At 35.0% G+C, this 67,341-nt stretch overlaps 2 pseudogenes; one reads left to right on the forward strand and one right to left on the reverse strand.

The window, feature by feature from the left end:
* Window positions 1-45,712: 45,712 nt before the first annotated feature.
* On the forward strand, window positions 45,713-46,078 carry LOC145248708 (histone-lysine N-methyltransferase SETMAR pseudogene; annotated as a pseudogene).
* A 9,374-nt stretch (window positions 46,079-55,452) lies between these two features.
* On the reverse strand, window positions 55,453-55,569 carry LOC145249282 (5S ribosomal RNA; annotated as a pseudogene).
* Window positions 55,570-67,341: the final 11,772 nt, after the last annotated feature.

A 67,341-nucleotide genomic window follows, 5' to 3' on the forward strand; every position in this document is an offset into this window, starting at 1 on the left:
CTGCATATCGGTGATAGCGCATGCGTACATAAACAAATAATCAACGCTACAATAAAACGTATTGTTTTACTGTGTATGTTTTCAGCGTCTCGAGTGTTTTTTTTTCGCGTTTAAATTATCTATCTATCTATTTGCTTGTCTATCTATTTGTCTATCTATCTATCTATTTGTCTATCTATCTATCTATCCATCCATCTATCTATCTATATATATATATATATATATATATATATATATATATATATATATATATATATATATATATATATATATCTGTCTGTCTACAATTATATAAATGCAACTTTGTCTGTGTATGTGTGTCAGTTCGTTCCTTATATATTACGAAACGGCTTAACAGATTTGCTTTTAATTTTTACAGAACTTTAGTGTATAAGTCTGGGAGTGATCTTAGTTAAGTTTTGTCTTAGAATACCCCCCCCCCCGGTAATAACCAATAATCGATAATCGAAACCGTTATTTTATTTTATCTATCATCGACAATGATAGACCAACGGGCCGTGAAAATACTATGTGGGTAAGTTGATAGTGTGCTTTTTTATGTTTTGTTATTTATTTATTTTTATTTTTTTTATTTTTTGCCTGACGCGGTCTGTAGGTTCAAACTCCGCACGTAAATTTCTTATTTTAATTACCTGTAAAGCATTTTATAATATTTTAAAATTTACTGGGTTTTTTTTTTGTTTTTATTTATTTATTTATTTATTTTGCGTGCCGTGGTCTGTAGGTTCAAACCCCGCATGTAAATTTGTTAATGTTTTTTTCGTTAACTGGAAAGAAATTTATATCAATATCTATCTATCTATCTATCTATCTATCTATCTATATATATATATATATATATATATATATATATATATATATCTTCTACTTATATATAAAAGGAACTTTGTGTGTGCGAAGGAGTTTGTTCCCTATAGACTCCATAACGACTGGGCCGATTTATTAAAACAATTCACACACATGCCTGGGAGTGTTTGCAGATAGATTTTGTGTCGGTATATTTCTAATAAGTATCAAAAATCGATGCTCGAAGAAATCTGATTAAAGAAGAAACACCCAATTTTGGTCAAAGTTAACACTTTTATGCAGCCTACCAACATAATTGCCCTCAAGAAGTTTTATCACCACACAAGCAGAATGGCTCGGTCTATAAAATCAACAGTAAGTTCTTTGATAAGACAGAGGTATGTTCAAAATGAACGCTTCTGTTTAGAGTATAGTTGGACCATTGTTCTTGAGTTTTGCATTTTAAACTTAATTTAAGTCATTGTATAAAATACAAAATGATTTCATAAATTCAACAGTAGGTTCTCTATAGTGCAATGTAGACTACAATGAATTATGAACTAAGTCACTATGGAGAGGCATGTGAAGCTTCCTCCCAGTGCACGGGGGTGGGTTCCTGACTAGAGCAGGCAATCAATTGATTTGATTGACGAATGAGTGATTTCACCGATTTTGATGACATTAAAAGTATTAGAAGTGTAGAGCATTTGTTGTTGTAACCCAACATCTGGTTTACGACTTCCGGTTGCGCATGCGTACATAAACAAATAATCAACGCTACAATAAAACGTATTGTTTTACTGTGTATGTTTTCAGCGTCTCAAGTGTTTGGGGTTTTTTTTTCGTGTTTAAATTATCCAAATAAATAATTGTTAATACTTTCTACATTTTTTTTACATCGTTCATTTCCGTATTATGTTTAAGTTATTTTAACGCAATTTTCTTACAAATAAATCTACTTTAACCTGTTGACAGCCATAAGAGCATTTTACAACGGCGATTTACCCCCCGCTTTCATTTTTTTTTAAATTTATTCTCCATTTTTTAATACACTTTTCTCAATAAAGCATTTATACATTTTCTTCTACACTATCAAAATAACTGAATAACCCCGAAAATATGTTCTTTTTAAATTTGCGTTACAAATAAATAATCAACGCGACAATAAAACGTATTGTTTTACTGTGTACGTTTTCAGCGTCCCAATTGTTTTTTCTTTTTTTCGCATTTAAATTAAAAGATATATCAAAATTTGAATTTAACTTTAAGTATTATGGTATCTGTTCAGTGCACATTTACCTATAAGTATGGCAAACCACTTATAATTCAGTGGCTGTAAGTTGTTTTTCAAAAATAATCAATTATAAATAGAACGACTCATAAAAATCTATCTATATTCTTTTTTCATTTCAATATATTTTCATAGAATTGTTTCTGTTACAAAAATGTCACAAAAAATATTTTCTTTACGTCACAGGTGCCACGCCCATTCATTAATTCCATAGCTAATTATAACATACTGACCCAACGGGTAGTCTAGTACTCCTTAAATCCCGAGCAACGTCGGGTCGCTCTGCTAGTATAATACTAAATACGAAATCTGCATTAATCAAAATATCATAATGTAACGTTGCAATTATTAAAAAGTAAAGGAAATAAATAAATAAAAATCTGGATCGGCATTTTTTCTTTTTTGACTCTTCCGTCTCAGCACCCCTTAAAAAGTAACTTGCTGCCACATGTCTGTCTAGCCTGGTTCATGTTTCTCTTTTTTTCCCGACCGCATGCCTGCAACAGCCGGCCCATTCTCATCTTAGACTTTACACGTCTATTTTCTTCAATGCACACTATACTTTTTTCCCAAGCACGTGGTGCATTTTTTCCGACCACATGCCAGCAACAGCCAGACCATTCTCATCTTCGACTTTACACATCTGTTTTCTTCAATGCACACTATACTTCTTCCCAAGCACATGGTGCCTTTTTTCGACCGCATGCCAGCAACAGCCAGACCATTCTCATCTTCGACTTTACACATCTATTTTCTTCAATGTACACTATACTTTTTACCCAAGCATATGGTGCATTTTTTCTCCTATTTTTCCTCGTGCCCACTTTCTAATTTGCATATGTGCTTTTTCCAGCTACTGCTGCTGTTAATCTCTTCGCTAATCAGCCATCCTTTGCTGCTGCTGATATTTTCCGATGCGCTCATAAGCACTATGTTACAATCGAATCTTACCCGAGTTCCATCATTGCCGAAAGCTAGTTCAACCCACAAGGGTTACTATCCCTAGCATACATACCATAAAATGTCTGAACATTCACAGTAAAAAAAAATTGTTTTACAAAATAATCAATTTAACGTGGAATAAATTTATCAAAAACAAAAATAATTTTAAACATTTCTATTTTTGTAATGGCGTCCCTTAGAATTGATATTTTTCCTTGCCTGAATTGCAACACACACACAAAAAAAAACTCATTTTCAAATATGTTTAAACCAATGTATCTTTTTTGGCAGCATGAAAAGTATTTTCTTCTAAACATCAGAGACTATTTTTTTTTCTTTTATTTGTGTCTTCGCAAGAGAAAGCAATCATAGTGGCATGATTGGCTACTCAGTGGATCCTGGAACGAAGAGCTTGAATTTTAAAACTGTTTATTGTAATTTTTTTTTTTTTTAGGAAATATTTCCTCGCACAATATGCAAAAAAAAAAAAAAAAAAAAAAAAAAAGCATCTTTTATGAAAGAAAAAAGAATTAAAGAAATTCAATTTTTTATGAAATACATTTATTTACTGAGGATTTTTTCTTAACGAAATATTTTACATATAAAGTTATCTTGCCGGATCTTTCAAAGTCAGATAAAAATCTCAATCTCATAATGCAATGTACTTGGTAAAATTCATTTGTAAAATTATATTCTTCTGGAGGTTGAAGGTTCAGTCCTCAGTGCAAGCAGCACTAAAAATACAATTGAAAATTGCTTAGGAAATTTTACCTAGTCATGGCTGATAGAACGAGAACATGCTACTCCTGTGGATTAAAAAAATGGTTTGGTTCGAAAGTGCATATTTCTGAGTTCGACAGAATGATTCTCGAGTTCAATAAGATACACCTGAAGAAGGTCGGGAGTTACATCGACATTCAAGATGAGAACAGTGATCTGAATAATACGGATGATCTATGATCATTTAAAAAATTCAGAAACGTAGAAAATAATTTGACTCAATTTTAGATTTAAGGAATATTTTAGTATGTACTTTCCTTCCACGCTTCTAAAAAGTGGATTACTATTGATACTGCACATTTGCGTGAGAACCGGCATACCCACTGGACTGGACAATACACAATCACCATCTTCGACAAATAGACTGTGCCAAACGACATGATAGCAAGTAAGAAAAAGAAAAAAGAAAAAAAATGTTTTTTTTTTTTTTAAATTCCTGATGAGGGCTTTATTATAAGCTGAAAATATGAAACTTTAAATAAATGAATATTTGTTTATTTAAAAAAAATAAAAATCCGCACGTGGTCGTTCTTCTAACCTCATGTTTTGAATTTCATTTTCTGCGTGTTTCTAAAAAGTGGATTACTACTAATCTATTATTATATAAAAGGAACTTCGTGTGTGTGTGTGTGTGTGTGTGTGTGTGTGTGTGTGTGTGTGTGTGTGTGAGAGAGAGAAAGAGAGAGAGAGAGAGAGAGAGAGAGAGCGTTCCCTATGGACTCGAAAACGGCTGGCCCGATTTTTTTAAAAATTTAACATGAAAGTACTTAATGTGCAAGGGAGTGTTCTTACGTAAGTTTTATATCGAAAATCGATAATCAAAAAATGCCTATTCAAAAAGAAAATCTGATTTTGACTAAAGTTAACACTTCTATACAACCTAACATCACACGTGAATGTGAGAATTTTTATCACCGCACAAGCAGAAAGGCCGAAGCTGTATAGTCCACCAGATTGAATGAATTCCGACCCTGGAATCCACAAGAAAGATATACTACAACATATTTTAAATGGTCAATTGGGGAGAGAAAAATTGTGTTCTCAATTTCTTTACATAATTTTTGAGCGGTAACGAAGAACTTTAATGGAATATTCGAATGTCTATGTATCTCATATAAAAATCAAGTGTTGGCCCCACAAATTTTTTTTTTTTTTACATGGAGGTCACGACTTATCAAGGCCCGGAAGCCACTCAGGGATAAGGGTTATTGCATGTACAGTAATCAATGGGATAGTACCATAGTAATCGTTAGTATTGGAGATTTGATAAAGTGTCTTACTTAAGGGGGCGATCTATCAGGAATTTGTTTATGTTGGACTTGAAGACATCCAAGTTGTAGTCAGGTGGGAAACAGCCAAACGGAAGAGAGTTCCACAGTCGTGCACTTCTAAGAAAGAAGCTTTGCTCATGGAATCTACACTTTGATTTAGGCACACATAAAGAGTGGGGAAAATTACTGACAGTGGTTTCAGCTAGACAGGTGTTTATTGTGAAAGATTGGTGAGGGGGGACCAAGGATTCGAGCTCAGACGAGCACTTGCCATGGAAATAATGATAAAACAAAGACAGGCTCGCAACATCTCTTCTGTGGGAGAGAGGTTGCAGGGAAGAGAAAAGGGCATCCCCCACTAAACCACGAAGTCTATTTTGTACTCTGTCAAGGCAGGATAGGCTGTTTTTAGCAGCTCCTGCCCAGATGTGGCAGAAGTACTCTATCCTTGGACGTACTTGGCTTTTATACAGATAGAGAATTGCATCAGTAGTGAGATATCTTCTGGATTGGTAGAAGGATACCACCATCTTCCCAGCGACCTTGGCAACAGACTTGATGTACATGTTCCATTTCAGATCAGGAGTAAAGGTCAAACCCAGAAGCTTGTCAAAACATGGAGCCTCCCCAAGACGAAAGCCATCCATTTCAATTGATGCCAGATGGGTATCAGAGCGTTGATGATGTAAAGATAGGAGCTTGGTTTTAGATGCATTAAAAGTAACCAGCCATCTCTTCCCCCACTGTACCACGCACTCAAGATCAGAAGAGAGAGAATCAGAGAGAACTTTGTCATTTAAGGCCTTTGATGTGTTACCATAGATGGTCGTGTCATCAGCATAGATATCAACGAATGATGTAAGGATGTGATTTGGAAGATTATTGATGTAGCTCAGGAAGAGAGTTGGGCCCAGGATGGACCCCTGGGGGGGGGGGCTTTTATTTTTGAGGACTTTGACAGAAGTAAAATGAAACAAAAAAGACATGCACCTTCTATACGTGGTGTTATCTTAAGTGATAGTACGAAGCTGGATACTCCACCAGACTAGACGAATTCTTATCCTGGAATCTAGTAAGACTAAAAAAAGCACAAGAAAAATATACTATAACATATTTAAAGGATTAATTGAGAAGATTAAAATCATGTTATCAACAACTAACTCAGTATTTGTGAGGTAAACGAAAACTGTAATGGTCTCGTCGAATATCTTTGTATCTCATATAGATACATCAAGGGTTAGTACCTGAAAGAGAGCCTCTTGATTTCTTAGAACATCGACTGAAGTAAAATAAAGCCAAAAAGACAGACTGGGGATCATTTTCCAAGGATTCAACCATTGCCTTACATGTGTGGATTTGCCCTTATGTCGGGAAAACACATACACACACACATCTTATCACAAGACAAAATTATAACAAAATTTTGATAGCAGAGGCAAATGTAGACAGATAGACGCACGTTTACTATTATTATAGATTTACTAGTTTAATACGGCACCATCATATTGACACACCGGTTCTTGCCAGATCACCAAAGTTAAGCAATGTTGAGCCTGACCAGTACCAGATGGGTGACCATTTGGGAAGGCGAGGCGCTGTAAGTAGCGCAAGTTAATATACCAGGTTGAGAAACTGACGCAGTCTATCCTTTTCTCGAGGGTAGATGGGATTCTCTTAAGCCATGGTAGGTACCCTGTCTAGTAATAGCATCACGATAAAAAAAATACCCTTGATAGCCCTGGCAAAGCATCAAGTATTCAGTTACCGACAAGATTTGAATTACACTACAAACTCATGTAGTGAGTTCAATCTCGGCTGCGGCTGCACTGTTTGGATATACATTTGTATATATATGGATTGTTTTCTATTAGTAATTTGTAATCAATTTAATAATTAATTTGCCTTAGGAAAAACAGTTGAGATTGTATCGGTCATCAGGTACAAAGCTGCAGAGCAGAGCAGAGTGAAACGGGTCAAATGATTGCATTTTTTGCAGGCCGTTGATTTATATATATAAAAGCGGGCCATGATTTATATTTATAAAAGCTGCGAAGAGGTCAAATTTGAAAAAAATTGAAACTTGGCAAGCATAAGTCGACGTAAAGTGCTCTTGTATGCATGTGCAAATATACATTTATGCATTAAAATCGGTTCATTTTTAACCATTTCTCATTCTTGTGATGATAGCTCAAATGGTAATGACTAAGGCTCGGCACTAAATCTTTTGGTTTGGATTCTAGCTGATGGCACCTATTTTTGTTTCATTTTTTTTTTTACTTTTAAAATCTCTACGATATATTAGGTACAATATATTAATCAATAAAGAATAGTCACTGTAATAATAAATACGAAATCTATATAAATGAAAATATTATATTTAAACATATTTTACGACCGGGCATAGACGGGCGCCCTGCTAGTAAATCGTGATATCAAAATCACTTGATTACTCTAGACCTACTTGAATGACATTTACACTTTATAAATGTTAATTTTAACTAAATTCTCGCTGGGGTTTACGCTGGCCGAGCGGTTTGTTCCTTGCTAATAAAGTCAGAGATTGCTTCGTTGCAGGGTTTGAATCCCTCGACCGGCGGTAATAGTAACTCCTTGCACTGATGATTCTCAAAAGGATGAAACACTAGTGTATTTAGGTATTAAGAATAATTATAGTAATATATACATACACGTATATAAAATCCATATATTCGAAGCTGTAGATGACAAATAAACCACACCTAAGCCTTGTTTTTTTTTTAATGGAAATGAACAAAATGTGAAAGTCTTTTATGATTGGATGGGAAGAATATTTGGTTTTAATGCTGGTCCCTCGTATAATTCAAAGTTCACGACATTTTGGTTCAGAATTTGATAAATTTGTGATTAAAAAAAAATATATAGTTTCGCGAAGGGTAAAACATGTGTCGTAATTTTTTTTTATTATTATTTTTTTTTTTTTTTGGTTATTTCCCAAAATGTCAGACATCTCATTGGACAATTACAGAAGAAATACCCATGGCAAGACGGAATTGCCGGTTTTCCAAGACAATCCCTTTAAAAAGATGAGGGAGAATGAAAGAGGAAGAAAAAGAGACCGAGAGAGAAAGAGAGAGAGAGAGAGAGAGAGAGAGAGAGAGAGAGAGAGAAAGCGATAGAGAGAAAGAATGAAGGTGAGTGAAAAAGTGAGATGGAGAAAGTGCGCATGCGTGTGTGTGTGTGTGTGTGTGTGTGTGAAAGAGAGAGAGAGAGAGAGAGAGAGAGAGAAGAGAGAAAGATAAACCGAGAAAAACCGAGAAAAAGATAAGGAGAGAGAGAGAGAGGGGGTGGGAGGAGTTATTGAATATAGTATATAGTAGAGCTGATATCTATTCAATGTAGCCACTTTCAGCCTCAATCACCGCCGAGACACGGGTCTAGAACTGGGAGCATACCTTTTCAACAAACACCAGCAGGGGCTCGGTAAATAGTCCGTGAATAGCCGCGATCAGGCTGGTTTTAGTGTTGTTGGAAGTCATGTTGGTGATGTTCTCGACTATGACCAAACGAAGTAGTCCAGCAGGTTTAGGTCGGGGGAGGAAAAGGGCCAATGAGAGAAGAGTACAAAGTTGTAGCACTCCTTCTGAAGCTAAGCCTGGGTCTCTTTCAACTTGTGGGCCGGCACATTAGAGGCTGTTATTATGAGCCAACTGAGGAGACGAGTGTCATCAACATGCTCACGCAAGAGGACTTTTATGAGGCCTTTCAGAAGTTGTTAGAATGCTATAACAAGTGGATTACAGCCGGAGAAGATTACTTCAAAGAGGACTAGGGTTTCATGTGTGTACTATCAATAAAAGTGTCTATACGAAAAAGTTTTAAAAGGCACGTTGTATTTCCGATAGTGATGGTTGCAGTTTGAGAATTGGAGGTGATGATTTTAGTGTCGTAATGTTTTTGCTAGTGATGCCTTGCACAAAAGTGATTGTAATAATGAAGTTTGTTGCGATGGTGATTATTATTGAATAATTTCTTTTCTTTTTTCCTATTACTATGGGGTCACCGCTTATCAAGGCCCAACAGCCACTTGGGGATAAAGGTTAATGAATGTCAGGTAGCCAGTGAGACTACATCGTGATCATTGATAAGGATGGAAATTGTATGAATTTTTTTTTATTTAAGAGGATGACTTAACAAGAACTTGTTTACATTAGACTTGAAAATAATTATGTTGTAGTCAGCTGGGAAGCAATGTTGCAACATTGTGTTCCACAGTCGGGCAGATCTAGGATACAAACTTTGCTTATAGAATTTTTGTCTAGTTTAAGCCACAGATAGATAGTAAGGAAAACTGTTGACAGCTTGTTGTGAATGTTTTACAATAGGGGACCATAGATTGAAGCTCAGCCGAGTACCTGCTATGAAAATAAAAACTGAGAAGAGAAAGACTCGTAATGTTCAGTAGTAGTAGTAGTAGTAGTAGTAGTCATAGTGAAGTTGGTTCTTGAGGTACTAATGAGAGTGGTTATTATGGTGGAAGTGGTTGTATTTTTTGTGGTGGTAGTGGAGTTTGTAGTGATTGCGGTGGTGATTTAGTAGTTAAGATGGTGTTTTGATGCAACTGTTGTGATGGATGTGATAGTAATACTAGTAGTAGTAGTAGTAGTAATACAAGTAGTAGCAGTAATACTAGCATCAGTAGTAGCAGTAGCAGTAGTAGTAGTAATAGTAGTAGCAATAGAATCAGTAGCTGTAGTAGCAGTAGTAGCAGTAGTTGTAATAGTAGTAGCAGTAATAATAATAGTAGTAGCAGTAATAATAGTAGTAGTAGTAGTAATACTAGAAGTAGCAGTAATAGCAGCATCAGTAGCAGTAGTAGCAGTTGTAGTAGTAGCAATAGAATCAGTAGCAGTAGTAGTAATAATAGTAGCAGTAATAATAGTAGTAGCAGTAATAGCAGTATCAGTGGCAGTAGTAGTAGTAGTAGTAGCATTAGCATTAGTAGCAGCAGTAGTAGTAATAGTAGTAGCAGTAATAATACTAGTAGCAGTAGTAGTAGTTAGGTAGAGGAGGAGGAGCGTATGGTTGTATCTGTGGTGGTAGTAGTAGTTGTAGTAGTGGTACTAATATTAGTAGTAATGAGGTAGTACTAATAGTACTAATAATGAGTTAGTAGTGATGAGGTTATACGCCATAATCACGTTCAACTCACCGATTCCCGTGAAATAACCAAAGCAACGTTGAACTTAGTGTCTATTTAGGAATACCAGGTGCTGTATGCGCTCTCCACTTATTTTAATATTGTTTCCAGTCGTCCTGGATTTCTCCTTACCACTAAAATCAAGCAGAGCGAGTTCAGAAGACGTGTGGGTGGGGATTGCACAACACTTGCTTCACAATTACACGTGTAGCTACCTTCCCAGGGGTAGCCATTGTCTCTCAAGACTGAATGGAGGCGATTAATAATGAACTGCTGGTGGCACTAGTGGCTATGTGTAGTAATTGTAGTAATAAGGTGGTAGTAGTAGTAGTAGTAGTAGTAGTAGTAGTAGTAGTAGTAGTAGTAGTAATGATGTGTAATGGAAATAATAGTAGCAATGAGATAGTGGTGGCAGTAGAAGTAAACGAGGTAGTAGTAGCAATGAGGTGCTATGTTTCCCACCTACCTACAACTTGGATGTCTTCAAGTCCAACATAAACAAATTCCTGATACACCGCCCCCTTAAGTAAGATACTTTATCAAATCTCCAATACTAACGATTACTACGATACTATCCCATTGATTACTGTACATGCAATAACCCTTATCCCCGAGTGGCTTCCGGGCCTTGATAGGTGGTGACTTCCATGTAAAAAAAATGTAGTAGTAATGAAATGGTAGTAGTAGTAATGTAGGTAGTAATAGTAGTAGTAGCAGTAGTAGTAATGAGATAGAAATAGCAATGACTTAGGATTGGTTGTAGTAGTAGTAGTAGTAGTAGTCGTAGTAGTACTGAGATGGTAGTAGTACTGATGATGATGATGATGGTAATGAATGAAGTTGTATTCTCATTGTGGTATTAATTATCATTATGCTGTAGGTGATGTTTTTGTTGTTGTTTATGTTATTGTTGATGTTTTTGTTGTTGTTGATGTTTTTTGTTGTTGTTATTTTGTTGTTGTTGTTGTTGTTGTTGTTGATGTTTTTGCTGTTGTTGATGTTTTTTGTTGTTGTTGATGTTTTTGTTGTTGTTATTTTGTTTTTGTTGTTGTTATTTTATTGTTGTTGTTGTTGATGTTTTTGCTGTTGTTATTTTGTTGTTGTTGTGGTTATTTTATTGTTGTTGTTGTTGATGTTTTTTGTTGTTGTTGTTGATGTTTTTTGTTGTTGTTGTTATTTTGTTGTTGTTGTTGTTGTTGTTGATGTCTTTGTTGTTGTTGTTTTTGTTATTTTGTTGTTGTTGTTGTTGTTGTTGATGTTGTTATTTTGTTGTTGTTATTTTGTTGTTGCTGTTGCTGTTGTTGTTATTGTGTATGTTGTTGTTGTTGATATTGTTTGTTGTTGATGTTACTGTTTTTGTTGTTGTTGATATAGTTGTTGTTGTTGTTGTTGTTGTTGTTGTTGTTGTTGTTGTTGTTGTTGTTGTTGTTAGTGGTGGTGGTCATGATTGCGATATTGAAGCCACATTAATTGCTTATACACAATACTGCTGATCCCCGATGTTCACGGATTCCATCTTAAAAGTTATGACGATAATGATAATGTCGTGATGATAAAATGATGCGACAGTTTAATGCTAATGAAATCGACAAGAATCTGCATAGCTGCAGCAGCGGCAGCAGCAGCAGCCATCAGCAGCAGGGGAAGCAATAGTGTGTGGAGAGGGAGGATCATAAAAATAAACAACCCCCTCTCCACAAAAAAATAGAAGTAAAGGTGAAAAACAAGCCAAGCAGCAAACAATATTTAATATCACTGTTAGCAAATCCAATAAAGTATTTGGAAAAAATCATGGTTGCAGTTGTTGTTTTACCCCAGCAATATTATCTTCAGTTTATTTGCGATGAGATTAAAAAGCCAAGAAACATTATCCCTCCTGAAATTGGTGACAGGCGCGAACTCGGTATGCTGGGTTCAAATTCTGTCGAGATTACTGCATCACTTTCACTAATACCCTTGGGGAAGGTACGGACCCACATAATCCCCCTCCAGCTACGAATCAAATAAAAGGATGGACTTGACTCTCAAGCGTTGTCGGGAAGAAGGAATACTCCGAAATTACACCAATCTCTCTCGGTATTGGTTCCTTGCTATTTGGCTCAAGCAATACTGTTTCAGGTTTGTGTTAGGGTTAGGGCGAGGTAGCCCAAACTTTGACTTCCTATAGACTCCTTATACGGGAATCCTTACAGAGAATAGCTATTATCTATCAAAAATGAGGAAAGTTAAAATAGATTCTGGGTTCAGTTACAGCAGCCTCATAACTCTTACTTACCTCCCCCCCCCTTTAATCCTAACATTCCATGAACGATGTTTCTGACAAAATGGGAAGAATTGCTGTTTTCTGGGTAGGAATCTTACAATGTTACATAATCGTTGAATAGTTTTTGACCTTGAAGTAATATTTTTTAGTCCCTTACATCAAGTGGTTTCATGCTTTGTCTGGAGTGATGCCCATTAAAAAAAAACTGAAAGAAGGCCTTTTTATATTAGATACATACAGGTCCAGGAAAGTATCAATCATTGATACAGAGCTTGTCCATTGTGTCTCAAGACTAATCGCATATCCTCCTCTCCCCTTTTTTTCATTTATATAGTTGTAGCTCTTGTTTGTTCGCAAATTATTTTTAGCTATTCAGAGTTGAAACTCTATAACACCATATGTTATGAAACATTAACCAGGGTACTTGGATTAATATATTCCATTTTGATGAAATTAATATTTTGCATAATGGTAATAGTCTTCACTAATGAGTCAATAGACCAAGGTTCAATCCTTGGCATTGAGGCGCCTTGCTAAACACTTAGCATTATAAGGGAAGGATCAAGGGCAAGTGGAGTAATCCTGAGAATGGAGTGACGCCCTCCCCTATCACCTAGATTTAGCAGCTACTGGAAAGGGAACCTTCGGATCGTCCTCGACTATAGTCGGCCACTTAGCTTAGTCTAGATCAAAGGAAGTACAAGATTATCGTGGGGCCTGCACCCACACTTGGCATCCATAAAAACTAAATGCGACCTTTTACTATTTTATTTATGATTAGTGGGAACGGGGGGTGGCCTTGCCAGGTCGTAAGATATGCTTAAAAACATTGTACTTCATGCCGATTTCGTATTTATTATTACAGGGGCAATTCTCTATTGAATGTTATACTGTATATTATACTATATATACTATATATACTTATTGTATATTATACTATATATACTATATATACTATATATACTTATTGTATATTATACTATATATACTATATATACTATATATAGCTGTGATTTCAAAAGTCTCAAACAAAAAGTAACTTTGACGCCATCAACTAAAACTAAAACCAAAACATTTCACTATCGAGAGATAGGCGAGAGAAATTTCATATTAAACGACTTGAAGAAATGAATTGAACATAAGCATGCACAGAAAAAAGTAAAAATATGTCGGCAAGTTAAAGTAAACAGTTTGCGTTTCAACTTGCCGATATAATCTCGTCATTCATTCATATATGATTACTATTCCATGTTAATTTCAGTGTTATGTAACTAATAGCTTAATAGTTAATCGGTTAAATATTTACACATAGACAGAAATACAAAATCTACTGTTTCATTAATATAGAATACTCACAATACATGTGTCACTGGTTTCTGACTTATCATTGATTTTTTTTTTCACTTTTATTCATTCCAAACTTATATAGTGTGAATTAGAAGCCATATTATCGGGTTATATATATATATATATATATATATATATATATATATATATATATATATATATATATATCATCATCGGCGGTCACTCGTGTCCGAGTAAGACTGTCCTCCGTTGTGGCTTCTGTGGGTCCTCAGGTGAGCATAGAGCCCAATCCTAGACCCAATTTGTCTTGTGCAATTTGGGCAGATAAAGGTAGCGGTGGTGGGGTGGGGTTGGGTGTGTCTGGTTAATAATCTGTCCTTTCTGTGCTTGCGTTTATCCTCAGCAGCTTGATTTAGGTCACTACTATAAAGCGCAGCACCTTTGTGGACAGCGCTCCTCCATGCCAACCTGCTCCCAGCCACGTCCTCCCATGTCTCAAGGTCCATGTGAAACCGCTTTAGATTTGCTTTGATGTTGTCCTTATACCTCATCTTTTGGCCACCCTGGGCATGCTTTCCCTCAACAAGCTGAGAGTAGAAAATCTGTTTTGGGAGGCGGAGATCCAGCATTCGGACAACATGACCAGTCCATCTGAGCTGGCGTTGAGCAACAGTAGCGGTGATAGTGGGAATGTCAGCCTCACTCAGGATGCTGGTGTTGGTGCGTCGGTCCTTCCAACTAATTCTGAGGATTTTTCGGAGGCATCTTTGGTGGTACGTCTCCAGGGTTTTTACGTGTCTCCTGTATGTGGTCCAGGTCTCCGATCCATAGAGAAGAGTGGGCAGCAAGACAGCTTTATATACCATGATTTTGGTCTTTGCCAGAAGGTCACGGTTCTCAAATACTCTCTTCCTTAGCCTTGAGAAAGCCCCACTGGCACAGCTGAGACGGTGTTGTATTTCATCATCTATGTTGGCTTTTGATGATAGGATGCTGCCAAGGTATGGGAAGTGGTCCACATTTTCCAGTCTAGCGTTGTCAATGGAGATGTTTGGGGGTGAGACTGGAGTACTGTTTGGTGGTGATTGATGGAGGATTTGGGTTTTTTTTATATTAATTGTTAGTCCTAGCTGTTTGTACGCCCTCGTGAAGGCAAACAGTGTACACTGTAGGTCCTCTTCTGAGAGGGCTACAAGGGCGTTATCGTCTGCATACTGTAGCTCCATAATGGATATGGTGTTCGTTCGACCTTTGGCCCTAAATCTGTTGATGTTAAAAAGTCGCCCGTCAGTTCTGTACATAATCCGAACTCCATGGGGAAGACTTGTCCGTGAGATGGAGGATAGCAGTAATGAAGATGGAGAACAGGGTTGGGGCAATGACACATCCCTGTTTCACTCCCGTGTCAACCCTGAAGGGCTCTGTTTCATCTCCACTACTACTGAGGACTGTAGCTGACATATTGTCATGTAGCAGTCTCAGTACCCGAATGTACCTCTCTGGGCATCCAAACCTTGCAAGAACCAGCCAAAGGGCTTGACGGTTCACAGAGTCAAAGGCTTTAGTAAGGTCTATAAAAGCCATGTATAATGGTAAATTTTGCTCCCTGCACTTTTCTTGGAGTTGACGAGCAGTGAAGATCATGTCCATCGTGCCTCTATTTGGTCGAAAACCACTTTGGGACTCGGGAAGGATGGTTTCTGCAAGGAGTGTAAGCCTGTTGGCCAAAACCCGAGCTAGGGCTTTCCCTGTGGTAGAGAGGAGAGAAATGCCCCGGTAGTTCCCACAGTTTGCCTTGTCTCCATATATATATATATATATATATATATATATATATATATATATATATATATATATATATATATCAGCAGGACCGCGTTGCCCGGTGGAACATGGCACAAGGCTAGAACATATTCATTAAAAGAACCGAACCTCCTCAAAAACAAATTAAACTATTATTGCTTAGTGCATTATCGTAGGCTAAGTTAATTTTGTTTTGTTTTATTTTATGAAGTGGTCGGTAAGTTAAGAATTGATGTCCCTAATAATAAAACGCAATGTTAAAAAGCACATTTAAATGTACAGCCCCCTCCCATAAATGTACCTATTTACAACGCCTCCCCACGGGACAGAGTTAGACACCAGGGTCGTTTTTTAACGTGGAGAAAAGGTACAAAAATAAAAATTGTCTCAGTTGTGAAGGACTGCTCCTCCACCGAAAGAGAACAAGAAATGGAAGTGCAGCATCTGAAGAACAGATACTACCCTTTGATCTTGGCCAAAAGTAAGTAAAAAGTGAAAAATGTCTATGAAAGATTTTTAAGCTATCCTGAAACTATTGGTTCTGGAGTCTTTCCATGTAAGAGAAATTCTTCTAGGCTGAGGTAATTTTGGTTTCATGAAATGTTCGGTAAGTTAAGAATTGAGATCTCCACCAGTATAAAGAAATGTTAATGTTAGTTAATATATTAAAATGTGCATATAAAGGAAACTAATGAATAAAAATTGTTTACAAAGACATAATTCAATCAATCCTTAAACCTTCTGGTGTTTTTCAATGAAGGAGAAATATTTTTAGACTGATGTAATTTTGTTTTTATGAAATGGTTTGTAATGGCCTGGAATTGAAACTCACGCAGTTGGATTAGTAGCTCGTGTAAAAAGATATATATATATATATATATAAAAGAAATATTAACAAGCAGGTGAGTTAAAGTTTAAAAACAGCCCTAAAAATGTGTATGCACCCCCCAATCCAGAAATGTAATGATGAAAAATGTTAAAAAAAAAAAAGAAATATTATAATCAACCCTGAAGAATAGGTTCTGGTGTCTTTCGATAAAATAGAATTCCTTTTAGACGGAGGTATTTTGTTTTATGATGTCGATAAGTTAAGAAATTAAGCCACACTTATAGCAAAGAAATGTTAAAACCACGTTAATAAACGTCGAAAAATATATGTAACGGCAAAAAAAAAATGAACAGGAAAGCAATGAATAAGTAATGTTTACAAATGAAATTGTGGCTGTGGATTCGAAATATGCAAATCCGAGTTTCTAGCAAACGTAAGGAAATAATAATAATAATAATAATAATAATAATAATAATAATAATAATAGAGACCGGAACTGACAGCTGATGGACAACACATAACAGAAATTAACATACAAAGAGGCATCCTCCAAGGAGATTCACTATCACCATTACCGATCATCATAGCCATGATGCCCCTGAACAATATACTGAGAAAGTGCCAAGCCGGATACAAGTTCTCTAATACAGAGGAAAAAAATGAACAACCTAACGTACATGGACGACCTAAAACTTTTTTGCAAGGGCCGAAAAGGAACTAGAGACACTAATAAACACTACCAGGATCTTCACCCAAGATATCCAAATGGAGTTTGGTATGGAAAAGTGCGCATTACTAGTTATAACAAAGAGAAAAATGGAGACGAAAGAAGGCATGGAACTACTCAACCAAACGCAGATGAGAGCACTAGGGGAAGAAGCTGCCTATAAATACTTAGGAGTTCTACAAGCAGACGCCACCAAAGCAACAGAAATGAAAGAGAGAATTCGAAAGGAATACCCGAGAACAAGAAAACTCCTGGAAACGAAATTATATAGCAGAAACATAATAAAATGTATAAATATATGGGCAATATCACTAGTGAGATACTCTGGAATGTTCATAGGGTCAACTAAAGAAGAACTGAGACAACTCGATCAGAAAACCAGGAAACTCATGACCATGTACAATGCACTACACCCAAAAGACGATGTTGACCGACTCTACTTGAAAAGAAAAGACGGAAGGAGAGAACTGGTTTGTAAAGAAACTGTGTGAATGACACACCAAAAAAAAGAACTATAAAACTATATAACGCAGAACACTGAAAGGATAATTAGCGCAGTGAGAGACACGAAAAAAACCAACAAAGGATAATACGAGAAAAGAAAAATAACTACACGGAGATTCATAAGAATGACCAAAGATGAAAATCATGAAAACACTTGGACATGGATGAGAAAAGAACACATAAACCGAGGTACTGAATCCTTAATAAATGCAGCACAAGACAACTCGATAAGACCCAACCACATCAAAGAAAAGAAAGACAAAACACAAGAAACCAGCAAATGCAAACTCTGTGGACACAGAGACGAAACGATAAATCATATAGTTAGTGAATGCAACAAACTGGCTCAAAAGGAATACAGAACAAGCATGACTAAGTGGGGGGCAGTATACTGGGAATTATGAAAACAACTGCATCTCAAACGTACAGACAAGTGATGCAAGCATGAACCGGTAACATTACTTGAAAACGCGAATCACAAAATCCTATGGGACATGCACATATAAATAGATAAACCCATCTAAACAAGAAGACCGGATGTCGTAAGAATTAACAAGAAAGAAAAGTTCCGTTAAATCGTAGACTTTGCTGCTCCAGCTGACCACAGGGTGAATGTCAAAGAAAAGGAAAAACGGAGCAAATACACAGAGCCAACCAGAGAGCTGAAAGGGATGTGGATGATAAAAAAATCAGGATAATACCTATAATAGTAGGAGCACTAGGAACAATTTCGAAAAACTTTGAAAAAAGAATGGCAGAAATTGGAATTAGAGGAATGGCTGGAAAGATACAATGAATAACAATAATGAAAATATAACAGAAAACCTTTGAATGTGGAGACTAATACACACGAGCCATATGAGCAGACCAGAAAACTTGCTTCAGAGGCAAAACATGTAGAAGCGTTATATGGAACCAATACCTTGCCCCATCATCCAAAGAGTGATACCAAATAGCCGAAAAGAGTCCAGGAGGATTGAAAGACCGAGGAAAGAGCACTGACCAGACCTCCGCTGGACAAGTGCGAAGAGAACTAGGACGTTGAGGGAGGCTTATTGCCACTCAAATTCCGATGGAGACTAATAGCCGCTGCCAGCGAGAAATCAATGGTAAGCGGCTGTTGCGAGAATGCAAATTCATTTGCAAATGTTATCAAAAGAGGTGAGGAGTACAGAAAATCTGGGGAGACTTGTTGTCACTCAGCTTCCAGGGAACATCACAATTGGTTTTAAAGGAGAGATCTTTGATGACCAGTGTGTAAGTTCCTTGTGAACCAATAATAATAATAATAATAATAGAAGTAATTTCAACAACAACAAAAACAACAACAATAACAATAATCCCTCCCCCAAAATGGGAAAAAGGATCAGCCTATCAATACAAAAAGAAAGGCAATGAATAAAAAAAAAATGCTTACGAATGAAGTTGTTGCTGCGAAATGACCTGGAATCGAAATGTATTTGGTAGGTTGTGTAAGAAAGGAAAAATATAATTATAATAACAATAACAACAACAACAACAACAACAACAAAAATAGTAGTTGTAGCGATCAACGACTACAACTTTAAATGTTTTTTCGTACTTTTGTGAATGCGCGCCATGTTAGATTTCACGGAAAGCATTCTGTCCTGTTCGGTAAATTCAAACCATAGAATAAAGGTATATGTCTGAGTAGACGATGAAATTGTCACAAGAATTAAAAGAGAAAACGAGGGGAGCGGTTATTCTTTATCTAGGAATTGAGTTGGAGGTGAAAGATAAAATGACATAATCACAAAATAAATTATTTATAGAGAATCGCGATAAGTGAAGAGTGTGAAAAGTTTGCTCCAGTGGACCATGGGAGATTGAGAGGAGAAAATAATGACTAAGTATTCTATTACCACCTGTAAATATGACTTGTTTAGGAGAGTTTCTCTCTTCGGAAACATTACAGAAATCTATAATAATGAATAAAATTGGCTGATAATATCCGCAGAACCTGCATCAGGTATTGGCAGGTAGTATGACCTTATTGGATTTATATGTGGTGTATGTGTTTGATTGCTATAATGTTTTATTCTAGACGGTAAAACACCCTCTATTTTATTAACGAATTACACACACCAAGGTGACCCAAAACAAACGGGCCCCGCGTACACTTTATGTGATATATCCATTATTTATTCACCGATTGCCCTTATTTTACAGGGCATAGCAGAATCAACGACCGTGAGTACACCATGACCACAGTGGGAGCTATGACAAAGAATACACTGTGTTAAATTTTATTACAAGACAGGCTCGTTTAAGAAAACCCAAGACAGTTTCATGCGTCAGCTCGAATGTGAAAAGGCTCCATCCAAAAGCAGAATTCAGAACTGGGTGGACCACTTCGAGAAGTATGCGACCGTGGAGAACCTCAACGCTGCCAGAGAGAACCATCCAAGCCACTCGGGACGTCCCAAGAAGCGAACAGCCGAGCTGGTCGAAACAGTGAGAGAGTCTCTCCAGCACAGTCCGAAATGCTCTGTGCATAAGCGAAGTCAGTCCCTCGGTATGTCCCGTGAGACTTGCGGGAGAGTGCTGGTGAACGATATAAAGGCTTACCCATACAGAATACAGACGCTGCAGACCCTTACAGCCTCAGGCAAGAAGCAGAGGAGGGCTATGGTAGTAAAGATGCTCGAGAAGATCGAGGAGACACCAAGTTTCCTTATCTTCCTTTGGACCTCAGATGAAGCCCACTTCTATCTTGATGGAAAGGCAAACTCCAAGTCTTCTGGAGGTTCTCTAGACCACATGAAGTAGCCACCAAGCCCCTGCACTCTTCTAAGTGCAAGGTGTGGGCTGAAATCTCGACCAGAGGCATCATCGGACCAATCTTCATCGAAGAATCTGACGCAGCAGTGACAGTCACAAAGGAGCGGTATGTGGAGGTCCTCAAAACCTTCAAGAGTGAGCTCCATACCATCTACCCGTCGCTCATGAACAAGTTCTGGTTCCAGCAGGACGGAGCAAGTTCTCACACCTCAAACCTGTCCCGAGATTGGCTGAAAGAGAACTTCGGAGGCCGAGTAATCAGTCTCAAGACTGATTTTGAATGGGCATCCCATACCCGGACCTAAGCACCCCAGATTTTACAGAGTCTACGCAGGGAAACCCAGACCCATCACGGAACTCAAGGAAGCCATCAGGGAGGAGATGCGAGCCATTAGCAATTCGGTTTCTAAGAACGTCATGGACAACTTCGTGCTGCGCCTCAAGAAATGCACGGAGCAAAATGGAGGCGATCTAGAACATATGCTGAAGAACGGGGGAAAAAGGCCAAAGACCCTAGTGTTTTGATGTGATATTTTGAATATAATAAACTAGTTATGACAAAAGTTTCATTTAATTCGGACAAAGCACTAAGAAACGGGGCCTAATTAGAACTGGGCCCGTTTTGGGGGGGGTACCCTGATGCATATATATATATATATATATATATATATATATATATATATATATGTGTGTGTGTGTGTGTGTGTGCGCGCGCGTGTGTGTGCGCGCGTGTGTGTGTGTGTGTTTTGGCAGTTAGTATCTGTACTCAATAACTAACAAGAAACTAAATAAATTACATATAAAATAAAAAAAAACCAAATTAAAAATAAATAATTCACCCTTACCCAGGCTGGGTAAGGGTGAATTATTTATTTTTAATTTCGATTTTTTAATAAAAATTTTTTTTTTTACCGCTATAACCAATAAAAAAATAAATAACTTTAAATACACCAAGCCTCAAAGAAAGAAAAAGAAAACGATAACGGCAACCTCCTGACGATGATCGGATGCACCGATACATTAAAAAAAATTTAATGGACAAAACCGATCGTTCTTTTGGTAAAACTCTGGCTTTGGGAACTATCGTGGAGCTTTGTCGGTGTCTAACAATTCAGCTGAACATCGGCGGTTGTCGTAAAGACCGTACTTTTCATCGCATTTCACAACTTGAAAAGACATAATTTTAAAGCAAAAGTAGAACATCCGCAAAACCTTCTTCTCAACCTAATACATCTTATGCTACACTTCATCTTTTCTGTCCTTGATTAGTAATAAAGATTAACTTGAGAATTGGCTAACTTAAGGCATCACTAAAAATTGCACCGGAAAAAAAAATAGCACCGGAAAAAATAGCACCAGTAAAAATGGCACCAGTAAAAATGACACCAGTAAAAATAGCACCAGTAAAAATAGCATCAATAAAAATAGCACCAGTAAAATTGGCACCAGTAAAAATGGCACAAGTAAAAATAGCACCAGTAAAAGTCGCACCAGTAAAAATAGCACCAGTAAAAATGGCACCAGTAAAAACGGCACCAGTAAAAATAGCACCAGTAAAAATAGCACCAGTAAAAATATCACCAGTAAAAATAGCACAAGTAAAAATGGCACCAGTAAAGATGGCACCAGTAAAAATGGCACCAGTAAAAATAGCACCAATGCCACTTTTGCCGGTACCATTTTTTCCTAAATTCAGCATTCGGGCAATTTAAATTTTTGTCCCAATTCAGAGAGCCCCTTTTTGTGGGAGTTGTATTTTCCCCCAAACATTAAAAAATCGATCCTTTATTTAATTCTCTGTTCACGAGGAGGCACGCAAATAGGGACTTATAATTTTAATTCAACTTCTCACGTAATCGTAAATTAAATTTTATTGTGATACTATCATATTTATTTGAAGCAAATGTGTTCGTTAAAGTGTAAAATAAAATAAATTCAAACACTATTAGTGATTGTCAGTGAACTTTTGAATCCTTTTCCTCAGCTGATTTAATGTTTTGTTTTCATTAACTCGAAATTTATTTGAGGGTCTTCAAAGTTTATTGGCTAATGAACGAATTAATCTTAATCAAAATGATTTTTTTAATGAAAAGAATGGTCCAAATGACATAGCTGACCTTTCTGCTATGGGATATCGGATTGGCAAAACACGTCTCCTTCTTCAGAGATACCATCTTTATTGCCTCCTTCTCTCTCTCTCTCTCTCTCTCTCTCTCTCTCTCTCTCTCTCTCTCTCTCTCTCTCTCTTCCTCTCACGCGCACACACGTGCACGCGTTCTGCCTCACCCAATCACTAGAGTGACATAAATTTTTTCATCAAAATTCTAATCGATTTCCTTTTTAATATCAAACCATTATTATTTACGGTCTCTAAATGCATGTTTGCATTAAAGTTAAACAAATATCTAACAAAGGGGAATTGTTCCCGAAAAATCATATCATACGGAACCTCCATCCGACCAATATAGTGAGGATATAATATCATGTAAGAAATTATGATTATCAATTTTATTTATTAAATATTTAAAAAAAAAAATTAAATATATATTACATATTTTTACGTACAGAAAAGTTATCCAGTGGCGACACAAATATGACTTTCCCAATTTTTTCAGAGGAATATGGGTTATATCTAATCAGTTGTTTGGTGGGCTTCTGCTATTCACGAAATACGTATAAGACGTATTTCATAAAAATATGAATAAAATATTATGATTCTGGTTTTGGAATGTTGACTACGATCTCTCTCTCTCTCTCTCTCTCATTCATATATATATATATATATATATATATATATATATATATATATATACGAGCAAACAGTTAACAAAACATGTTAAAAACACTTTGAAATGAGTTAAAAACATATTTAATCTGAAAAGGAAACACGAGATAAGTGGATAGGCTTAATCCGCGGAGTTTCGAAGAAATACTTTCCTTCTCATCAGAGGGTAGGAATTAGCAAAATACGGGATCGGGTTTTGCATGCAAAAGTATTTGATGAAACAGCAAGTAAGTCAAAGATCTTACTTGAAAACAAAAAAAAAGTGAAGCAGAGGGAATATGGTGAAGAAAAGGGTGATTACACATGAATGGATAGTCTTTTATTTTATATATATATATATATATATATATATATATATATATATATATATATATATACACACACACAGGGGTTGGAAAAAACAAAAAAGGGTATTAAAGCTATTGGAAGCATCATTAGATATTTATAAACTTTGAATAAGCAGATAGACCTGTTTTTAGAACACGTTTAAGATGAAAAAATATTTTATTAAAAGAAGGAAGAAAAAAAAACGATTCAATTTCTTTCAATATTGTATATATATATATATATATATATATATATATATATATATATATATATATATATGATTTAAAAAGTTTTTATAAAATCTGACTTTAGTGCTCTCTCAGCTAGAATCGAAACCAAAACATGTACCGTCCCATTCACGTTTCAGCTATCGACAGATAGATAAGAAATTTTTTAAATTAAACTAGTTATGAATAATTTTGCTCATGCGCAAAAGTAATAGAAATCAGTCAGCAACGTGAAATGACCATTTTGCATTTCAACTTGCCGACATATTTCTCTACGCCTTATTCATTCATCCAAACAAAGATTTTACTTGTTATAAACCATCTTTGGTGTATGATTACTATTTCTTGTTAATTTCCGTGTTATGTGACCCGTAATTTAAGAGTTTACCGGTTAAATATTTTCACACAGACACACATACATACGTTTTATTTATTCATCACCATTCAGCCGTAGCCCTGCTTTATTTAACAGCATCGACAACCACGGTTCTCCAAATTGTAGAGCCATGATAATCTCAGGAAGACAAGACGTTGCTTTCCGTCTTGATTCGGGGGTGCATCTTTCCCACTGAATTGAATGCTACCCCATATACCAACTTGGACATTTCTACGTACAGCGCCTAGTCTTCCCAGGTAGTCACTCATCTGGTATTGGCCAGGCTCATCGTTGCTTAACTTCGGTGACCTTGCGAGAATCGGTGTGTCAACGTGATTTTACCGTATTTTATTTATATAGATATGAAAATAAAAACAGCAGCACTAATATTAATTCATTATGAGAATCTAAGAAGTTTCCCAAACTACCAATATTCGATTAAAACAACTAAAAAAACAAAATGGTACAAAACCATTCGCAGATTAACATTTACATTTCGTAACAGATCCAGAAAGAAATGAACTGACTGAAACTTTCCGCGACGTTTTTTCTATCATCTTATTATAAATTTTCGTAATGTCTGTCTGTGTGTGTGTGACGCGGTTTGTCTCAGCCTACAGGCAATCCACTCAGACAAGTTAGGTACCGAAATGAAGCTTATGACCCAGCGGATGTTTTAGTGATATTTATGTCCATGTTTTGTGAGTGAAAATGCAAAAAAAACTGAAAAAAAAAAAACTGAAAAAAAATAACGATTTACTAAACATTCTATTTACTGGATACTTTTCCGGTATTCACCGGAAGTTAGTATCTCCATTAGTTAATTCGATTTACTCTGTGCGTGTGTGTGTGTGTGTGTGTGTGCGCGCGCGCGCGCGCGCGCGCGTGTGTGTGTGTGTGTGTGTGTGTGTGTGTGTGTGTGTGTGTGTGTGTGTGTGTGTCTCGCGTTTGTCTCAGCCTACAGGCAATCAACTCAGGCAAGTTAGGTACCGAAATTAAGCTTATGACCCAACGGATGTTTTAGTGATATTTATATCCATGTTTGGTGTATGAAAATGCAAAAAAATAACGATTTACTAAACAACGTTTTATTTACTGGATATTTTTCCGGTATTCACCGGAAGTTATTATCTCCCTTAGTAAGTTCGATTTACTGTGTGTGTGTGTGAGTGAGTGTGAGAGAGAGAGACAGAGAGAGGGGCAGAGGAAGGCAGGCAGGCAGGCAGGCAGGCAGGCAGGCGGTTCGAAATGAAGCTTATGACCCAACGGATGTTTTAGTGATATTTATATCCATGTTTGTTGTATGGAAATGCAAAAAAAAAAAAAATAAATAAATAAATAAAAAATAAAAAAATAACGAATTTACTGGATATTTTTCCGGTACAAGGACTCAAGTTTGCCCAGCTGGGAAAACATGGTTGCTTGTCTATCGAAATGGCTTTATAAAACACAGACGTATCTTAGCAGTTTCTTTGTATTTCATTTCCTGGGAGAAATGAGAAAGTGATTGAAAGTGATTAGATTTGTGATGGTCAATATTACTTGGATTATTCGTAATACTGTTGTCAATTTGAGTGTGATTGTCACATTTCGGCCGATGTAACCTCCATCCTTCTTCAACTGCATCTTGTCGAACTCGGTACTCTTTCTGTCGAACTGGGTAATCTTTTTGTCGAACTTAATAATCTCTCTGTCGAACTCGGTAATTTTTTTTTTGCCGAACTCGGGAATCTGGACGGAATTTCGAAGAGGACTCTTTATTTAATCCACGGGACTCCTCTCGTCAGAAATCCGACATGACTTGAAAGAAGACATATTTTAAGATTCAGTTGTATGTGGCACTCTTCCAAATACTGACAGTTCCATCCTCAGTCCCGCCGATATACGGAAGACTATTGTGAATTAGGATTTTCAACTTGTCATGGCTGACAGAAAAAAAGCATGTTACTTCCCGTGGATTAAATAAAGGGTCCCGTTCAAAATTACATAAAGATTCCTAAGTTCGACAAAAAGATTTCAAAGGTGTAGGAGGTTGGATGTTACATCGGTTGAAACGTTGTGCAAATAAGACACAAGCCGGAAACATTAGTCCACATAATCAAAATAATACGAATTATCGATCTCCATATTAAAACATTTGCAGAAACATAGATTTGTGATGGTCAATATTTCATGTCCAAAATACACTGTCCTAGTAAACTGTGGTTTGATTCAAGATTGTCGCTAGTTCGATCTGCAAAATCAATAATAAAACGAAACAGCATCCAAACAGATAAATTATTAGCTGTACCACTCGGCGTTGTCCGGGAGTTTATTTACTTGCAATCTGTACTATTTTTCTTTTCTTTTTTATTTTTAAACGATAACAAGTTTTTTTTTTAATCCAAAATATTATTTTTTGTTCCAATCAAATGGGTGACAAAAATAAATACACAACAAAAAAATGTTAGCAAATGCAAGATAAGTTATTCTGCTACTTACTTGAATATGTTGTTTGCGTGTGTTTTAACGTATTTTAAAGCGTTGTTGCTCAAAAGAATCCTGTTATGTTATGCTGCGGCAAGATCGGAAGGCCTTGCTGATAGTCGATTTAGAACATCGACTAATAATATTAAAAAAGTAATATGTTAGATAATGAACATTATTATTGTTTTGTTAACTGTTATGTAGAAAAAGGTATGCAGAGAGAATGTTTTGAAAGAAAGGAATGTTTAGTAAAATATTTTGGTTGACTTAAAACGATCAAGGAAAGAGTGTGGTGATAAACAAAATGTTTCTAACAGATAGTGAAACATGATTCAGAAAGTCACATGTTAAAAGATATGAGTTGAATTACGTCATAGCAAGGAATAGTTACATATATACAAACAGAGAAGAGTTAAGAGAAGACAGGGCTAGGCGGATGAAGAGAGTGTTGGAGACAGGGCCTGTAATGGCCCTGTACGATAGTGAAGCAGAGTTTAAGACAAGCGTGCAATCTTCCAACAATGAAATAAAAGCTGCCTCAAAATATAACCGAAGACTCCTGGTCGTTTCTTTCGAAGAAATGTTCATTTCAGCTTTTGGCAGATTCTTCAACCAATATCCAGATGAACAAAGGCATAGTTTCTTTAATGACAAGATGCATAACCACCCAGAACTGTGTTCCGTCCCCTTTGTGTTATCCGTATTGTAAATGTCCTGTAACGCATGCCAAACACACGCATCCACAAGCAACTTCAATGTATACACAATTTACACAATTCATCATATACCCAACGCATTTTATATAAAGCATATATACATATACCCCCACAGCGTAATAATACGATTTTTCATTCAATTCAGTTAGTTGAACTCCCATAAGCATTGCACGAAGAACCTTGATAATTATCGAAAAAATTAAAATTAAACAAAATGCTAGTAGAAACACATCAAATCAATATCACGAATCGTGTAAAGATGTAATGTTCTACTAGTCTTTTGTTTCATTTTCATTAGTGATTATCAATAATCCTCGTCCAATGCTTATGATAACAATGTTTTGTTTTTATTCTAACTTTGTATCAATCACTACAAAATCACCGTTTTCAGATAACATTCACTTGAAAATAATTCCTACCTGGACAACGTATTGTCTATGAGAAAATAAATCGACTAATCTTTTATTCTTCTTTACAACATGTTGCAATAATTTGCAAGAAAAAAATGACGAACCAGAACCTTCAACGGATTTTGTAGGAAGAAAGCTATTGATAACAAATAAACAATAGAGAGACTGACTTTACTTTATATAATAGGTATTGGAATATTAAAATGTAATACAGTGTTCCAAGTAAAAGGTTTGGTTAAAAATTTCTGATCTCGAGTTTCACACACGGTATTTGAAAAGAGTCAGAGATCAAAACAATTGAAAACATTATGCAAACGATCAACACGGTGAAGAAACAAGTCCGAAAATTATAAATAAGTAGCTGACACATGTCCCGGCGTAGCCCGGGAGAGTAGATTAATTCAGGAAATTCCATACCCAAATATGATCGCAATCGCGTTCATGTGAATCCGCCTGTATTTATTGACTCTCCAAACCTAATTTAATTTGTTTTTATTAGTTTTTATTGTAAGCAAAGTAAATATTTTGGAGGTCACTTGCATATTCAATATCACAGATTTTAAAAAGCTTTTCGCACTTATTTGATAAATGGCCATATGGCGTCTATTAAAGACTTGGGACTTTAATATCAAACATTTAACATGCTTGGATTTTTATTTCTGGTGCTGATTTTGTATGATCACCACATCCGTTGAAATATTTCATGTTCCCTTATATTTTGTTTGGTTTTGGCACAAGTGAAAATATAGATGAAAATCTCAGAAGTTTATCGAAAGTTTGGAACGGCAAACATTGAGAAGTTTGTTAACTTAAAAAAAAATTAGTTTACATTTAAAATACCTAAACATGAGATTCTACTTTTTTAGGCGATTATGTGCGAGAACACTGAAACATTAGTTTAGAATTTAGTTGTGCGTATAAATATAATGTAAACTGATCCCATTTTGGTACATTATAACTTTTTAAGCAGTTAAGTAATTTTTACCATTAATTCTAAGGCCGATCAGCAAAATCATAAAATCGCATGTAATTGCTATATTTTTCGTATTGCCACCCGTACTAAGGTTTAGTAGTAGGAAAGGAGCGCGGTTTTTATGACTTTTAACAATACTATATATTAATACGATAATGTGTGTGTTATTTATTTTATGTGTCACGATTACATCCGAGTGACTATTGTTTAATTATGGATTCCCATTTCTTATAATAAATAATTTTACCAAGAATTCTTCATAAGTTTTGGTTTTGGTTTTGGTTTCGATTATAGCTGATGGCACTCATTTATTTTCTTATAAATAATTTTACCAAGAATTATTCATAAGTTTTGGTTTCGATTTCGATTATAGCTGATGGAACGCCAGTGATCTATTTCTTTTTAAATAAAAATTTTTATCAAGAATTCTTCATAAATTTTGGTTTCGGTTTCGATTATAGCTGAAGGAACTCAAGCTGATGCACCAAATCATATGGATATTTTTTTTTAAATTGCAATTTTATAATATATAAAAATCGATAGAACATTAACTCTATAATAATATATACGAAATCTGCAAGAATAAAAATATCATATTTAAGTGCACTTTTCGACCTGTCTACGCAGGGCGTCCTTGCTTGCTAGCTTTTGCAGTTTTAACAAGAGTTAAAATAATATCAGAGCATCTGTATTTACGCCATTAATACCAACATCAATATCTTACATATGAATGAGTCCTCTGTGGAATTTCCACAGGTCCCGCTAATTGTTATTATTTGCATCTCGTTTTTGTTTTTGTTTTGTTTTTTGTTTTTTACAGCAAAGCAAATCAATTTAATAGCCAATCAAATTTATATAATTAAAATAAAATTAAAACATTCATAGAAGGAAGGCACATAATAGTTAACGAAGCCCAACGCCGTCTCCATGTTAAAAATTATTTTCCAAATAGAAACATTATTATTCAGAAATTCGTTCGTAACAATGGGAGTGTTTATATTTTGTTCTTACATCGTTTTTTCATTTTCCTTACCAATCGTCGACTATTTTCAACTGTTTATGAAAACTTTCATGTACCATGTTGTATACTAACGACGAACTGATACAATTTGGCTTTGTTTAAAATCAAAATAAATCTTTTGTTGCCTTTGAATTTGCAATACACTACATTTTTTACTTGAGAAAATATATACCCGTAAATTACCGGAGGATTTATATAATTTGAAAATTTAAGAAAAAAAACAAAAAAAAAAAAAAACAAGTGTCTAATTAAATATTTATAAATATTAAAAGAATCGGCATCGGAATTGGAAATCGAATCGGAATCGGGAATTTAGAACAGAATTGGTAATTGGATCGGAATGAGGAAAAATTTTGGAATCGTCCCACCACTAATATATATATATATATATATATATATATATATATATATATATATAGTAATCGACATACAGTCCTGTTTCGTTATATCAAAACTCATCAGTGCCACTTAAAACCCTGCAAACGCTAGTGTTTCATCGTTACGGGAAACTTCAGTGCAGGGTGTCACGATTAATACCAGTCGATAGATTCGAACCCAGCGACGGAAGCCATCTCTGTCTTCATTAGTAAGGACCGTATCCATTCGACTACCGTTAACCGTGTGAAATAACTTTGAAATTTAAACATTTTATTTTAAAAATTGTTTTTTACGTCAGTCAGAGTGATCTAATTATTATACGATGATCTGCACATAAGAGCTAAATTGACCGACTTAATTCAAACTGAAAGTGTTCAACGATAAGGTACGAGTTTCTCAAAGGAGCTGAAATTAAATATTAAGAATATATATATATATATATATATATATATATATATATATATATATATATATATATATATATATATACTGTTTGCTCATATCATAAGCTCTATTTCCTATTTGGTTTTATCGAGCTTTTATATCTGGCTGAGATAATTTTATAAATATTAATTCTTTAATATTTATAATTTACTTTAATTTTACCATCTTGGATCATTTTGGTAAATTCAATTGTAATTTTCATTTTATATATATATATATATATATATATATATATATATATATATATATATATATATATATATATATATATATATATATAATGTCCCAGAAGAAGCTCATGGATAAAAAGGATGCATAACTTCCTTGATTTTTAATATTTCTCTTTCCTTTTTTTTTCAGAGCATCTAGAGTAACCTTTTAAAAGTTATCATGACTCGTTAGACTACCGAGGAACGGTTATGTATGGTTGAGTGGCACTTTCGGTCGCATACAAATTTCAAATCCTTCAGCTTCTTTTGGGCTAATATATATATATATATATATATATATATATATATATATATATATATATATATATAAGATTAAGGGTGGTGGTGTTTGATCAACACTGCTGGAGAGCCATGATATAATATACTGTTTTGTTTTTAAATCCCCGAAACAGTGTTTCATGGTAAACAACTGATGATCCCTTGTAAAAATAACATTGGTATTATAGTAAATTCGAGAGCGAGTTGATACGGTGATTGCAGGTGATTAAATGACTTACTGACTGGATGGTTTTCTAACGAATGATAAAAAAATATTTTTTGTATAGTTTTAAAGGTTATATATAGCTACTTAATTTACTCACATAAAATTAATATACAAAAGTATAGATTTATGCGCAAACTTTAAGTATTTACTTCAAAAGTGCTCAATACGTAGGTAGAGCTAGTTAGTAAGTTATAAAATGTATATGGCGATTAAGCTACACTAAATATTCCGCGTTTCGTCCACTCTAGGATGCGCATAAGCCTGAAGCATCCTAGAGTGGATGAAACGCGGAATATTCAGTGTAGCTTAATCGCCATATACATTTTATAACTTACTATATATATATATATATATATATATATATATATATATATATATATATATATATATATATATATATATATATATATATATATATCGTTTTGTTGTTGAATTTTCTTTTCTTTATTTATCTTTTTTAAATGTCCACTAAATATCACCCCCAAAAATCATTGTGCTTCAAACTTTTCCAAATCTAACCCTTTACTTTCTGCTAGGGACTTCCATCATTATTGGAAGAAACTCCCCCTTCCTGACCATCCCTCATCTCGTTGCCATTCTGCCAGTTGCAAATCATCCCATCTCAAATGTCTCCGCATTTTTATTGCTTGTCCCACACACCCGTGTGACAGCATCAACAAAAAACTATAAATCAGTTTAATATTGCAGGTCACCCTCCCTTACTTCCAGCCAGCTATCCCCACTTTGAGTTGGGGGGGGGGTTACTGAGGAATTTGACCAATTCTGATTATGACTTCATGTGACAAATACACAAGTGTCTCTCTACCTCCTCTTCTCTCTATTTCTTTCTTTACCTTTTTCAAGACTTGATTATGAAAATGGATGAATGCCACACATCTCTGGGATCTTGTTTTTATTTACTTTCTTTCTTCGTCTTTTGATTATTAATTCTGGTTTTATTTATTTATTTTACGCTTCTTTATTTCTTTATTATTCTTCATATTTCATTTTTTCTTTCTTCGTTTTTCTTTTTTTTTTTTGAATTCTTCTTTTTTTATTCATTCTTTATTTCCATCATTCTTCTCCTCCATTTTCCTTCATCTTTCTCTTTCTTCATCCTCTTTCTCTTACTTCTACTTCTTTCTTAATTTCATCTTTCATCTTTCTTTATTTATCTTCCCCTTCTTCGTTCTTTTCCTTTCTTCATTCTTTTCCTTTCTCCATTCTTTTCATTTCTTTTTTCTTTCTTTAGATGCTATTCTTTTTCTTCTTTATTCGACATGTTTTATTTTTTCATTCTTATTTCTTCGGCCTTCTTATATTTTTTGCGTTCAGTTTATTTTCCATTCTCCTTTTTAAAATTTTTCTTTATCTTCGTTTTTCTACATTTTTATCTTTGTTAGTTCTCATCATCATCATCATCGTCATCATCGTCGTCGTTGTCGTCCTCATAACCATCGTCGTCGTCGTCGTCGTCGTCGTCGTCGTCGTCGTCGTCGTCCTCCTCCTCCTCCTCCTCCTCCTAATCATCATCATCATCATCATATCACCATCACCATGTCTTTATAATAATAATATCCCCAAAATGTATTTGTCAAAAAAAGAATGGATCACGTTTCTTCAAATCAACTTCAAGAAACATTAAAAATAATCTGACTATCCTCAACCACAATTCTAATAATATCAATGTGTCTACTATCTCTGTCTTATTTTATTTTATTTCATTATATATAAACACATTCAGGTTTATAAAATAATACTTCAAAAATCAACTATCAGTCATATACGGGGTGACCCAAAACAAATGGGCCCCGTGTACACTTTATGTGATATATCCATTATTTATTCACCGATTGCCCTTATTTTACAGGACATGGCAGAATCAACGACCGTGAGTACACCATGACCACAGTGGGAGCTGTGACAAAGAATACACTGTGTTAAATTTTACTACAAGACAGGCTCGTTTAAGAAAACCCAGGACAGTTTCATGCATCAGTTCGAATGTGAAAAGGCTCCATCCAAAAGCAGAATTCAGAACTGGGTGAACGACTTCGAGAAGTATGCGACCGTGGAGAACCTCAACGTTGCCAGAGAAAACCGTCCAAGCCACTCGGGACGTCCCAAGAAGCGAACAGCCGAGCTGGTCGAAACAGTGAGAGAGTCTCTCCAGCAGAGTCTGAAACGCTTTGTGCGTAAGCGAAATCAGTCCCCCGGTATGTCCAGTGAGACTTGCAGGAGAGTGCTGGTGAACGATATCAGGGCTTACCTATACAGAATACAGAGGTTGCAGACCCTTACAGCCTCAGACAAGAAGCAGAGGAGGGCTATGGCAGTCAAGATGCTCGAGAAGATCGAGGAGACACCAAGTTTCCTTAACTTCCTTTGGACCTCAGATGAAGCCCACTTCCATCTTGATGGAAAGGCAAACTCCAAGACAAATGTCTTCTGGAGGTTCTCCAGACCACATGAAGTAGCCACCAAGCTCCTGCACTCTCTTAAGTGCATGGTGTGGGCTGCAATCTCGGCCAGAGGCATCATCGGACCAATCTTCATCGAAGAATCTGGCGCAGCAGTGACAGTCACCAAGGAGCGGTATGTGGAGGTCCTCAAAACCTTCAAGAGTGAGCTCCAGACCATCTACTCGTCGCTCATGAGCAAGTTCTGGTTCCAGCAGAACGGAGCAAGTTCTCACACCTCAAACCTGTCCCGAGATTGGCTGAAAGAGAACTTCAGAGGCCGAGTTATCAAATTCAGTAATGCAGAGTGACTCAAATAAAATGCCACTCATCATGAAATCGTTAATAAAATTCACACCCCTTTCCACAATAAAACAATATTTGGTTCAAATAAACGTTATTCTCTACCTGATCTGTCCACCAAGTTTCAATCATGAATGTCCAACAGTCTTTGTTTATCAGCATTCAATGATATTCTCTTAAATGGCCACCTCTGTGCTGCAAGCACACCAGGATATGACTGATTTTTGCTAGATATTATCTTTGACAATACCCTTCAAAATTTTTATCTGCTGAGTTATGGTCCGGTGGGCGGTGACCATGAAGTCCGTTCAGAATCAAACCTCTACTTATGAGACGATCATCAAAGTGTAACAATATATCATTGAATGTTGACAAAAAAAAGTCTTTCAGGAATTCATGACTGAAATTTGTCGCCAAGTCAAACATACATAGTAAAATGATAAAATTGTCGCCCCAGCAAAGACGACATGATTCCACTTCCGTTTGATAAAATCAGGTTTTCTTTTTTGTTGCAGACCACCTATTAGTTGGCCAGTTGTGTACAAATCTCGAGATTGATAGGAACCTTTTATCATGTCTGAAAGTGACACAATGTTCAACAAGCGAGATTGGAGATGTGCCGCTGTACAACTCATGCTCTTTACTGTTCCAACTTATGAAAAATAGGACCATTACCAGCAATCTCAAAATGCGTCGCTGGGTTGCCATGAATAACAGAGACGTGCCCATGGTGATGAAAATAAAATTTTTGCCCACCTTTATGCTCTTTGGCCTGGTTTCAAGCAAGGACCAAATCAGTCCACCTGACATCTTCAAAGTCGGCTTGAAAGTCAACATCAAAGTGTACCTGGATGTGCTAAAGAGTGTCGTGATCCCCTGACGCAATCAGATTGCCATTGGCAGATTCTGGGTATGATAGCAAGACACGGCATCAGCCCACAAGTTCAAAGAGACTCAGGCTTGGTTTCAGAAGACATGCTACGCCTTTGTACCCTTTTCTCACTGACCCCTCCTCTCCTGACCTGAACCCACTAGACTGCTTCGTTTGGTCATACGTCGACAACATCACCAACATGACCACCCACAACACCAAAGTCAGCCTGATTGTCATCATCCACCAAGTATTTGCTGAGCTCTTGCTAGCGCTTGTAGAAAAGTCATGCTCCCAGTTCCGGACCTATATCAAGGCGGTGATTGAGGCTGAATGTGGCTACATTGGATAGATGTTAGCTCTACTACATAATCAAGTCACCTGAATTGATATTTTCAATAAAAGTTTTAAAATAAAGCTGTAGTGTTGCTTTGTTTACGGTGACACTTTAATCGTTCCACCCTGAAGACAGAAGTTTATTAGCACTAACTCTGCATGGATTGCAGAAAAAAAAAAATGCGAATTTCATTAGAAATAACATGGGTGGATGGGATCCAATCTGAGTCACGCTATAAATCAAGTTAATCATTATAACAATAATTAAATTGAAAACGTAAGTTTAAAAGCCAATTTAATGCAGATTTAAAAAATAAAAATAAAAAAATAAATAATCCAAGATTTATTTGTTTAGAGGTCGAAATTCGGCGAACATAGCGCCTTTCGTTAGGATAGAAATCGTTTCTGTTTTTTTTTCTTCTTTCTTTCTTTGTGGCATCTTGTCACTAGAAAAGTATAATCCATGCGATCCTCTATAACGGAGATTTTTTTTTTTTTGCATGGGGGTGACGACTTATCAAGGCCCAGGGGCCACTCGAGGATAAGCGTTAATGGGTATACATCTGTCATTGTGATTTTAGCGTAGTAAACATTAGTGGGAATTTTATAACTTTGATTATTCAATAAGAACTTGTTCACGTTGGACTTGAAGACAATCAGATTGTAGTCAGCTGGAAAGCAGGCAAACGGAATAGAGTTCCACAGGCGAGCAGTTCTAAAAAAGAAGCCCTGTTCATGGAATCTACGTTTAGGTGTAGGCACAGATAAAGAGTGTGGGAAATTGTTGATAGTGGTTTTGGTTAGACGAGTGTTTTTTGTGAAAGTCTGGCGAGGGGGGGGGGGCATAGATTGATGTTCAGGATATTTTTAAAGTCCAACACCAACGTTGCATTGTTTAAATTTAAATTTACGTTGTAAATTTAAGAAGAAAATTCGATGCAATTTTTTTTTCTTCGTACATCTTGATTCTCAATCTGTAGGATCCTAAAAGTTGTACGTGATACTCCTTCATGTCCCCACTTCCTCCACAGACCAAAATATTATTTTGGAGAGGGGGGGTATACATGCACCAGGGAGACCCCCTGGAAATCCATAATGCTTTGTATATCACTCTGTATAATTTACTCTTAATAATATTTGTTTTGAAATAATAAATATCTGCCAGCTTCAATAGTATTAATTTTAAAAAAAATAAATGACTCTTTCTTCTGTGAAAATAGTTGTCGGATAAATCTAATTTATTAAACTCACTGTCTGTCTGGGTGTCTGTCTATTTGCATTTTTTTTCAAACTGCATCTCTGGGATTGCAGAGTGGCGAGAGGCCGGTCAAATGATTGTATTTTTATGGGCCGTTATTTAATGGGTCTTTAACCAGTAAAAATAGTTGCTAATTGGTCAAAATTATAAAAAAAACTGAAACTTGGCAGTCAAGCTAAAGTGCTCTTGTACGCATGCACAAATATATATGCATTTATACGTTAAATTTCATTCTATTTTTAGCTATTCCTTATCCATTTGACAATAGCTTAAACGGTAGCAACTAAGGCTGTAGTGCTAAGTGTTTTGGTTTCCATTCGAACTGATGGCACTTAAGCCATTTTTTTTTTTACTTTGGTATCACTATTATATATTAGATACTATATGATAAACGATAAAGAATTGGCTCTATAATAATAAATATGAACATTTTCATAAATGAAATATATCATATTTAATGCATATTTTACAATGAGAGAAACGCTACTATATATTGGGTACAGTTTAATAATTAAAAGAAAAGTTGCTCTATAATAATGAATTCGAAATCTCCAGAAATTAAAATATTATATTTAAGCCTATTTTTCAACCAAAATAAGCACTTTTATTTTAAATAAATAAAACGAATATGTCTCTTCTTTAATTAATATACAAAATTGTAATGACTTCATTATTAAAAAAAAAACAATTCTATATCTTCTCACCTTAAAAACAATTGTCAGCTAAAGATTGTTCAAATTGATAAAAACGAATTTAAAAAAAAAATATTACAACAATTTTCAATAAATACATTTCGTATTTATTGAAAATCATCTTGGAGGGGGGATTTGGAACAATTCATTTTAAGATGAGTAAAATCAGAATAGTGTTTACCTTAGATTAATCAGCAATCATTATATTTACTGATCAGACCATCTCTTTATTTTCTTCTTTATTTTTGTAAATATGTGAAAAGGTGATAACGTACGAACATAAAATGACTTAGTCTGTTATTAAATATCCGTAGTTTCTGTGGAAAAGTTTTCGTTTCATAAAAATCACTTTCATCTATGATGTTGGCAACCTTCACGGGGTCTCTCTCGTAAGATCTCAGCGTCTTTCTAGAAAGAATTGTGATTAGAAAAAATATCGGGAAAGCGATGTCAACAATATAACCAAGCATTTTCTACATGTCTGGTATGCATTGGTCTCTGCATTGAAGGTTTTTCGTTAATATTTCAACCGTTTTCATTATTATCAGCTGTATCTTATTAGCCATCCGTCTGATCCGAAACTCTCCCATTATTTTTTTCAACATTTTTGGGATTACTCCTATTATTAGTGGTGTTATATTAACTTTCTCCACCTTCCCTATCCCTTTCAACTCTCCGGTCAGTTCCGTATATTTGCTCCGCTTCTCTATCTCCTTGATAATTCATTCTTGGGCCGCTAGTACGACAAAATCTACGATCTGGCAAGGCTTTTCCTTCTTCTGAACTATTATGATATCCGGTCTTTTTTTTTTTTTTTTTTTTTTTTACACAGGCATCACCACATTATCAATGCTAAGAGGCCACTCAAGGATAAGGATTAAAGAGTGTACAGTAGAAATTGGAAAATATAGTAATCATTAGTAATGAAAATTCGGTAAATTTGTTAACTTATATGGAACGGCTCATCAAGAACTTATTTACGTTAGACTTGAAGACAACCATATTGTAGTCAGCCGGAAAGCAGGAAAACAGAAGACAATTCCACAGGCGTGCAGTTCTAAGAAAGAAGCTTTGTTCATGGAATCTACGTTTAGGTTTAGGCACAGATAAAGAGTGTGGGAAATTATTGATAGTGTTTTCAGCTAGACGAGTGTTTCTTGTAAAAGTTTGGCGAGGGGAAAGCATAGACTGAAGCTGAGTCGAACACTTTCCATGAAAATAAAGATACATCAGAGACAAACTCACAACATCTCTTCTGTGAGATAGAGGTTGCAGGGAAGAGAAAAGGACATCTCCTACGAGGCTACAAAGTCTATTTTGAACTCTATCAAGGCAGGGCAAGTCGTTTCTAGCAGCTCCTGCCCAGATGTGGCAACAGTATTCCATACTTGGATGTACCTGGCTCTTATATAGATAGAGAATAGCATCAGCAGTGAGATATCTACTGGATCGATAGAAAGATCCCACCATTTTTCCAGCGGCACTGACAACAGATTTGATGTACATGTTCCATTTAAGATCAAGAGTAATTGTTAGGCCCAGAAGCTTGTCAAAACTTGAGGTCTTCTGAAGACGAGAGCCATTCATTTCAATTGATGCCAGATGTGGATCAGAATGTTGATGATGTAAAGAGAGAAACTTGGTTTTAGATGCATTAAAAGTAACCAGCCACTCCTTTCCCCATTGTACCACGTGTTCAAGAATAGAGGAGAGAGAATCAGAGAGAACTTGGTCGTTTACTGTCTTAGATGTGGTACCATAAATGGTAGTATCATCAGCATAAATGTCTACAAATGATGTAAGGATGTGATTTGGAAGATCATTAATGTAAATCAGGAAAAGAGTTGGGCCCAGGATGGACCCCTGAGGGACACCGGCATTAATACTGTGAGCTTCTGATTTTTGCCCCTCAACTACTACTCTTATGAACCTATCAGAAAGAAATGATTTTGCTTGGATGGTGTATACCCATGACCCATGGGATTTTGTGATAATTCTAATTTTCTTATTACCCTCCCCCCACCCACCTTTCTCTCAATTTTCAGACAGGGTCTAGGATCAATTACAGTTGCTTTTTCTGTTGTTAATCTGTTTATTACTTAGTCTAAAGATTTTAATATACCAGGGTCGTTCCAAAAGTAAAGCCTCCTATTTCTTAACTCTAAAAGTTAAAGAGCTACAAAGACAAGAGTGGTACTATTAAAACAAGCAATTTTAAGCTCCAGAATTTATTTTTCTACATAGTCACCACCATTCTTAATGCACTTTTGCCAGCGATGAGCAATGGCTTTGCATGGGCGTCCGGGGCATGCTTTCTCATATGAGGGTCCTTCCCAAAATAAAGCCTCCCATTTTTTTACTCAAAAATGTTAAAAGAGCTATGAAAACGGAAATTGTACCATTAAAACAAGTGATCTTTTTGCACCAGAATTTATTTTTCCAAATAATTAACCACCATTCTCAGTGCACTTTTGTCAGGAATTCGGTGACACATTTCTGCTTCTGATGCACGTCCATGACAAGGGGTCCTGGATATGACCTTAAACTATATCCAGTGGTGAGGCCCTAGCTTGCGGGCTTTGGGGAGTGTGGAGCCGCCCTTTAATTGCCATTGCTCCCAGGTCCACTCTGACCCGGAGTGGTAGTACCTGTTAGGGTCCCAAATATGGGTTAAATAGAAACCGACTTGAAAACAAATATATTCTATTAAAAAAAATTTCTTAAATCTTTGGATTTGGCATTAAATAACCTGAAAAAGGTTGATATGCCGTAAAACAAAAACAACCAACCAACCAGCCATGACAAGGGTTGTTGTTTTAGAGTCTCACGCCGCCTCCCCTAAAAGGGTAAAAGACAGACGTGCGGTCAGTTTTTAATATGGGGAAGATCCAGTTCACCAAAAACGGGGCACTCTAGAAAAAAAAATGCCTCAGTCTAGAAAGACTTCTTCTTTATTGACCGAAGACAGATTAGACTAAACGTGGAATCAGAACATAGACTACATTTTGTTCTTAACCAAACGCCAAGGACACTGATATATTTTTTCCCCCGGGTAGGTGTGACACAAAGGCTGAGAAAGTGGGATTAGTAAAGGTAGCGCCCTAGAGGAAGAACACTCTGGTCTGCAAAAAATCCCCGAGCAGATCCGTAGGCATTCCCTGCTAGGGGCAATTAGCAATAAACTTACCCATTCTCAAAGGGTGAGAAAGCAAAATTAAGGAGGGTTAACCTCCTAGAACTACACATGACAATAAAAACCATACTTCAACCAACAGAGAATACGCTATTCCAACAATGGGCTAAACTCTGTTGGCTCTCCCTTCCCGGCTTTTAAGGATATAACGTGAGAAGATGGTTACAAAAAAAGATGCCCAAAAAAACATAAGTAAACAAATAATAATTTCTTTGCTATTCTTCTTTTTTCTTTCTATATTTATTTTCGTTTTACCATTTTTTTTTTTTTTTTTAATAAATATTATGGTATCCGTTTCATGCATAGGTACAGATTAATAAGGCTTAATCACCACAATATCACATTTCACGCTAGAAGTTTTCTTAGAAACTACTGAGCCGATCTGGCTGAAATTTTGTATGAAGCTCTTTTTTATTATGATAAGATGCAGCGAACGAAGTATTATGGCATTCGTTCAATGCACAGGTAGGGATTAATAGAGGTTAGCATCTAATGCAGAATTTAATCATATTCAAACACAAATTTGACATAAAGCAACCATTTTCTAAGTCAACGAGTTATAAATTTTGCCCTTTATTAACGAACTAAAAAGTCTAATAATAATAATAATAATAATAATAATAATAATAATAATAATAATATGAAAACCACAAAATCCTTTGGGATATGCATATACAAATAGATAAACCCATCCAAGCCAGAAGACCAAACGTCATAATAATAAGCATGAAAAAAGAACCTGTCAAATTGTGGTCCTGGATATGACCTAAAACTATATCCGATGGTGAGGCCCCACCTTGTGGGCCTTGGGGAGTGTGGAGCCACCCTTTAATTGCCATTGCTCCCAGGTCCACTCTGACCCGGAGTGGTAGTACCTGTTAGGGTCCCAACTATGGGTTAAATCGAATCTGACTTAAAAAAAAAAACAAATATACTCCATTAAAAATCGTTCCTCAAAATAACTAGATTCGGCATTAAATAACCTGAAAAGGGTTGATATGCCGTAAAACAAAAACAACGAACCAACCAACTGTCAAATTGTAGATTTTGCCGTCCCAGTAGCCCACAGTGAGTAGTCTCTGATGATGACCTTTGTGAGAACTATTTAATGAGATAAAAAAATTCTTTGCTGTTCTGCCTCTTCTGTCTTTTTTTTTCTCTCTCTTTTTACTATTTCTCTCTTTGTTTCTTATATCCTTTCGTCTACTCCGTCTTTATTCTCTGCTTTTCACTCGAAATTTAATGTTTATCAACATCTCCCGTTTTTCTTTCGTTTCTGGCTTTCTCAGTATCTGTGTTCGGAATCTTTCTTTGTTTCTTTCTATCTCTTGTTTTTCTTTCTTTCTTCTTTGCATCTTTTTCCAATAATATTTTTATATTTCTCCTCTTTCTTTCCTTCCTTTTTCTAATTCGTTTCTCTCTCTCTCTCTCTCTCTCTCTCTCTCTCTCTCTCTCTCTCTCTCTCTTATTCCATCACTGTTTCCTCCTCTCTGTCTAATTAATAATTCTATTTCTTTTCATTCTTTCTCTTCTTTTCTCCTTATTTTTTTTTTCCTTTGCTCATTTCTGTCTCTTCACATCCCCTTTCTCTTTTTTCTCACCATTTTCTTCTCACCCCCCCCCCAGTCCACACTGTAGCCCTTTATCCATCCTGCCTAGCAACACATGAACCCTTCACCCCCCACCCCTCCGCCCTCCCTTTCTATCGCATCATTTCTTCCCTTTTCTTCTCAGTTTCCCAGTGACAAATGTCCAGACACTGGAAAAGATCCAGTAAGCAACATCTTAACCCCATCCACAACTGAGTGCCAATCTTAACCTATCCCCCTTCCCCCCCGGTCCAAATAACACACGTCCCCACTCACCCTCGCTAGTTCAACCTGACAAGCGTCCCAGCTCCCAATCACATTCCCCTAAACCAAAGCCCTCATCAATCTACCTTGTAATTTGCACTCTAATTTCTATCACACTTCTTCCAGTTACCCAGCATCCTTTGCCCAAAATGTCTCGTCCTGGCCTCCACCCCCTACACCACACACTTGGCACATACACACGCACGCACATATACACATATACACATACACACACTCTATGCAGATTCAGCCCCCAACCCCTGAACCTTTAACCGTTTTAGAAATTTAGCAGTTCCTTTAGTAAAACTTGAACAATTTTTGGCACGAGGAACAGAATGCAAAGACATGTTTTTGCATGAGTACTGGATATTATTGGGAGATGAGGATTCTGTGTAGAAAGATGGATAACTAGACAAGCCGACTTCCTCAGGGTATCACTGTGGTGGTGGTGGTGGTGGTGGTGGGGTGAGTTATGCCAGAAAATCTGATAATATGTAATGAAGTATGCGGTAATAAAGAGGAAAATATAAAGAGAGAGATAGAGACTGTGAGAGAGAGAAAGAAAGGAAAAAGGATAGAAGAAGAGTAAAGAGAGAGGAGGATAAAAGTGAGATGAAGAGAAAGGGAGGGGGAATGCGTTATGCGAGAGAATCTGATAGTATGTAATAAAGAGGAAAAATAAAGAGAGGAAGAGATAGAGAGAGAGAGAGAGAGAGAGAGAGAGACTGAGTGTGTATGGGAGAAAAGAAAGGAAAAAGATAGAGAAAGAAGAGTAAAGAGAGAGAGAAGGGGCGATAGAGAGATAAAGAAATGGAGAACTAAAAGAGAGCGTGTTATAAAAAAGAGAGAAATGTAGAGAAAATAGATTTAATGAAGCATGCATGGTCCCCCATGAGTGCAAAGTGAACGAGGCATAAAAAATGACTAAGTTCAGCATTCCCCCCCCCCTCATTTAGCCCCCAAAGTTCCCAGGGGACATAAATCCTGGTAAAAATGAACAAACGGTGTAGTGTTAGGCCTTAACATATGTAAATTTGAGTTCTGCACCATGCAAAAAAAGAAATGACTAAGTCCATCATTTGCACCTTCCCCCCCCCCCCATTTAGCCCCAAAATGTCCCCAAGGCCTTAACATATTTAAATTTGAGTTCAGGGCCATGCAAAACTGCTAAATAGACATACACAGAAAATGTTGGACAAATATGGTAAAATAGTCCCAAAAGTGGAGTGTTTTTATTAGCTCTAAAAGAGCCCCTGGGGCACACCTAAGAGTTATCGCGAAGTATAGACAAGCAAAAGTATACAGAAATCACTTAGTTACAACTTTTCAGAAAGTTTTATAAAAATCCAATTTCTTTTATTAAGCACAAAAGTGTAAATTTTACCCATTTTAACCCGAAAGGCACCCTGGGTGGGGGGCAACCAGAGTTTTCCCGGAAAATCCATTCTGTTACCTTTTTACTCATATCATGTTTAATGTTTGTGCAAAATTTCAAAAAATTCCAAGGCGTGATTATTGAGAAACGTGTGGACAGACGAACGAACGAATGGGCGAACGGACAAGGGTGAATTTACAGGTTCACCCTCCTTCTGTCAGAGACCAAAAAAGATATAGAAAGAGGAGTAGAGAGAGAGAGAGAGAGAGAGAGAGAGAGAGAGAGAGAGAGAGAGGGGGGATAAAGATATAGTATGAATAGAAAGGATTTGGTTGTTTTATTTTACGACATATCACTTTTGAAGTTATTTCGTACTGTTGTTTGTTGTTTTGCTTTACGGCATATCAACCCTTTTCGTTTGTAGTGTTTGGTTTGGTTGTTTTATAGTGGATTTTATCGTTTTTGTTCCCTGCCCTGCAGAACATGAATGAGTTTTGCAATGGGAGAGGGAAAAGGGTTACAGTATTAATGTTTGGTACATTTTAAGTTAGGAAACCAGTCTGGAAGTAGGGGAAGATAGAAAGAGAAAGGGGAAATGGGAAGAAGGAAAAGCGGGAAAAGGTGGGTTGTTATTTTGGGGTTTGTTTTTTTTTTTGTTTTTGTTTTGCAGAACATAATTAAGTTTTGCAAAAGGAAGTAGAAAAACAAAAAAGCATCAATGTTAGGTGTATTTCATCTCAGGAAGCCAATATCTTCAGACAGGCTGATCTGGTAGCACAATTATTTAGTAGTGATAGGACGATTCCAACATTTTTCCCCCGATTCCAATACAATTACGGATTCCATACTAAATTCACAATTCCGATACAATAACCAATTCCGATTCTGATTCTTTATGAGTCTCTAAATATTTAACTATAAAATTGTTATTTTTTTTCCTGAAAAACGCGTGTTAAATGTGCAGATATTTTCTACAAAATTAAAAACACACTTGTGACGGGGATGGGGGTGGGGGTAATCTATATATTTTAGCCTTACTGATAGTTCAAAATAAATAAATGTTTGTTATTTTATTACTACTAAAAGCAATCGAAGACGTTTTATAGAAACAAAATAAAATAAAGTCGATAATTAAAGGAATCGGTTTCGGCATCGGAAAATAGGCTCAAATTTTCCCGATTCCGATATCCGTTGTGATACCCCAAAAAATTCCGATTTTTCCAATTCCCGATTCTGATTCTGATGAATCGTCCCAACACTAATTATTAATATCAGGAGCAGATTATTTTGTTTTAAAGAAAATCAATTACAAAAGATAATTTAAGGAATCGCTTTTGCATCGGAAAATATACACAAATTTTCACGATTCCGATACCGATTAAGATACACAAAAAGTTCTGATTTTTCCGATTCCCGAATCTGATTTGAATTAATTGTCACAACACTATTATTCAGTGCCTAATTCATTCATTTTGGTAATAGTTTTTTATGTTTCAGTTCTTTATATCTTCAAATATTTGTTCATGGTGTTTGGTTTGGTTGTTTTGTTTTATGGCATATCATGTTGGTAAAAGTTTGTTTTTTTATATGTTTCAAGTTGTTTATGTCTTCAGGGTGTTTTATTTGGTTATTTCGCAAAGAAAATTGTATTTTTGGGGGGCGGGTTGCAGAATAGGATTTGGTTTTTCAAAGGGAAAAGAAAAAAAGACAACAATATTAATGCTTAGTGCATATTAGGTCAGAAAGCATTTGTCATACAGGTCATCCCATAATTTCTGTCCGAATTTTTACCTTTATTTTTAAATTGAACGAAACTTTAAAAAAATAGATTTTTATGTTTAGATGCATTTTAACTGATTACATTTTTTTTACAGAACAATAAAAATGTACATTTACTTGATTACAACCCTACTAATATGGAATTGCCTAAGAATCATTTGCGGCATATAATGCTTTATGAGTTCAAGAAATGAAAACTCAGCAGCCAAAACGGCTAGAAATATTCACTCAGTTTATGGAAAGGAATGTGTGAATGAAAGAACTTGCAGAAGATGGATTCGCGAAATTCAGAAGTGGAGATTTCATTCTTGAAGATAAAGATCGAACCGGACGTCCAGTTGAGTTTGGTGATAAGTTTCTTGAAACAACTCTTGAAGAAAATCCTGCTTTATCAGTTAAGGAATTGGGAATAAAACTGAGTTCACACCATACAACTGTTCATTGTCATCTTCAACAATTTGGAAAAGTTCCTAAACTTGGAAAATCGGTGCCTCATGAATTACCTGAAAACAATCTCAAATCGCAAGTCGACATCTGCTTTTCTCTCAATTCTCACCAACTTGTTTCACCTTTTTTGGATAGACTTGTGACACGTGACGAAAAATGGATCTTTTATTGAAATGTTAAGCGTCGTAGACAATGGCTTGGTAAAGGGGAAAGATCTCACCCACAGCCAAAAAGAGAACTTCATGGGAATAAGGTTCTTCTTTCAATATGGTGTGATTGCCGAGGAATAATCCACTTAGAATTGTTAACACCTAATGCAACAATTAATGCTTAAATCTACTGTCAGCAATTAGATCGTTTGAACCAAGCTTTCAGGGGAAAACAACATCTGCTCTAGTAAATCGAAAAGGGGTGATATTTCAGCAGGACAATGCAAGCCCCCACCAGCAAGAATCATCTTACAAACGATCGAAGAACTTGGTTGGGAGAAAATTCCTCATCCACCCTATTATCCTGACCTTGCTCCTTCAGACTACCATTTTTTTTTTCATAGCTTACAAAATTATTTGGAAGGAACAGTTTTTTGTAATGCACAAAGATGTTGAAACTGATATTTGTGAGTTCTTCGAATCAAAGCCAAAAGGAATTTACAGTGATGGAATTAATAAGCTTGTTTATAGATGGAAGGAAGTCATAGATAATCAGGGAAAGTATATTGATGATTAAATCTTTAATAAAATATAACATTTGGTCACTTCTTTTCTTTTTTCATGAATTCGGACAGAACTTATGGGATAACCTGATTTTATATATATATATATATATATATATAGTAAGTTATAAAATATATATGGCGATTAAGCTACACTGAATATTCTGCGTTTCATCCACTATAGGATTCGTCTGACGAATATTTAGTGTAGCTTAATCGCCATATATATTTTATAACTTACTAACTAGCTCTACCTACGTATTGAGCACTTTTGAAGTAAATACTTAAATTTTACGCATAAATCTATACTTTCGTATATTAAATTTATGTGAGTAAATGAAGTAGTTATATATATATATATATATATATATATATATATATATATATATATATATATATATATATATATACAGGATGGCCCACTTAAAAGTAGCCCAGAAAATGTAGTAGAGAGGAGGAACATTCTTTTATTGTTTAAATAACCTGTAGTGTTATATAAGATGCTAGAAGTGCTCCCCGTTGACATCTTTGCATTTATGGGCACGTTTAACAACGTTTGCAGATACCGCATGTAGATATTCTTTGATGATTCTCCTGATAGCATTGGTAATGTTCTCCTTTAGTTTGTTTAGATTGTTAGGATTATTTGCATACACGTTTTGTTGTAAAGTCCCCCAAAGATGAAAATCACATGATGACAAGTCCGGGGAACGTTGTGGCCATAACCCTTTGCTTATTGTTCTCTCTTCCGTAAACTTGTCATGAACTTGTGTCAGTGATCTGTGAGACGTGTGGAATGTAGCGCCATCTTGTTGGGAAAAGAATTGCATTTTGTCTTGTGGTGTCAGTTGGTCGTTACGAGAAAGATTAGAGACCTCGAGCTACTTTTAAGTGGATCGCTTAATCTGAAAAAAATTGATTAGAGAAAGATTAGAGAGATCGGGCTATTTTTAAGTGGGCTACTCTGTGTAAGTATACAATATATATATATATATATATATATATATATATATATATATATATATATATATATATATATATACGTAATACTATTTCAGTTTCTATATTAATTAAAATATAATATTTATGCGGTTTTTACCACCGGGCAACGCCGAGCGGCCTACTAGTATATATATATATTGATAGATATTTAAAAAGTGTTTTTTAACCTACTTATTCTTAACATAAGTAATCTGTCATCGACTTATACATGAACATTTATGAAACACTTGACAAAGAGATAAAAAAAAAAATCTGACGACATCCTATGTACCAATTTTTTTAATTTAGACCTCTTAGAAGCCCTGTTTGTCTGATGAAAACCGATTAAAAGTTTTCCACATATCTGATTACCCTATATACAAAATTTCTAGTATGTAGATAAAAAATTTCTTAAGTATATAGGTTAAGAAGTGTCCCCAAACACGCACATCCATTGTCACTTTATATATATATATATATATATATATATATATATATATATATATATATATATATATATATATATATATATATATATATTTGGTAGACACATGTTGTTTCATTGGATGTACTTCTAGGAAACTAAACTCTACTGGCTAAATATATATATATATATATATATATATATATATATATATATATATATATATATATATACTTCTTTTCATGTTTCATATCAGTTCAGTTTCTTTTAATTTGTGTAGCCTGTCTACTGAAAGCAGTTTTATTTCATTTTATTAACAATTTGAAGTTATTTTGGAGTGGAATTTGAAGCTCATGTTCTATAATTATAAAAGATATTAAATATATTAAATTATATGTTTATTAATAAATAGATATATAATTTTTTTTTACCGGACTCAGTATATAAACAAAGAAAATTTCTCCAAAAAATGCCTACTTCGGACTATTACCTTGTGATGTGGATTACTCAAAATACAGATTGGATCACTTTAACACACTGCTATTAAAGACATTCACTTCGGATTTTACCATGCAATTTGGATGTGAATTTTGATATCTTTTTCATTAACTTTCCTTACTCTATAATATTTAAATACTTAAACAACTTTTAATTGTGATTTTCCATGTCTCACTGATTTTAGCAAATAAGGTCTAAACCAGTATAACTATTTGCTGATATTTATTCCTCTGAAGAGATCGTAGATATCAAAATCCTATAGGATAAGGAGTTATGATATTTCAAATGTATTCTATGTATTACATAGAATAATAAAAATCTTTTGATTTGAAATTCAAACATTTCACGTCATAGTTTTTTAAATTCATTGAATAACTAAAATTATATATATATATATATATATATATATATATATACATATATATACCCATATATATATATATATATATATATATATATATATTGTAGACCAAAAACTGACAGAGGTAGGCAAAATTTTTCAAGCAAATATATATACATATAGAAAGAGGTTTGTGTTTACTATAAGCTTTTCACGCAAATATTACGCAAGTATAAATCATGTAAATATCTGCATGAATCTAATTACCAGGGCTGGGACAATAGCATATTCTTTTCATTGTTTGAACTCTCGAGTATATATCCGTTGATAGCTTATATGTCTTTTATATAGAGTCATGTGATTTTCGGTTGATTAACAGTGTCTGTGTGGGATATATACTCGAGAGTAAAAACAATGAAAAGAATATTCTGTTGTCCTAACCCTAATAATTACACGTAATAGTTAACTGAAGATGATCATCCCATGAGAAAACTGGAAAAACTAATAGGGAATTAATTAAAACCAATGTTTAAAAGAATATGCAAATTAGCTAGATCTTTTTCAGATGAATGCAATTCAACAACCTATATATAACAAAGTTGTGTTTTCTTTTTAAATAAATAGAAAAAAGGTTTTTTAATATGAATATCAATACAAAAAATCCTCCAAATTTATAGGGGTATATATATATATATATATAACTACTTTATTTACTCACATAAAATTAATATACGAAAATATAGATTTATGCGTAAACTGTAAGTATTTACTTCAAAAGTGCTCAATACGTAGGTAGGGCTAGTTAGTAAATTATAAAATATATATGGCGATTAAGCTACACTGAATATTCGGCGTTTCATCCACTCTGGGATTCGTCAGGCTTAGCCTGAAGAGTCCTAGAGTGGATGAAACGCTGAATATTCAGTGTAGCTTAATCGCCATATATATTTGATAAATTACTATATATATATATATATATATATATATATATATATATATATATATGAATAAGCCATTGTATCATGAAGCAAGGCGTAAATATACTGGAAGGGCTTACATCATGGGACAATACGAAAGTGTATTTGGAGATGTTGTATCATGAAGCAAGATGGATATATATTGGAAAGGATTGCATGATGAAACAATACGAACGTATATTTTAAAGCATTGTATCATGACACAAGGTTGAAATATACTTAAAGGCAATGTATCATGAAAACAGTTTATGCTTCATATTTGCATATCAACCCTTTCCAGCTATTTAAGGCTTAAACACAATATGTTTTATAAGCGGTTAATTTATGTACAATTTATATATATACTAGCCTGGGGGCCCGGCGTTGCCCACGTGTTTGGAGGTGTCGGGTTGAGCAAAAGAAAAAAAAGTTGTAGTAGGCAGGCAGGCAGGCTCAAGCCCGTACTGTGAAGAAGGAAAAGAATGTGAAAAAAACATGATGTTTCTGCTGTTGGGCCCATCGTCAAACCGGAAGTGGTGTAGGTTTGAATTAAGGCTAGAAAATCGAAAATAGGGGATGACTTTCGAAAATAATTCCCCCCACTCTTTATCTGTGCCTAAACCTAAACGTAGATTCCATGAACAAAGCTTTTTTATTAGAACTGCACGCCTGTGGAATTGTCTTCCGTTTTCCTGCTTTCCGGCTGACTATATATATGGTTGTCTTCAAGTCTAACGTAAATAAGTTCTTGATGAGCCGTTCCATATAAGTTATCAAATTTAACAAATTTTCATTACTAATGATTATTATATTGTCCAATTTCTACTGTACACTCTTTAACCCTTATCCTTGAGTGGCCTCTTGGCCTTGATAATGTGTTGATACCTATGAAAAAAAAAAGAAAAGAAAGAAAAAGTCCAATGTGAACAAGTTCTAATTGAATCGTCCCCCTAAGTAATCCAAGTTACAAAATTCCCACTGTTTACTATGCTAAAATCACAATGACTAATGTATACCTATTAACCCTTATCCTTGAGTGGCCTCTGGGCCTTGATAAGTGGTGACACCCATGTAAAAAAAAAAAAAAAAAAAAATATCGGCGAAAAAAGCGACCCCTTCCTGTAGAAAAGTGCTCAGTTGAGGGTGAAGAAATTAATTTTCTGGGTCAGTTTTTCGATATTTGTCTGTCAAAGAATCAAGCTTCAAAACGATATCGATACCGTGTAAATCCCTCGCCTCCGTCGAAAGTTTTAGACATGCATACATGATGATGATTGCAACGTCTTGTCAGACGAGTGCCACTCCCTCAGACACTTAATGTCTATGAGCCCAAAAATGACTTCTTTTTATTTCCTTAGTCCTACTGGTGAATTCACACGCTCAGGCAGGCATAATCCTGAAGACGGTCATTGAGATCAATTATTACATGCTTCCAGCATTTCAAGCATCCATGCGTCACAACTTTTCCATCGCCACAGGACCATTTTTATAGACAAAATGCCTGAGGGAGTATCTATACACAAGTGATTTTACAGAGTCTTAGCTTTGTACGACGGCTAAGTCTCTCTCTCGATTCAAAATGTTAAGATCCAGCAACCAGCAAGAGCAAGATAGCCAGCAACAAGTTAAACTGCAGACCAGCTTAATGCGGGCACTGGTCTCCCGCTTTATTGTTTTTTAAATCAGAGATTTGCTTCTCCTAGAAAGGTTGCCTTCACCACGGCTTACGGGAGCCCTCTCCACCTCAACACACAAACACACATGGTGCTAGTTGGCCGTTGACCCCGAAAAAGGGTTCATTCGTAGATACATACATACATACATACATACATACATGCATACATACATACATACATTTAAACAGGCCGGTGAGATTTATATTATAGATAATTTGTCATTTCACGCTTAGCGAGGGCGAAATTGAGAGCTCATGCCTTTCTCGACCACGTGTAAATAGGAAGATAGGAAACATCAGAAATATATTTCAGCAAATGAACGTCACCAACCTTCTTGATATCCATAGAAAACAGAAAAAAAATGAATTCAAAAATGAACAATAAATAAAATTGTGAAGGAAAGAGATAGCAAAAAGCCATTTGATGAGAATAACTTCCCTCAAGGCCATGGGCATAAAAACAAAAATGGATTCTTTCTTTGACAGCTTCCATTGAATGTGTGTTTTCAGAGATGAAAATACTGTTTCATACTTTAGCTTGACAGACGAATACAAATGCTATTTCAAACTTAAGCGGGACAAACGAATGAAAATTTTATTTTCAAATTTAGATATAACAGACCAATAAAAATGTTATTTCAAAATTAAATATGATAGAACAATGAAAATATTATTTTCAAACTTAAATATGACAGACCAATAAAATGGTTTTTCAAAATTTAATATGACAGACAATAAAAATGCTATTTTCAAACTTATGACAGACCAATAAAACTAATATTTCAAACAGTATTATGACAGACTAATGAAAATGCTATTTTAAAACTTAAATATGACAGGCCAATAAAATGGTGTTTCAATATTTAATATGTCAGACAATAAAAATGCTATTTCAAACTTAAAAATAACAGACCAATAAAACTAATATTTCAACCAGTATTATGACAGACTAATGTAAATGCTATTTCAAATTAAACGTGAAAAACTAATGAAAAAGATATTTTCAAATTTAAGTATAACAGACCAATATAACAGACTAATGAAAATGCTGTTTTAATATTTAATATGATAAACCAATGGAAATGTTATTTCCAAATTAAATATGACAGACAAATAAAATGTTTATTTATATATATTATATGTTTTATTAATTGGAATTCATTATTGATGAAGGCCAGAGGAATAGTTGGCCGAAACGTCGTGAAACAACTAATGAAGAATGAGGATAATAGTCCACCAAAAATAAATTAATATAAATAATACTCATCTCAATCATGAATTCCAATTAAAATAATATATATACCATTCGGTATGGACCCGACCATGGAAGATCAGATAATAAATAAACGTGGATTTATAAGATAAAAAAATCCAAGCTTGATTGACGAGGATAATAGTCGGCAATCAATAAAATTAAATAAATAAAATGTTATTTCGAATTAAAATATGACAGAAATGTTATTGTAAAATTAAATATGACAGACAAATAAAAATGCTATTTTCAAACTTAAATATGACAGACCAATAAAATTGTTACTTAAAATTAAATATAACAGACCAATGAAAATGCTATTTTAAATCTGGCGTTACAAACTAATGAAAATGCTATTTTCAAATTTAAATATAATAGACCAATGTTATTTAAAAATTAAATGACAGACCTATAAAAATGTTATTTCAAACTTAAGCATGATAAACCAATGAAAATGCTATTTCCAATTTTAGTATAACAGATCAATCAAAATACTATCACTATCTTAAGTCTGACATAGCAAGGAAAATATTATTTCAATACGTCCGGAGTCCCATGCGATGTGTCTTTTGCAGTACTCTCTCTGGGCCAGTTCACTACACCCTGCTGCAAGTATATTCTGACCACAAATCCGGCATTCTGCAGCAACTTCCTATCCTAGAAACACTTTTTTGAACAATCGTGTGCCTAATGCCTGCTCTTGTGCTGCACAAACAAAAGCTTAAGTACTCTTAGCCAGATACCCAGCTCTTAGCCATTGCCATGACCTTTCATATGCCACTTTTGCTATACCTTGGAAGAACCTTTCACGCATTTTCTTCCTAGCCAGTTCCTCTGCCCTTTCTCTATCCATACGTTTCACATAATCAGCCTTGGCCTCACATACCTCCACTTCATTGGCCACAACCTTAAACATCCACTGCTCACTTCTAACCACATGCTCCTTCAATGACATCTTGCAGACCAATGAAAATAGTATTTCAAAATTAAGTGTTACAGACAAATGAAAATATTTTTTCAAACTTTAACTGACAGAAAAGCGAAAATGTTATTTAAATCTTCAGCCGGAATGACAAGAAAAATTTTTATTTCAAACTCAAGTGTGACAGACCAATGGGAACAATATTTCAAACCTAAACGTGACAGACAAAAGAAATTATATTTAAAATTTCAATACAACAGAATACCAGTAATTTCAAGCATAAAGGTGATAGACTAACGAAATTATATTTAAAAATTTACGTCTGACATTTTAAATTGAAACGTGACCAAGGAAAAAGTTATTTAAAAATTAAGCGGGCAAACTAAGAAAAATGTTATTTTGAACTTAACCACTGAAAAACTAAAATATATACTATTTCAAATGGAAACATGACAGACTAAGAAAATTATTATTTCGAACTTAACAATGACAAACTAAAGAATATACTATTTCAAGTGGAAACATGACAGACTAAGAAAATTATTATTTCGAACTTAACAATGACAAACAAAAGAATATACTATTTCAAGTGGAAACATGACAGACTAAGAAAAATGCTATTTCAAACTTAAGCAATCACGAAAGAAAATACTATTTCAAATAGAAACATGAAAGACTGTCGAGAATGTTATTTTAACTTTAAAGATGACAGGCCAAAGAGAATGTCATTTCCAAGATAAATGTAGAAGAGAGATTCTTGTAAAGAGCTTGAAAAATGGAGAATCTGGAAAATCGAAAATTTTGAGGCATCAGAATTGGTATCGGAATTGGTATCAGAATGTGAAAGGAAGTTGTGCCTAATTTCCAATTCTAAAGACGATTCCTTTGATGTTTTTTATGTTTCTTTTTAAAGCTAAACTTTCCATTGTTGTTACGAATTATAAAATGATATAAATTTTAAACTATGAAATAAAGTAAAACCTCACACATGTATATTTTTTGGACTACTGTTCTCATCTTGGGGGTCATTTTCACGTTTCGGACGATGTAACCTTCGACCTCACTCAAGTGTATCTTGTCGAACTAGCGAATGTTTCTGTTGAACTCGGGATTTGTAATGAATTTTGAACGGAATCCTTTACTTACTTCACAGGCGTGACATGTTCTTGTTCTTTCAGCCATGACTGAATAGAGGTCCTAAGTAATTCGCAATTGTATTTTTCGGTTACCCACACCAAGGATTGAACCTTCAACCTTCAGGAGAATATCACTTTACAATTAATTTGTTCAAAGTACTCTAACTACTGTGTTAGGGGTCTTTGCGGACAGTTCGAGTACGAAAATTCAGAAATGCATGATAAAAAGAATTTTTACAGAGGAATATTTTACGTTATACCAGTGTAAACTTGGTCGGTGTAACGTAAAATATTCCCACTAAAAATTCTTTTTTATTTATAAGAGAAGAAGGACTATTTTTAAGATCGTCAAGTTCAAATATGAGCCAATGTGATATTGTAAACAAACATAGACGAAACTTTGATGAACGATATTATATATATATATATATATATATATATATATATATATATATATATATATATGTAGCAACAGGCTCCGTCAGTCTTGGACAAACTATGGATACCCAGGAAGGGTTGCTTGCGCATGAAATTTTTGTGGCAGGAGGTATGCAATCTCCAACCACACCTCTCCTGAGACGACATTGTTAAATACCAGTGGCAAGTTAAGTACAGGGCGACTGGAAACAAATGCCGAGATAAGTGGAGAGTACATACAGCACCTAGTATTCCCAGATGGTCACCCATCTGATACTAACCAGGCTCAACGTTGCTTAACTTCAGTGATCTGACGAGAAACGGTGTGTCAACGTGATTATGCTGTATATATATATATATATATATATATATATATATATATATATATATATATATATATATATATATATATATATATATATATATATATATATATATATATATATATATATATATATATACCCATTTGCGATTACGCCCACCGAGAAAAAATATTCCTCATGATATATAATAATCAATAGAGGATTGACTCTATAATAATACACACGCAATTTGCGTAAATTAAAATATCATGTTTAAGCGTATAATACGATCAGGCAACGCCGGGCATCCAGTTAGTATTACATATAGAAACGTGACAGATACCTGACAGACAAAGCGTCCCAGAAAAATTCGAGGTCGTTTCTAAGGAACGAAAAACAACGACAAAAAAGCAAACAAACAAAAAAACAATAAGGTATAAGCACCAGAGAAGCAGAGATGGAACAAGAAAACAAATGAGTTTTTTGGGGTTTTTTTTTTTTTTTTTTTAAATGAGAAAACCCTCCTTCCTCTAAAAACAAACACAAAATTCGTTAGCAGAAAAAAAAAAAAAAATTATGGGGTATTTGTGATACGGATAGTTGTCCAGAAAATAATTCATGGAGAGGCCAGGATTCTCCAAATTTTGACACACCCAGGACCTTTCGTAAAATAAATTTCTGCGATTCCTGACAGGCAGATTATGTATCAGGCAGACAAATCTAAGTCTTAAACAAATACCGTTGTCATCTCAATGGATATGGGGAATCGCAAATAACACATTTAACAAAAATTTTCAGCTGCGATATTCCGGGGGGGGGGGAGATAAAAAGAAAGAGGGGAGGAGGAGGAGCAGAAGGAGGCCATCCGTTGTAATGTCTATTCATTATTCCATTGCCCAGAATTTGGTGCTATCATTCATGCCGTTCTTAGACCACCATTGCTCCATTGTTTATCGTGGTTACTGTGTGTTGAACCACAGCAGAATTGTGGAAGCATGTTCTAATTACTGCCAAAACTTGATGCCTTTCAAAGATCGGAGAGAGAAATGAGGTGGGGTGGGGGGGAGGAAGCCTGAAGATTCCTGCAAGGGAACAGTAATTTACATATTTCTGCTATTAGCGGTGCCATCTTCCTCCCCTTTTTATCATTTCTCATTTTAGCATTTTTGAGGGTATTTTTTTTTCTTTTTCTCTTTCTGTCTTTTAAAAACACTTTTATTTTCAGATAAATGTGATAAATTTCTTTGTGACTTTGTTTTTGTATGTTTTCTTTCTATTATTTTTTTTTTATTATGTGTGTGTACTTCATCTTCATCAGTTTTTGATTTGTTCTTTTCCTTTGCAGCAAAAGATGCTAAAGTTTTCTAACGGGAAGTGGATAACTCATTATATGGCATATCAATTCTGAGTAATGCCTACAAATATTTCGCAGAATTAACAATTAATCAAGTTCTCAATGAATATTAAACTTAGTAGAATAGGGGCGCAGCAATTCATAAAATATTATGCACACACACACACGCGCGCGCGCATATACATATTTATTTAAAAATTTTACAGACGGTGAGATAAACATCGGTACTGTCGGTTTCAAATCTGATATAAGGATATATTGGATTCTCTTCAGCTTCTGTTTATAACTGGTTCTTACTGGAAACGGTAATCGCATGTTGGCTGTTTCGGATCGTAATTTATTCATTTTATTTATTTTATTTTATTTATTTATTTGATCATAATAATAATAATAATAATAATAATAATAATAATAATAATAATAATAATAATAATAATTCTGATTTCGTTTATCAACGTCTCTCTGGAAAAGGATGGGATTCATTTCCAGAGGATTTTCCTCAATCCCGGCTTCAGACCAGGAGCTTCAAAGATCAAGGGTGTTCCTAATGATGTTGGTGGTACCTACAATAGCAGAGGTCTGAAGGCCGCCTAAAACATCGGGGATTTGTAGTTTTTTCAATTGTCCTTTCAGACGACTTGATACTACTCCTAGTGTACCAACTACGACCGGTATTATTTGTGTTTTAACCACGGGTATACACCTTATCTCCAAGGCCAATGGAGCAAAATTGCTCCATTCTCGTTCTCCTTCTCTCTCACATTCCTGTCCCAGGGTACTGAAAAGTCTACAATCTGCCAGTTTTTTGAGACTTTGTCAATGACGACCGAATCTGGACGATTATATTCCAATTGCTTCGTCGTTATGACACTTTTGCCTCACCATACCTCTATCTTGCCATCTTCACCTGTTCTCACTTCATCAGGCACCTCCTCAAACCATTTTCCAGCACACTTCACCCCAACCTTCTTATACACCTCCCAATATATCTGGAGTCCCATGCGATCATGTCTTTTGCAGTACTCTCTCTCTCTCTCTGGGCCAGTCCACTACACCCTGCCGCAAGGTGTGCAATTGATTCTGAGGTCTTACTACAAATCCGGCATTCTAGAACAACTTCCTCTCCTAGAAACACTATTTTGAACAATCGTGTTCCTAATGCCTGCTCTTGTGTTGCACAAACAAAAGCTTAAGTACTCTTAGCCAGACACCCAGCTCTTAGCCATTGCTATGATCTTTCATCAGCCACTTCTGCTATACCCTGGAAGAACCTTCCATGTATTTTCTTCCTAGCCGGTTCCTCTGCCCTTTCTCTATCCATACGTTTCACATAATCAGCCTTGGTCTCACATACCTCCACTTCATTGGCCACAACCTTAAACATCCACTGTTCACTTCTAACCACATGCTCCTTCAATGACATCTCCTCGGTTCTAACACAATCTTTTCAATCCTCTCCCATCGTCTTTCCTCTTTTGATACAGCCTTGCTGCCTTACTTCGAATGTGAAATATACCAAACATTGCTAAAACTTTTCTTGTTTTGATATGCATGACATGCAAATCCTCGTCAGACCATTCTAAAATTCCCGCACTGTATCTCAAAACACTGACTCCCCATGCATTCACTGCTTTCATTAGGTTTCCTCCATACAGTTTCGACTTTGCAATTAGTTTTACTCTTCTAAGATACTCCTTCCTGACTTTCTCCTTCATTTCTCTGTTCATGATGCCTACACCGTCCAACACTCCCAAATACTTATGTTCTGTATTTTCTATTTCTTTCATGATTTCATGATTTCTTCATTTGGCAGCACTATTCCATTCGAATGAACCTTTACTCCTCTTTTCATCACCAACATCGCACATTTACTAATCCCAAACTCCATTCTGATGTCTTCTGAGTATGTTCCCACAAGTTCTACCAGTCTCTCCATTTCCTTTTCATTTTTTATGAAAACATAAAAATTGCTATCCCATTAACGAAACGGCTGTAATGAAAAGTGAAAAGATCCAAGATGAAATAAACAAGAGAGAAAAAATATCTGAATTTCAACAAAATTTTGTACTATATATATATATATATATATATATATATATATATATATATATATATATATATATATATATCCGGGGGTGATAAAGAAGCTACTGGACTAGAAGGCTGTATTATAATAAGGTAACAAGACATATATATATATATACACACTCACACACACACACACACACACACACACACACACACACACACACACACACACACACACACACACACGCACACACACATATATATATATATATATATATATATATATATATATATATATATATATATATATATACAGGGTGCCCACAAAGTCTGGCTACATAATGTAGCCAGACTTTGTGGACACCCTGTATATATATATATGAAAACATGCTTATTCAGTTATATTTCATCTTTTATTTGTACAGATTCTTTAATGTAACTACAGAACATATACAACTAAATGATAAAGATCTATATTCCAAACTTCAAGATATTGTCCATTTTAAAGAAATAAGCGGCGAGATGGACAATATCTTGACATTGGGAATATAGAATCTTTGTTATTTATTTGTATATATATATATATATTAAGTAATGTGATTGATAATTTAAAATTTAAAAATCAAATTATAATTAAATTAAAAATCCGTTTCATAAGAAGGAACAACAACAAAATCAATTATCTGTATGATCGTTTCGGAAAACAATGCTTTTTATTGTGGTATACATCAAGTTACGTACAATAATTACATATAGTTTTTTAATAAGCAAGGTCTCCTCGTCAGCAAATTTTGAAGGGTTTTTATTGAATTTAAAAGACACCATAAATAAACCTAGCATTAAAAGTAAGGCAGATGAATCTGAAAAAATTGAAATAAAAGGTCTGGATTTAAAATTTATAAGAAAATTAATATGAGATAGAAATAAGTAGAGAAAAATATAGATTTGATTTACATTATAAATTTGCTTTAATTTTCTTATAAATTTTAAATCCAGACCTTTTATTTCAATTTTTTCAGATTCATCTGCCTTACTTTTAATGCTAGGTTTATTTATGGTGTCTTTTAAATTCAATAAAAACCCTTCAAAATTTGCTGACGAGGAGACCTTGCTTATTAAAAAACTATATGTAATTATTGTACGTAACTTGATGTATACCACAATAAAAAGCATTGTTTTCCGAAACGATCGTACAGATAATTGATTTTGTTGTTGTTCCTTCTTATGAAACGGATTTTTAATTTAATTATAATTTGATTTTTAAGTTTTAAATTATCAATCACATTACTTAATATTGAATTAGCTCTAGGACATTTAACTATCGAGCTTATTATATATCTAAATTACAACGAGCACTTTCTATTTCCTGTATTTTAATTAAACTAGTAATTTCACTGTTATATTAAAATACACTCAGCTCTTTAGACTATTGTTCTAATCTCCTTTAAATATATATATATATATATATATATATATATATATATATATATATATATATATATATATATGTATACATAAATATATATATATATATATATATGATAATTAAATAAGATATGTGTTACATTGAACACTTTAAAGCCAAATAGCTGCAACGCGAATTTTTTTTCCCCCTTATAAAATAAATAATTTCTTCCATTCAACACCATAGCGAAGAATGAGAGGAAAAAAATATAGACATATATATAAATTGAAAAAGGAGTGTATATCTCCGTAATATATCTCTTTAAAAATAGACATTTGTTTAATTTATAAAGGTAAAAAAAAAAAAAATCGCGTTGCAGCTATTTGGCTTTGGCCTTCGAAATAAAGACGAAACGTTGATGAACACATAATACGGTTTGTTCCTTTTTATTTTCTCTATTTTGTCGGAATACTATTTCCATTATTTTCATCATATATATATATATATATATATATATATATATATAGATATAATATTGGTAGGTTATCCATTAAAAGGCATTGAGTGAAATTTGAAAATTAAATAAGATATGTGTTCCTATTTACAATGCCCCCCCATGGGACAGAGTTAGACACCAGAGTGGAGAAAAGGAACAAAAATAAAAATTGTCTCAGTCGTGAAGGATTTCTCCTCCACTAACAGAGAACAAGAAATTGATCTTGACCTATATGTATATATATACAATATTTATTATGACACTATATATACATATTTCAAGGTCGTACCATTGGTTTCGATACACCGAAAACAGTAATAATATACTGTTGAAAATCGATATAATCTCTTCGGCGACAAAGAAAAATCTGGAACTAATGCAAAATGAACGAACATAGAAGAAACGCTAGACGAGCGTTTAAGACTCAGAATTTCATATTTAAAAAATATCGTTTTAAAACCGACGCTAATAGATTATGATTATGGAAGAAAGTGTGTGTGTGTGTGTGTGTGTGTGTGTGTGTGTGTGTGTGTGTGTGTGTGTGTGTGTGTGTGTGTGTGTGTGCGTGGATAGCGGGGAAGGGGGTGCTATGGAAAACTCTCTAAAAAATATAAAAGTCCTGTTAAAGCCATATCAATAAATAAAAGTAGGACAATTAACGGTAATAAATAATGAGAAAGGCATGAATATATTAATATGATTTAAACAATTTTTTAAATTATTTAAATTAATTAAATTAAATAAAATAAGGATAAAGATAAATAAGGTAAATTTAATAAATAAATAAATATAAGAACTTTAAAAGAATTATTAATTTTTTAAAAATTATTAATATTTTAATTATGAGAGAATAATGTGAATGGAGAAATTTAAGATAATTAAAATAATTAAAGGAAAGTAATCAATATTAAAAGACTTAACAACTATCAGATGCGATGGTTGTGGGGGGGGGAAAGGGGAATAGTTTCTCTATAAAGGTTATCCTTATTATTGGAGGGGTTATATGGTAAAGTTAAGGATATTAGGTGGTGAGAAAGGTTGAGATATGAGTAGAAGAGAGTTCCACAACGAACGATGGTTACACCTGCGCGGATATGAACACATGTTATATCAAAAACATTCATTCTTTCAATAGTAAATAAACGACACGTTATATATATAATGATGATTCCCGAAAGGATGAAACACTAGTGTCTGTAGGTATTAAGAAAATTATTATTGTAATAATTATTGCAGCTCTTTTAAAGAAACTCGATTCTTATAGCTGAGCATTTTAAAGTTGAAATAGAAAGTCCATCACTTAAGCTCGCATGCATAGATCATGATGTTTTGATTTTTTTGTTTTTTTTTACATTTTCACCCCAAACCAGGCTCATTGCCACTTTGCTGTAGGGGCTACTATCAGGGACATAAGCTACTGGGGTACTATGTAGGCATTTCGGCAGCAAAATGTCGGTTCACGTTACACTTGAACTTGTTTGGGACTAGCATATATAAATCCTAATCCCGTTACAAAAGAATAATGAAACGAATGGAATTGAAGGAAACGAAGACTCAATTGCTGGATAAGATAAACGTGTCGTTTATTTACTATTGAAAGAATGAAGGTTTTTGATATAACATGTGTTCATATCCGCGCAGGTGTAACCATCGTTCGTTGTGGGACTGGTGTTGTAGAAAGAAAAGGAAATGTGTGTTCATCCCAAGTTCGGGTCACTATCGTTTGTTCGCGCGTAGGAAGAGAAATGAGTAATGTAATAGAACGAGAAATGGCAGTCCATCGTGTAGACAAAGAAAAGGATAGAGGGTTGACATTAGTTCGCAGTCAGCTACGTGGTGGTGTTCTCTGGCACTATTAGTTGATATAGAGAGAAAGAGTGAGAAGTGTATGTACTGTCTGTTAGCTTTTTGTCCCACATAGTAGCAAGTGGTGTGAGGTACGCACCTCCCGAAAGGGAGGCGACGGTTCGTCGAACCTCTCAGCCCGAGAGCTGGTCCTAAAAGGAAGAAGCCGGTTATTGCTCTTTGGTTTATACTTGTTTCCAGTGGTCTTTGCACATTTGTGGATTTCCATTGAAAAGAAGTGACGTCGTCCATCTGTGTGCGTACGTGTGCGTGTGTGTGAGTACATGTGTGTACGTTAGCATGTGTGTATATACACGTGACTGAGTGTATGTACGCGAACGTGAATATATGTACGTGTGTGGACGTGGATGCGTATGTTTGTGTGCGCGTATGTATGTGACAAGTAATATAGCTTGAAATGTGAACGTGTGTTTTTGTGTGAGACTAGAAAAGGCTCGCGCAAACTTCTGCATGTCAGTACAGTTGGGGAAGCAAGGACCTGGAATAAAATTCCAAAGTCTAGCAGTTCTGGGGAAGAAACTGCTGGGGTAGAAAGCTCTCTTACATCTAGGGATCTCCACTGTGTAGGGGTGGGATTTAGCTGCTTGTCGGGTTTGTCAAGGGTGCATTAGTGCTTGCAGTTCGGCAGAGCATTCACCATTAAAATACTTGTAGAACAGGCAGTGGGATGCAAAATTTCGTCAGTGGGACAGAGGCTAGGACCTATCAGGTTGGAGACTCTCTTTTGGACCTTGTCCAAGAGCGAGAGACTAGTAGCAGATGCACCAGCCCATATATGACAACAATACTCCATACATGGGCGAATGGTGGCCTTATAGAGGTACAGGATACTTTTGGGCATTAGTATCTTTCTAGCACGGTAGAGAGAGCCTACCTTCTTCACAGCGGTCCTGGCAATGCTTTCAATGTAATTGTTCCAACTCATGTTTCCTGTGAATGTTAGGCCGAGGAGTTTAAAAGAAGTACTTTCAGATAATGAATCTTTGGCCATTGCTATTAGTGATAGAGAAGGTTTCTTGTAATTATTGAAGGAAACAAGTTTAGTCTTGGCAGCATTGAATGTGACCAACCATTTATGTCCCCATTCCACTACAGATTGGAGGTCATCCTCTAGTGTTTCTGCCATTTCCTTAGATATGTGTTCATTTGTTTTCCTGTTGTGCCTGTTATAGAGTGTGATGTCATCAGCATATATACCCATCTCACAGGCAATTTTGTCAGGGAGGTCATTTATGAATATTAGGAATAATAAAGGTCCAAGGATAGACCCATGAGGCGCTCTCGCATTTATATCACATTGTTTAGATGTACAACCGCGATTTTTCTCTTATCTAAGAAGGATTTAATTATGTTAAGTATTCGTCCAGTGATACCGTATGATCTAATTTTCCTGAGGAGACCTTCATGCCATACCCTGTCAAAAGCCTTAGATATATCTAGAGTTACCGCTCTACCCTGCCCACCTTTATCCAGTGAATGGTATATACGTTCAGACATTACAGTTAGGATATATGCTGTGGAACAGGATTGCTTAAATCCATATTGTTTCTCGGTCAGAGGTTTAGCATCTGTAAGGTGATGGACTAGAGTTTGGTTAATTATGGACTCAAATATTTTGTCGAAAAGTGGGTAGAGGCTAATCATGCGATAATTTAATGGGTCAGTTCTTTCGCCAGAATTCTTGAAAACTGGTACTACAGAATGTTATAATCATTAGATCACCATGCCCAGATGTTATGTCATTTAAAAAATAAATATTAAAATTTCAATGATATTTCTCGCGGTTTAGATTGGCAGTAAGGTTTGTTCATTGCTAGTGGAGTCAAAGATGGCTTCATGGCCAGGATCGAATCTCTCGACCGGTAGTAATCATGTCACCCTGCACTGATGATTCCCAAAAGGATGAAACACTAGAGTCTGTAAGTATTAAAAGAAAAAAGAAATATTATTGTATTTGCGAGAAGGGTTCCAAAAGTAATGGCTGATATTATTTATTCCAGGATCAATGGGAATTTCAAATTGCATGGTTATGATGACTGTACTTATGCATTCATGACCTGAAAGTTTCATCTCTGTTGCAGACGGTGTTGACGGTTTGAGAATCTAAGAAAACAACCTCTGTCATGGACGTGCGTCAGAAGCAGAGACGTCATTATATTCCTAGCAAAAATGCATTGAGAATGGTGGTGCCTATGTAGATAAACAAATTCTAGAGCGTAAAAGGTGACTCGTTTAATGATACCTCTCGTGAATTCTTGCAACTATTTGGCATAAAAAATTCATTTTTTGGGGACAGAAAAAACAATAACATGCAGCAAATATGCTTTTATTAACATTTCTATGAAAATAGTGTCCAGTGTAGCTTAAATAAAGAACTGATCCAAATGAGATGAATTAAAAAGTAACCCTAACTCATAAATACTCAGAAAGTAATATTGTGCTACATAGTTCAATACAAATAAGAAAATTAGATTGCAAGAGACAATTTTTAATTTTGTCCTTTAATCCAGCACCTCTTGGTAGACAATGTCCTTCTATTGTTTTGCTCTATTTCTTTCAATTGTTCCCTTTTTTATATACTGTTTCACTAACTTCTGTCTTCATTGAAGAACCACGTCACATTGAAATTACTACGAGTTCCTTTTTCACATCATTATAACAGTGAATATACATTATTATTGTAATGATTTTCGAAAACGAGACTACATTAAAGGGAGGTAACTGCCATATTCTTGTTCAGCTTTCTCAGATTGGCCTTTTTAAAACCAAATCTCGCAAATTTGGCCCTTTTTTTATAAGTTTGGCCTTAAAAAATTGTATTTGGCCTTTTTCAAAGCGTAATGGAATACACAAGCAGAATATTACATAGATTTTTTAATTATCTATAGACTAGAGAGCTTTTATTTCAAATAAGAAGACGATGTCCAACAAGGGAGGTAACCTATGAGATTTTTTATATGGTTTAACTTCTATAAGTCACTCGTTTTCTGAACGCTTTTACCTCGTCATCTTGTGCATAAACGTCATTAGTTGATAAGTCACTCTGTATGATGTGGCTTCAAACGAAGAGTAAAGATTATGCAAATATGTATAACGTAGCTCCCCGCAGTAAGTAAAACGATCATACGCATATACATGACGTGGCATACAATGTGTTAAGGCGAAAGGTTCAGATATAGAAAGATAGAAAGAAGCAAAGATCTGAAGTTTTTAATTAAATCACAAGTGGCCATGTTCTCCAAAAAAAAAAAAAAAAAAAAAAACAGAAAATGGCGTTCAATCACTTTAGTAACAGGACGACCGCAGGCTCCATTTTCGTCTTCTCCTTTTTTAATTATTTCTTTCAGATTTTCATTTTGCTGTTGTTTTATTTTTTTATTTTGTTTTATTTTTTACTCTTTTTATTTGGTCTCTCAACACAAAGCATTTCTGCAAATGCAAACATGCTTTGCCCTTGTCTTCATTGTGAAAAATACACACTTTCTAGGACGTCGGATGTCTGCGTTATAGGAGGTTCTGATTTTTGGGGTGGGTGTGTATCCTGTTGCTATCAACTTTGCTAATATTATTGATTTTGTTGATCAGGAATGTACATACAAGTTTGGTAATTTCCAAAGGAACGAACAACTTCGCCCGCAGTCATACTGTTTCATCTCAGAATAAAAGAACACAAGGAAATAAAATGATGGCGCTGCTGCCAAAGTTCTCTTTATGGTAAAACATTAAAACAACTTTAGTATTTACTGCTTAACCCTTTTAATTCATTTTAGAGTTTAGAGTACGTGAGATTTGGAGGCAGACAACAAAATGCAAAAATGACAAATCCTTCCAAAACTAAAACCTCCTATTTTTCTATTTTTAACTCACAAAGTTGAAGAGCTATTAAGGTAAGAGTGGTACCATTAAAACGAGCGCCTTTTTTGTGGTCCAGAATTCATGTTTTCTACATAGTCACCACCATTCTCATTGAAGTTCTGCCAGGAATTCATTGACGCATCTCTGCTTCTGACACGTCCGTGGCAGGGCTGATTTTCTTAGAGTCTAACACCGTCAATATCTGCAACAGAGAGATGAAACTTTCATGTCATGAATGCATCAGTTCATACACCTTAACAATACGATTGCTCATCCCCTCTGATCCATTCTGGTGGAATAAAAAATAGGAGGTATTACTTTTGGAAGGCCCCCTCGTATAGTCAAATGTTCAGAAGACAATATTCCCAGGAAAGAACAGATGAAAAGCACGGTAGTATAGAATACTTTCATCATATTTACGCTGGCGAATCTCTGTCCTATTTTAAGGTCCTTAACAAGGTGTAGATACGTATCTGTAATTTGAATGGCACCCACCCTTTCTTTTTTTTTTTTGCAAGCTCTCACACAGATGTGATGTTACTAGTTTCAGCCCGGCTTTGCTTGAGCCATATATACTGATCATAACTTTATATGCATATGTATATATATATATATATATATATATATATATATATATATATATATATATTAAAAAGTTTGACTCATGTCCAGGTAACCTACATCTAAAATTTCAAGTGTTTATACCAAAAATTGCCAGAGGAGTTTGGTAGAATCTTCAAAGTTCGACTCTTTCAACTTTGACCTCTTGGTAGCAAAATTTTCGTCCAAAGATTGATTAAAAAGCTTGCTGCGTGT

The sequence above is a fragment of the Euprymna scolopes genome, chromosome 27, assembly GCF_053919585.1.
Source record: "Euprymna scolopes isolate OS-2025 chromosome 27, ASM5391958v1, whole genome shotgun sequence".
Lineage (NCBI taxonomy): Eukaryota > Metazoa > Mollusca > Cephalopoda > Sepiida > Sepiolidae > Euprymna > Euprymna scolopes.